This window comes from Triticum urartu, chromosome 1, assembly GCF_003073215.2.
Source record: "Triticum urartu cultivar G1812 chromosome 1, Tu2.1, whole genome shotgun sequence".
In the NCBI taxonomy this organism is placed as follows: domain Eukaryota; kingdom Viridiplantae; phylum Streptophyta; class Magnoliopsida; order Poales; family Poaceae; genus Triticum; species Triticum urartu.
This window is the reverse complement of record NC_053022.1, coordinates 18016727-18088815: the sequence shown is the minus strand read 5'-3', so window position 1 is coordinate 18088815 and position 72089 is coordinate 18016727. Positions and strand designations below refer to the sequence as shown.

The 72089-nt window shown below is 45.2% G+C and overlaps 2 protein-coding genes across 2 annotated transcripts; both read right to left on the bottom strand.

The window, feature by feature from the left end:
• Nucleotides 1-3631: 3631 nt before the first annotated feature.
• Nucleotides 3632-6413, bottom strand: LOC125532566. Its single transcript, XM_048696585.1, has 5 exons — nucleotides 5864-6413; nucleotides 5490-5758; nucleotides 5330-5376; nucleotides 3826-4086; nucleotides 3632-3688 (listed from the first exon to the last, which is right to left on the bottom strand). Exons 1-5 carry the CDS (start codon nucleotides 6382-6384, stop codon nucleotides 3632-3634), a joined length of 1155 nt encoding a protein of 384 aa, XP_048552542.1. The 5' UTR covers nucleotides 6385-6413.
• A 25462-nt stretch (nucleotides 6414-31875) lies between these two features.
• LOC125540911 (ankyrin repeat-containing protein ITN1-like) lies at nucleotides 31876-43406 on the bottom strand. The gene is made up of 4 exons (XM_048704465.1): nucleotides 43268-43406; nucleotides 34195-35181; nucleotides 33021-33553; nucleotides 31876-32824 (listed from the first exon to the last, which is right to left on the bottom strand). The coding sequence occupies exons 2-4, from the start codon at nucleotides 35165-35167 to the stop codon at nucleotides 32105-32107; spliced, it is 2226 nt and encodes a 741-aa protein (XP_048560422.1). The 5' UTR covers nucleotides 35168-35181; nucleotides 43268-43406; the 3' UTR covers nucleotides 31876-32104.
• Between the last annotated feature and the right edge of the window lie 28683 nt (nucleotides 43407-72089).

Sequence of the window (72089 nt, the reverse complement as noted above, 5' to 3'; positions counted from 1 at the left end):
AAGAAATGCAGCCATGCCTACTCCTTAGTTAAAGACGTAGTTAGTGGTATGCTGAAGACTAAAGTCTCCTCCGTTTGTCTTGTTTCTTGGCGGTGATCTGGTGGATGTCTCTTGGCCTGCTCGAGCATGTGCTTTTAGCGCACGAAGATCGATAAAGTACACATAATCTATCTTCCCAATTGGTACTGCATATAGATGTGAAAGAGCACATGCGTGAATGACTGCCGGGGATTATTATTTCGTTCCTATTCTCACTTTTCCGGGAACTACGAGTGCGAAAAGAGAAAGAACTCGAGGTTATATGAGGATCTAGCTAAGAAATATTGGAGAGTATAAACTATGTAGCCTCCCCAAAATCCGTTTTCCATTTTTCTACAGTTTCAAGATTCACAATGACAATCTTGATCTGCTCCAAACTGGACAAATATGTAGACAAGGACATCAATTAGAAGCAGCAACAGTTTTATGCACACAATGCAATAAAGTAAGGAGGACGAAACAAATTTGTCTATAATGAAAAAAAGACTTATAAAGTAACCATGAAACTGAATGAACATATTTATAGTCATAGGTCAGCTCCTCCCATCTCTCTATGTCACAAACAGCAAAAATTCCAACTCTGGTCTATCCATCTACAGTCCTGAAATAACATGATACTATTAGCAAATATCAGGGTTATCAACGAAGATATAGAATAAGTAGTACAATATAACTAACCATTTCTGCATCTTCGTGTTTGGTTCAAAGCTATGATTGATGAACCCGGACTTGTTCCTCTGGTTTGTGGCATCAAAATGACCATATTGCTACTGACCTCACAAAGATAGAAGCTTGTGTAATGTTGTCTCTTCATTTACCATGTCCTTTCCTCACAAGTTATGTCATCAATAACTACAATATTGATGCAAGATATATGTATATTAGTTTGATCGCCTAGTGTACAATGTGATTAACCATCATAACATCAATCATATAAAAAATGCAATCACATACACACACAATTATTTTCACCAGTACACACAATGATCCAATGTAATGAGTGAAATTTGTTGAGAGAAACCAAGCATTGAGATACTTGGTAGCAGGGACAAACAACAGAACGGCATGGAGACTGATGTCGATGTTGTGGTAGGTGATATTGATGAGCCCATCGTCGTAGTCAATGAGGGAGCAATGGTCCATCCAGATGTCGAAGGATCCAGGATTGATGGATGCCGTTGATATCGTGGCTGCGGCCGGCCTCAAACTGGAATGAAATAATTCAAAATTAGTACAAGCACAAGCACAAGCAAGGATGGTAGTAATTAGTTACCTTACAGCAGGGGATGTGGTACTGGTGGAGTGTGTAGCGAAAGATCGTAGGAGACAACAGAAACAAAGGAATTGAAGAGCGCCCAAGTAGTGACCCGCCGGACAGCACCGGGAAACGGGTACGAACAAAGGTATTGCTACTTAGATGTCTGCAAGTATGCATTATATACCAAAATAATTAATTTTACGTGTATACTATTGAATCAATATCAATGTGAGTTAAAATAGAAGTAAAGCACTTGATTTGTTGTCACCTCAGTTTCAGCAGATTCTCTCTTAACTCTCGCACCCTGAATACTGCTCCTCCTACAACAGAAAATGGCATGCATCAGAACACATGACATTGATATAAATAATCATCTGACAAATAAGGAACAAAATAAAAAGAACACCTTTCAGCGTCTCACGTCAGAATCAACATGATGCCTTTCATCGGAATTCTCTTGATCTTCATCTTGATGTACCCAAGACAAGTGCAACTTAGCCAATATATGATAACTGCTACCATGCTACTGCTGAAACTACAATTAGTCAGTAAGCATTAGTGATCAGATCTAAAGCTAATACAAAGATGCTGATATCATGCATGGTGGCACATAGCTCAACTTGTGGTCAACATGGTTCCATTGTAGCAAAAGAAATACAATAGCTCATATAGTTCAATCTCCTTAGAAATTAACTAAATACTCGATTTCTAATCATAAAAATCATGTGTACATGTATACAAAACAGACATGACCTTGTTGGGGTTGCAAAAAGACTAACCCAAGAAGGGGCAAAAAGATAAATTAAGACAAAGCTCGCAAATGAAGAGAAGCAGCGGCGTGAAAATCAACACGTAACGGATGGAGCCATGGAAGAGGCATATGCAATTGGTGGCATCCCTAGCGGCTCGTGAGCAGTTGAATGGCTACCTCGACGGTGCGTCCTGCAGCATGTCAACGGCGTCCCCGACGGCTTCCGCACGCTTGTCTGCTAGCATCCCAGGTCATCCACGGTTGAACCTCCCTTAACGTCGTCGCACGCCTACTCCCGTGGCTGACTATGTCACCCACCCACAGATCCATCCAAATGGGCTAGCTAAAGAGAACAGAGGATGAAACGAGCGAGACGGATTCATGAATTTGGGCTACAATGTAGGTAATACAAATGATATTAATAATTAACTACAAGTGAATAGGGGATTCTTAAATTATACCATGTATGTATAGGAGGGAATCTGACCAAACTTTTCCATCCATGGTCCATTACTTCTCCTGGCATTCAAGCTATGGCCTATTTTCTTGAAAAGGAAAGAAATGGTATATATATGAAGCTGTACCTTCTGCAATTCCAGAATAAATTATTGATTGCTAAATCAATGAGACGAAAGAAATGGATTCATGATAGGTAGTCAAACAAAACCGACAAAGATTGCAGACGATCCCTAGTAATAATTTGATACAATGCTTCACATCCGCGAAAACGTCTGATCCGTCCGGATATAGAATCCAGAATCCTCTCTGCTCCGCATTCCCTCACGCCCGAACCAAACAAAACACGTATTCAGTAGAGAATATAGTAAGCAGCGCTTTCTGATACTGAAAGTCGAAAACGATACCAGAGTGCAAACCAAACGACTCCTAAGACTATGTAGAAGCCTGGCACACACAACATCTAATTAGAAAAACAGTCTATACAAATAGATCACTATGCTTTGACTAGAAGAGTTCTATACTGGCTGGCTGGTTTTGCCATTGGACCAGCATGCCCATCAGTGAAAACTCAAAACCTTTCAAGCAAAATTGACATGTATTCTGTCTGGAGTAGCAATGTGGAATATGATAAAGCTATGTCAGGGAACCCTTTGAAGTTAAAAATTTCAAGATAATCTAAGCCATTACAGGAAACACACATGTGGCGACATAGCCTATATATTGTAAGTAGAAGGTAAAATAAATTAGGGAGAATGTAAAAAAGGAAAAGCAGGAACAAAAAGTTAGATCATTTTTACTGTCTTTCTTTTGAGCAGTGACAAATCACAACAAAATATGTTTTTTAGCACAGAAGAATGTCCATATGAACAAATAATGTACATATGAGCAGTATTTTTTTTCTTAATCTCTCCTTTTTCATCGGTTTTCAATGGAAACAAAGAGGATCTGAAATGCAACTACTTCTCACAAGCCCGCCAAAAGATTAGTCCAGTGCAACTGTTAAGCTAGAACGTGTCCTAGCTAGCAGGAACAAAGTTGTAACAGGAGCATGAAGGATTTTCTAGCGCCGAAATAGCCAAATCTCAAGGAGCAACAGTATATGATATGTTGTTGCAGCAGAAAAGTTAATTTATCTGCCGCACTGGCTGCACATTAGGAACTAATTCTAACATATTGATGCACTGAAAATTCAGCGACAATGACACATGATGCCAGTGTAGAGTATGATGGAGATTGGGGGAATAGATTGCAAGAAAATAACAGGCCGCAACCGACGTTGACAATGAAAAAACAGAGAGGGCGGTAGTGGGGCTCTCACCCGATCCACGTCGTCATCATCGCCGTCGCGGCAGGAGGATGCGGCGGGCCCCCTCCGCGCGCGCCTGCGGATCCGGTGGCTGGCGCCCGCGGCCCTGACGACGTCATGTATCTCCCACAGGCTGGCGCCCAACTTGCGCGCGAACGCCCCCGACGAGCTCCTCCTCCCCGCGTCCGTCGGGGGCTCGTCCGACTGCGGCAACGATGCCTCGAGCTTCCAGGACGGCGAGGAGCGATGGGGCGGCGGCGGCGGCAACCCTAGCTGAGGTGGGAAAATGAGAGAGAGAAAAGGGGAGGAGGAGGCCGGACGCGTTTTTAAGTTTCCCTTCGGCACAGTAAAAAAACATGTGGCATAGTCCTTCATCCGCCGTTGTAGCGACTGTTAAAGGGTTTAATTATTCCAGTTCAAAATATGTTTTGTGATCCCTGAAAATATGACATTTTGTCTATTAGTCCAAGGTAAGTGAGACAACATGTGAGCCAGGAGATTGTCAACAACAAAAGAGTTTGACAAATTCAATTTTTCCAGATAATCTTACTAGTAACGACAATATACTATATGTCTAAGAGTGTGATCCTCACTACTTCTTATTATCTCAACATTCGTGCTTCCACATTATTATAATTAATGTAGCTGTCAGATTATCCATTATAGTTCAATCTAGCTTATCCACTTTTAATTTTATCTAATCTTTGTGATCCCCACTCTTAAATATAATTCTCTCAACCTTACTAGCTTATCCACATTATCATAATCATAGCTGCCAGATTATTGTGATCCCCACTACTTCTAATTATCTAACCTTACTAGCTTATCCACTAGCATCCGCCCGATGTAAAAATGATAATCCTCTACCATGCAACATGCACTAGTGGATTTTAATTGGATTTTAAATCAGAGATACACTACAACCCACTACCTATTTTTTTCTAGACATGTAACCATGCCACTTCAGCAAGTCATGCATGCAAGTTATAAGTTGCAATTTTTTCATTAGTATATACATGCAACGTTTCCTTGCCACATCACCGGTCCATGCATGCAAGTCATCATTGATTTTTTGCATTAAGTTCTGTGCTCTCATGGGCACGTAATATGTGTTTGGTGCTTGGAGCATACACATATAGTTGATCCTTCACATTTTTCTTAAGAAATGACCCTATTTTAATTTAATCTATTTTTTTCATGTATACATCATTTTGGTTTAAGCTTCATAATTTTTTAATGTTTTAAAGTGTAATTCAAGAATACTCTTACATTTTATTTTCATTAGTTTATCATTGTTTACATAACACCTAGTTATGCACTTCTTTTCACGACATTATCGAACAACGTGCGGGGTATCATCTAGTTCCATTAACACGGAACATCAAGACATTCACTTTTTGGGTAGGAGGAGTGCTTAATAAAAATGTGAACATATAACTTAATCGGGGTATACGGTCATATTTCCCCATAGACTACCGGAACCAACTGGACCGTTTTGATCTTGCTTATATTCTACCTTAACAGCAAAAGTGTCAGGAAGTCTTGAATGATCCCTCCCATCATCTATTAAACATATGCGCATACAACAAAAATATATGCGAAGTTTGAAATAATTTATGCATATAAACTCAATTGGTAATTTGAAATACCTAACTTCCAAAATAATTAATTAATACCTATGGTTCCAAAAGTCGCAGCATGTAGCGCATTTTGGCCATGGGGTCCACTGTATGAGAGATTTCCATTGCTCTTGTCATGTAGGGTCCGTGCGATACTATATCTTTGAAGTGAAATTGCTAGGTACAATGGGGAAGTGCCTTCTTTAGGATAATTGGCCAAGTCAGGATCAGCCTTCAACAAACAAATATCCTGATTTCCAATACGGACAGCATCATGCAAGGCTGTCTCCTTAAGCACATTCTCCTTTCTCAGGAACTCGTGGAACCTGTTGCAACTTTAAGCAAGTCCAACAAGAATAGAGAGCATTTGGAGCTTACCGGCTCTGGCGGCACAGTGCAAGGGAGTGTCACCCTTATTATTCACTACAAACAGGAGGTCTTGGTCCCTTTTGAAGATGATGATTGCACACTTCAAGAATTCCTTGCCGTCCCCATGGCTGGCAACCACATGCAGTGCGGTGTCCCCCTCGGCAGTGACGCCGTTGAGAAGTAGACCAGCCGTGGGTGAAGCAGGCTGATCAACCACATTTTCTACATCTTCAGAAGCTTGTTGCACCGTCAATCTTCCCTTGGTGCTATTGCTGGTAGGATATCCCACGAGCAAATCAAGAAATACCTGAGTAGGCTGGACCATTGGTGGTGCTTGTTTGTCTTCCTTGCTGAGAAGATAATTCAGTGCCGTCCAGGAGCCAACACTCGCCGATGCCAGCAGCAGGGGATTTATGGTCGCCGGCTTCGTGTCCCCGCCAGTGGCAGCAGGGGAGACATTACTGGAAGACATCACCCCCAACTGCTGGGCATCCCAAAGACCAACAACCAGAGCATTTGACGAGCTATTAGCTACGACGCCTGTGCTCGACGCCATCACCAATATCGGGTCAGCCCTCTCCATTGCACTCTCTGCTTAGGAACTACACAAGGTATGGCTGGAGCTAGTTGTGTGCTCTACTACTATTCAGGTACACCCTTAAGTATACAAAACCTGTAAGAAATGCAGCCAAGCCTCCTCCATTAGTTGAAGACGTAGTGAACGGTATGCTGACTAAAGTCTCCTCCGTTTGTCTTGTTTCTTGGTGGTGAGCTGGTGGCTCTTAAATCGAAGCACATAGCTATCAATTGTCCGCTCTTTGTGTTTTTAGTACTCGTCGATTGTCGATCGATGAAGTGGACATAATCTATCTTCCCAATGACCTGGAGATGCGGAAGAGCATATGACTGATGCTTTTTTTTGAAAAGGGGGGACTCCCCGGCCTCTGCATCAAAATGATGCATACTGCCAACTTATTAAACAAATAAATAGGTTCAACAAGGTCTTCAAGTCTCAAAATGAAAAATAAAGGAGAGCTCACAAAGAGCTAGAAGGGCGAAAACAAACTCGCCAGAAAAAGCCACAACCGGCTGACATAAGAAAGATATGTAAATTAATTGTCTATCCTATTACATGACCGACATCCAAACCGTTTGAAGATATCCCGTGCTACCATCTCCCAGCAGATAGATCCAGTAACCAAACGCTCACTGGCCTCCGTCGGAGTAAGTAGCGACCACATACGGATCAACGCAGTGGCTCAGAAAATAACCTGTAAAAAATGAATATTTGTTGTTCTGTTAAAAACCAAGTCATTTCTGCAGTTTCAGACTGCCCACAGTAAAGCACATACTCCTACGCGAATGTGCCTCGCTGTTTCGGGCCCTATCCCGTTAAGCCACGTTCCAAATAACGTGTTGACAGACCGCGGTGGAGTAATGTTAAAAACAATATGAACTGTCCGCCAAAGAACTTTGGCTAACGGGCAATCAAGAAAAAGGTGTTTGATAGTCTCATCCCGATCACAGAAACTACACCTAGTAGGTCCTATCCAATTACGCTTTGCCAAATTATTCTTGATTAAAATTACTTATTTATGGACAAACCACATAAACACTTTGATTTTTAACGGAACTTTGACAGCCCAAACATGTTTGGAACTAGGAATTGAGCTTGAATTGATAACATCAACATACCTTGATTTAACAGTAAACTCTCCAGACCTAGTAAGTTTCCAGCGTAATGCGTCGGGCCGTTGAGATAGTTGAACCTCCATCAGTCTACCTACTAGATGGAGCCATTCTTCCCAACGGTTGCCAATTAGCGTCCTGCGAAACTGCATATTAAGTGGAGTGGATTGAAGTACCGTTGCAACGAATACCTCACGTTGTTGAACAATACGATATAGCGACGGGTATTGAATGGCAAGGGGGGTCTCTCCGAGCCAAGTATCCTCCCAAAATCGCGTGCTAGCGCCATTGCCAATAATAAACTTTGTCTTATTAAACAAGGTTACTTTGACTTTCATAAGCCCTTTCCAAAAGGGCGAGTCAGACGGCCTTGCTGTTACCTGGGACAAAGTTTTGGAATGAAGATACTTGCTACGAAGGAGCTGCGCCCAAGTGGCATCAGTCTCTACCGATAACTTCCACAACCACTTGCTGAGAAGACATCTGTTCTTGACCTCAAGATTCTCAATACCAAGACCCCCTTGGTCTTCCGGTCAACAAATGATATCCCATTTGGCTAGTCGGTATTTTCTTTTGAGTTCATCGCTCTGCCAGAAGAAACGTGATCGATAGATGTCCAGTCTTTTCCTAACTCCAACTGGGACTTCGAAGAACAACAAAAGAAATATAGGCATACTCGTGAGAACCGAGTTAATCAGAATTAATCAGCCCCCGTATGACATGAGCTTGCCCTTCCAGCAACTCAGTTTCTTTTCAAATCGGTCCTCAACGCACTTCCATTCTCCGTTTGTTAGCTTGCGATGGTGAATTGGGATACCTAAGTATGTGAAAGGTAAAGTTCCCAATTCGCATCCAAACAATTGCCTATATGCCTCTTGTTCGTCATTGGCTCTACCAAAGCAGAACAATTTGCTTTTGTGAAAGTTAATCTTTAACCCAGACAATTGTTCAAATAAGCATAACACCAGCTTGATGTTTCTCGCTTTGGCCAAGTCATGCTCCATGAAGATGATTGTATCATCGGCGTACTGTAGGATAGACACACCTCCATCAACTAGATGAGGTACCAAGCCTCCCACCTGTCCAGCCTTCTTAGCCCTTCCTATCATAATTGCCAACATATCAGCTACAATGTTGAACAAGATAGGAGACATCGGATCCCCTTGTCTCAGGCCCTTATGTGTTTGGAAATAATGACATATGTCGTCATTCACTTTAATTCCAACACTCCCTTTTTGCGTGAACGATTCTACCTGGCGTCGCCAGGCTTTATCAAAACCTTTCATATGCAAGGCCTGTTGAAGGAATGGCCACTTGACTTTATCATACGCTTTCTCGAAATCCACCTTAAAAACAACTCCATCTAATTTTTTTGAGTGAATTTCGTGGAGCGTTTCATGAAGGACCACCACCCCTTCTAGGATGTTTCTGTCCGGCATGAAAGCAGTTTGGGACTGCTGCACCACAGAATGCTCAATCTGTGTGAGTCTATTAGTCCCGACCTTGGTGAAAATTTTGAAACTCACATTGAGAAGGCAGATCGGCCTGAACTGTTCAATTCTCACAGCCTCCATTTTCTCAGGAAACAATGTTATTGTTCCAAAATTTAAGTGAAACAACTGAAGTTGTCCAGAGAATAGATTATGGAACATTGGTAACAAGTCCCCCTTTATAATATGCCAACACTTTTTATAGAACTCCGCCGGAAATCCATCCGGCCCTGGAGCCTTATTGTTTTTCATCTGCGCAATAGCTTCAAACACCTCTTTCTCCGTGAACGGGGCCACCTATCATCAGCAGTGAGTTGAGGCACATCCTCAATACTGGACTCATCTAGGGACACACAATTATCCTCCGGAGGACCAAACAACTCCTTATAGAACTCGGTAATGTATACTTTTAGGTTATCCTGACCTAAAATAGTTCCTTCATCTTGTTCAAGCTGAAAGATTCTCTTCTTTCTGTGCTTGCCATTAGTGATCAAGTGAAAGAATTGAGTGTTCGTGTCCCCCTGGACAACTTTGCGGACCTTAGCCCGCAACGCCCACTTTAATTCCTCTTGACGGAGAAGCTCTTTCAACCTCATCTCTGCTTCTAGCTTAGCATGAAGCTCCGTGGCTTGCAAAATTGTGGATTCGACTTTTAAATCTAGGGACTGAATAAGTGTAAGGAGTCTTTCTTTTCGACCTTATAAATCCCACTAAGGTGCTTAGCCCACCCACATAAGAAACTTCTCAAATGCCTAATCTTATTCTGCCAGCGCTCAACGGAAGTCCTACCTCCTGCATCCTTAGCCCATTCCCTGGCTATCAGATCCAAGAAGCCTTCACGTTCAAACCATGCCAGCTCGAATGAAAAGGAGTTTTTGTTTCCCACGTGGTTGGGCTCACCAGAGTCCACGAATAAAGGCGTGTGAACAGAGATGCCGCGTGAGAGAGCCTGAACTGTTACCAAAGGGATTTCTGTTCCCATTCCGCTAGGACTCAATCCAGCTTCTCAAACATCGGGTTTGGCAACGCATTAGCCCAAGTAAATTTTCTACCGGAAAGCTCTATCTCTCTCAGATCCAAGCTTTCAATAATGGTATTAAACATAAATGGCCATCTTCCGTCAAAATTATCATTATTCTTTTCCTCTCTCCTCCTGATGATATTAAAGTCACCCCAACTAAAATTGGGAGCTGCTCAGAACCGCAAATTCAAACAAGATCCGCCAAAAACTCGGGTTTAAGCTCGGGTTGCACGGCACCATAAACCGCCACCAGAGCCCAGTTAAACCCATCTGCTTTGGACCTAACCCGAAACTTAACCGCGAAGTCACCCATCACAACACTTCGGACTTCCAGCGAATCGCATCTCACTCCAAGTAAGATCGCACCCGATCTTCCTCACGGAGGCAGGCAATTCCAATCGAAATTTACACCACCCGATAAAGTACTGAGAAACTGGGGCGCAAAATTATCTCTACCAGTTTCCGAGTGAGCAATAAAATCTAATCTATGCTCGATAGACGCATCTGCAAGAAACCTTCTTTTAGCCAAGTCTTTCAGACCTCTGCTATTCCAAAAGATTCCTTTCATCTTTCATCATGAAATTTTTTTGTAGTACGAATCCTAGCACTCCTACATACCGTTGAAGCAGGATAAACCTTCCGCTTCCACTTGCGTTTGGGTTTGCTATGGTCCTCCACCCGGTCCTCATAACCAGGCTCAGTGGATCGAACTACAGTATCTTCTAAAGAGGCATCGTCTTCCTCAGACTCGGGAATAGATGGTGCAAGATCCGCACAAAAATTATCGAGCACTCTGACACCCAACGCATCAATATCTGCATCATTCATGGGTTTTACCGCTGCTAAATTTCGAATCGTTTCTAAAGCACGTTCCGCTTCCAAATCCAGGAGGTCATTAACAGAGTTCAAAATTTCACTATCATTTCTACCTAGTGAAACTCCTAACTGATTTGCATTATAAATAATTTCATTATTAGAGAAATGCAAAATGGAATTGGACGTGTTGACCGACATATCAGTAGTGATCTCGATATCACGAAGCTTGGCCGCCCGCTTGGCGCACCTCAGCTGCATGTCATCAACATCCTACTGGTCCTGGAGACGGGAGCTCATCCGCCTCCCCTCAGACATAGGATCCGGAAATGCCTCCAAACGCAATGACCTCCTCCCGAGTGGCCCCGTTAGGGACGAGGCCTCTAGTCCCACCCCCAACGCGCGGCCAGGTCAAATCACCCAGAGGGGCGCCAGGCTCCGCAGGCGCCGGCACCGGCGACCTCGGACAAGGAGAGCTCAGGGACGCCTGCCCACGCTCCCGAGAGGGCGCGACCGCCCCTCGCCCAGGAGAGAAAGGGGCCGGGGCCTCCTGCCGCGACCCGCGCCCAAACACACCAGGAGAGGAAAGGGCCGCGACCTCCTTCCAAGGCCCCCCTCTCAAAGCTGGTGTGCCGCCGCTCGTCACCATAGACACCTCTAGCGCAGTCCTCAACTCTGGTAAGGCATCAGCATGAGATGGGGAACGACCTGCCCACCATCCTCCCCCCCCTCAATTGACGCCAACGGCGAAGGGGCGGAAGGGGCCACGTGCCCACGATCCTCCCCCCCCCCCACCGAAATCATCAGAGGCGCATCCGTCTCGAAGCTCCCATCGACAGATCCATCAGCCACAACAAGATCCAAGGGAGGGAGCGTGCACTCTAGCACGCTCTCAGACTCCACTCGGTTGCTCCAAAGCCGAGGAGGGGCAGAAGCTGGCTCAAAAGAACCGAACCGCAGAGTGTTCATCGGCACCGTACCCGAAGGAGCAACCCCTGTCCCGGACGTCTGTGGTGTAGCACTGGGACCATTGCACGACTCATGCACAACATCCTCCCCTCGCGCTGCCGTGTGATCTGATCCATCATTCCTGTCATGCATGTCCACATCTGTCCCAGCCACAGCCTCACCAAAAAGATCTGTATCCTCAAACTCTATCTCAAGTTTAAATACCTGGCCCCTATAAGTCCACTTGACCACGTCAGGTACAAACTCGATATTGAGGACACTCACCAACAGTCGGGCCACCCCGTTAGCTCGGGTAAAGGCCATGTCCACTTTTTTCGTTTTCCCAATGAGAATTCCCAGACTAGCTACCACCCGTGCATCCTGAAGCGGCTTGGATGGAGCACCGGAGAATCGCAACCAAACCTGAGTAAGAGGCGTGCCCTGCGGCTCAACTCTTTTCCACTCATGGAACTCGAGGGTGCACTACGTACCAGGAACCTTACACAGCCCAAAACTCAGAAGACGCTCCAAGTCCTCAGTTGTAGGGAAATCGACCTTGTATGAGTTGGCCTCGAGAGGAGAGAGCTCCCATGGAAAATCACCCGGAACTAACTCACTGAGCCTGTGAATAATCTGCGCCTCAGACACATTAGCCTTCATGACCTTTACAATCCCCGTGGTTGTGCTCTGAGGCTCCTCGGGAATCTCCCTCGCACTAGGAGACTCAAAGAACATCAGCTCAGCACAATAAACACCATAGATAGTAATATTCGGCATCTGATCACGTAAAACGGGGCACTCCCCCGTGTCATGTGCTGGCTTGAGACATGTATCACATAACTCAGTCGTGCACTCAGCAATGAAATGGTCTCTCTCTCCACAACGGTAGCATAGCATCTTTTCCTTCTTTCGAGCCCACCTCGAAGCTCTGTCCGCCTCAGACCTATCAGTAGCATCAGTGGTAACGGCAGGCGGTGGCTCAGTCACAGGTATGTCAGCGGTAGCCAATGCCGTCACCGCGTCCAAAACCTGACCGGACAAATCCGGCGTCCGGCCAGAAACAATCACCTCCGAGGATGCCGTCGGCTCGACAATGACAGATGGCGGAGGTGGGCGGTACCGGTTCCGACCACCGCGACTACCGCGACCACAACGATGACCTCTGTAGCCACCTCTCTGCCGGTAGTCAGGGCCAGAAACCCCCTCAATAAATCCTTCAGGGGGACCGTAGAACGGTTTTTCAGCGGTGCCATCACTCTGCCAAGCGTACCCACGCCCGCCTCCCGTCGACGAGGAACCATGATGTTGGCCTTCCCCGTAGACGTCATATCCATCATCGCCCCAACACCCACACGGAGGGTCCTGGTCAGCATATCCGCCACTAGCATCTCTGGCCGCGTCAGTACCACGACCTCCGGCGTGAGCATCCGACGCCCTGAGCTGACCATCCCGCGGCACGTACTGCTGCTGCACTTGCTGCTGCTGCATGTTTTGTGCATGCGTGGGCGTGCGGTGCTGAGGGGGCCCGGACTGGGTAGGTCCAGCCCGAGCTGGGGGCGCTGCCTTGGACGGCGCAGCCTTGGCCATGGGCGGCGCGGCCTTAGGCGGAGGTGTGGCCCTGGCCAGCGGCGGTGGGGCAGGCCTCGGCGCTGGAGGCGGCGGCTTATGAGGGGGCGGCGGCTTTTGCGACGGCGGCGGCAGACCCCTTCCACGACCCGCCATAGCCCCCGCAGAGATCGATCGGAGAGGCGAAATCCTCCTAGCGCGACCCGGCGGCAGGTTAGGAAATCCCGGTCGAGCAATCCTCCTGATCGCACTTGCCTTACGTGCATGGGTGGACACAGAGTCCAACACCAATTCATGCACAGGCCCATGGGCAGCATCCAGCCTCTGGGTCACGGGCTGGGCCTCATACCCAGTCCGCCCCGGCCCTAGACTTGGTCCAGCGATCTCCAGCCTAGCGTCAGCGCAAATTTGAGCCAGACGCACGCATCGCGCCGCCCGGATAGCACCGGGACGGACGGCCGGCGGCGGCGAGTGAACCTTCGCTGGCAACACTTTTTTTTCTTTTTACGGGTGACCTTTGTCCATCCATCTGCCGGAGAGAAATCTGATAATGTAACAGGCGGCAAACTTACCTTAGGAATAGGCCCTTTCCATGACTTGATCTCCATGGCCGCCGCCGGCCTCGTCACGGGGCTCTTGCGCTTGCATCTCTCTCTCGGTTTGGACGAAGGCGCAACCACCTCTGCCCCCAAACGACGACGACGACACGGTCACCTTTGGGTCTTTGGCAGCAACCGAGAGAGGAACCTCGACATCCTCTTCTTCGTCATCAACAAGCACCCAGAGCCTTCCTCCAATCCCTGGATTCGGTCTCGTGATTTGATGCTCCGAAGTAGTTAGATCAACTATCTCGATCTGCTCTTGTTAGGATAAATCCGAGGCGCTCCGTCAATCTACCGAGAATCAAGCAATCACACAAGCACGACATCGAGATTTGTTAACGAGGTTCACCGATATGGCTACATCCCGGGGCATGACTACGGGCGTACCTCCCCGTGACACCGTCACTATAGCGCACCCCGGCCACCCGGGCGCCGGCACACGCCGCCGGCTCCCCCGCGTACCCGTGCTATTATGTTGGCATAGGTTACATCGTGTGTCTAGCCCCCGCTATATATGAGAGGTCTAGGATATAAGTGTCCTACTAGGACACGACTCCATATCCTATCTAAACACAATACAACTACAAGTCCAACTGTAACCTACCTTGTACAATAATATTTGACACAACTCTAACAAACTCCACCTTGGCGAATATTCTTCACCACCTTGAATTCGCCCGTGCGTCGAACCTCCATGTACATTGGACTTGAGATACACCATGAGCACCGCTGCTACTCCCAGACTCCATGTGACTCCACCTGCAACTGTAGTCCCTTCTCGTCTTCATCACAGTCAACACTCGAGCAAAAATTAAGTTCCGCATTACTCTATTTTGTGCTCTCAACTTCCGGAGTATCCGTTCAACGCAATCACACACCGATCATTAATCTGCGTGAAAATGAACAACTCACATATTGGGTGTCACATATAAGAGTTACCTGAACTCAACATCACCGCTCTTTCATGACCGTTTGTCTGAAAGTTGAAGGAATTTCACCGTCGCCCTGTGTCACTTTGAGTCAAATTCACAGTTGTCTCATCCTTTTTCCCAGATAGTCTCTGACATGTCCCATAGCTATAGCACTCCGCCTCCTTCTGCCTTGTCATCCGCACTTTGCCATGTGCACTGAACACAACAGAATATATGGCCATGTACTCTCTTAGCTTTCGACAATTTTAAACTCTCCGCCACTTTCTCAGATTCTCCATGGTCAACTCCTGTCCATCTTCCGGCACCGATAGACCCAGTCACCAAATTGAATCCGGTACTCGTCAACACTGCTTCAACACCCCTGCACAATTTGTCTGACCACATGTCTGACCACCAGTGCCTTGGCCTGTCGCTGTGTCCCGTGCTTACCGCATGCCTCGCCGCTATCATCGCGTCGAGCCTCTGCTGTCCTGGTCGAGTCTCCCGGGTAGCTAGCCCACACTGCCTCAACCCCCACTGCAGAGAACCATCGATCATCACCGACCGATGCCGAGTATCACGTCTCCATCAGACCACTGGTACCCAGTCCGATCCACGTGTCTCTCGCTATCCCGCTGAAATAGGCTTCGACTCTCCGAATTCTTACGCCGTAGCCCCTCCATCAGCACAGAGTGTAGTCATCCATCAGACTCCAACTCCACCTTCAACATGACTCCATGTAGCTGCGCTATGCTACCCCACGCCCTGTCGTCTTCAAGCTCGTATGTGTACACAACCTTGAATCAACCCTGCGCCATAGTTCGTCGAAGCCGCACAAGCCCTCAGGCCTGCACCACGTGTTTCCACGCCCCAGAAGTCAGCCACCATCAGCATCACGCTCCTATGTCGTCGTCGCCGAAATCACCGCCGTCTTCTGCATTGACCAACATCCACGTCGATCCATCAGACTGTCCAGTCCGACCCAGTCGAACTTATCTGACTGCATTCATGCTCCACCCTGCGTCATGTCCGTCCGCACATCCGTGCATTGCTTGACGCCCTGTGTTTGCATGACCCTCTCACGACGCGCTCCAGACTCCTTCTGAGCCTTATACGCACGTCGTCGTCCTTGCCGCACACGCTCCAAGCCCTCCTGGCAAACTAGACCCACTAGAAAAAATCTACCATGCAAAACTAACCCTGATGATCTGTATGCACAATTTCTTTTCCTTGTCTTCATCTGCTCATAGCTTCGCATGTACGCTCATGGACCTTTTTTTCCTTAACAAAATCTCGTAACCTTTTTTCTCTTCGGCTATGCATGTCAATCAGTAGCTCTTGCACAACAGCCTCCACGCCCCGCGGGCTACACGCCTCCAGCGCTAGGCCTTGCGCGCCTGAACACAGCATCCACGTGTCCGCGCCTGGACCCGCCCTGCCCCGCCTGGGCCAGCCTGCCAGCACCTATTGGCTTGCTGTGCGCACGACACGTACACCCGCCTCGCCTCGATCGCTTCGAGTTCGATTCGATCTCGCTGAGACTCCCAACGCTGCATGATTTGGCCGCCATGCAATCCGCTGAATCGATCTGCTGCAGCCACCTGGTCCGATTCAACCAGCTGCCACGCCCTGCTCTGCTTGCACGCGTCCCCATCGGATCCAATTGATCTCGCCGGAAGCCCTCGCACAGAACACGTCGCCGACTGCATTATGCCACCGATTGGCCGAAACCAATCTGACGATCACCAAAGTCGCCGATAACCTGCTGCCTTTCGCTGATTCTGTCTGCTTTCTGATTGCTCTCCCTCACGACAATCTCTGATCGCTGCCCGACGTCGTGCTCATCTACAGCCGCTCTTCATCGTGCTCTCCTCTAGATCAACAACCAGCGCTCTTCTCGAACCTTGCTCATGATACCACTTGTTAGAATAAATCCGAGGCGCTCCGTCGATCTACCGAGGATCAAGCAATCACACAAGCACGACACCGAGATTTATTAACGAGGTTCACCGATATGGCTACATCCCCGGGGTATGACTACGGGCGCACCTCCCCGTGACACCATCACTATAGCGCACCCCGGCCGCCCGGGCGCCGGCACACGCCGCCGGCTCCCCCGCGTACCCGTGCTATTATGTTGGCATAGGTTACATCGTGTGTCTAGCCCCCGCTATATATGAGAGGTCTAGGATATAAGTGTCCTACTAGGACACGACTCCATATCCTATCTAAACACAATACAATTACAAGTCCAACTGTAACCTACCTTGTACAATAATATTTGACACAACTCTAACAGCTCCTCCCCGCTAGATGAAACCTGCAAGCACTCAAGCACAAGAATTTCGAAAAAATCAATATGCAAACGCATACCTGTTTGAATCATCTCATCATCATTCAGGTACCGTCCGGCAAAAATGGCATGCTCCTCATCCCTCACCGTCGTCCAACTTGAGTGTGGGTGCACGTAAACGAAACCATCGTGCCAAATCTCCATCCTCCGGTCATCTTTGAACCGAATCCTCCAACGCACTTCACCGGACGAATCGGCGGACGGATCGTGATCCAGATCCGAGTTAGAGTCGGAGCTAGGACAGCATAGCTACCAGAACAGCACCGGAGACAACGGCAAGGCAGCCGGCTCGCCGCCCCCAAGCGCCCACACTAGCGAAGGTGATGCCGCCGGCGGCGGCCCGACCACCACCCCTTCTCCATCCCCCTCACGTGCCGGCACGATTAGCGGAAATGAATCCGGCGGCGGTGTCTGGTCCCGCCGCTCCTTGGCAGACTCCTCGCTCAACGCGATCGGTAGCGCAGGCGGTCGCTCCGGCGGCGGCGGCTCGGTCGCCCCAGTCGCATCTTTTTAGTCAGATCCCATATCTGATGGACAGACTGAAAAATTGACTGATGCTACACTCTAAAAGTGTGAGTTGAGGGCATCCAGTGCGCTTTCTTTTCTGCGGTCAAACAATGACTTGAAAAAGCGGGGATTGTTTCCTTGTTTATCTTCATTGTCGTGGAACTAGGAGCACCAAACTTTCGAGAGTAGACTGGGGTGCTTGATGTAGGGCAAAAGACATGTACAGGACAAGGGGTGTGCGTGTGTATGATGAATAGTATTACTAACTATTCGTCACCCTAGGCGAGTAATAGTTATTCTTCACCCTCTTTATTTTAACATCAATGGACGGTAATTTTATGCTCCGTAATTTTTTTCTTATTTCAAACGTAAAAAGAGAACATAAAAAAATATAATTGCCATAAAAATATTTTATGTCATGTAAAATTACAAACGTAAAAACATTGTGTAAAATATGCATAAAATGCAATATTTCAAGCCTTAGGTCCTATATATTTGTTTTCTTATGCCAAATTTTACATAGTGAATCAATATAAATGTAACTATTTGTATTTCAAATGTTATTTATTTGTGAAAAGATCGTAAAATTACCTCAGGTGAAGAACAACTTATTCTGCACCCTATGTGATTAATAGTATTACTATTTATTTATTTATTTATTTTACATGTTTTTATGTGGAGATTAGCCCAACACTCACTCCCAACAATGGATGTTTATAGAAGAGAAACATGTCAGTTCAAAACGCATGTGCGTTGTGTGGATGTGAGGACTCATGGCGGCATGCCCTTCTATTGCGCATGATGTCGAGATGCATTTGGGCACTATCTGATGACTATCTAGCATCAAAGCTGACCAAAAAAAAAGACCCAAGTGCAAAGAACTGGATTTTTGAACTTTATGATAATCTGAATCATGACATGTTCACCAAGATGGCAGTGACACTGTCACCAGGTTAGTACGCTCAACGGAAGGCAATCCAGGAGGCCATATTTCAGAGTCCAGTCACAAAAAAGTATCGGGGTACACCTATGGATGGGGCTAGTTGTGTGCTCTAATTCCATCGGGGTACACCTCAAGTATACAACAAAACTGCAAAAAATGCAGCCAAGCCTGCTCCTTTAGTTAAAGACGTAGCGAATGGTATGCCGAAGACTAAGCCTCCGCCGTTTGTCTTGTTTGTTGTTTCTTGGTGGTGAGCTGGTGGCTCTTAAATCGGAGCACATGGCTGTAGAGCGATGAAGCACGTCTAATCTATCTTCCCAATGACCTGTAGATGAGGAAGAGCACATGAGTCACACTACGCTCCAAAGTATGACTTGAGGTGTAACATCCCAAATTTTCAATTTGAAATGTTATACATTAGATCATCATGCATATCATATTTTATTTTGCATTTTGTATGATTCTAGAAAATTCTACGCAACTCAAGGACCCACGAAGAGAGTTGGAGATTTCGTTATTTTCATATTTGAGTTCTCTCAAATTTTGAGAATAGGATCATTTGATTTTATTTATTTTATCATCAATTATTTCTATTACAAAAATATGAGAGAGGGAATAAAATGACTTTCCCAAAATAAAGAAATATTGAGGATTTAATAAAAAAATCAAATAAGATTTTATTTCGGAGTTTTTCGGTATTTTATTTGAATTTAGGAAAAAAGTGTGTTTTTCAAAATTGCATTTAGGTCCCAAATAAATGTTCACCCTGTGCAGCTTGATTTTAGAAGCCCGTGAAAATTTATTTCGGAATTTTTGGAGTCCGTTTAGTATTTTTTTTTATTTTTCTTCCAAGCGGAATAATTAAAAAAACGAACCGATTTCGGGCCGTACCCGAGCGGGACACCGCCCGGGGGCAGCCTTTAAATAGCGCCGCCCCGAGCCGCCCCAGCCCATCAGCCCCGCCTCGATCCGCGTGCGCCGCCAGAGCCGCCGACGATCCCGCCGCCCGAGGTTCGTCGCGCCTCGTTTTCCGTGCCGAAAAAAAGAGAAAAAAAGGAAAGAAAAGAAAAGAGAAAAAAATTCAGCGGTCGTCGTTTTTCTTTTTCTCGGATTAAATTCGCGATTTTTCTGATCGCGATTCCTGATACGATTTTCGTTTTAGTTTAACTTTTCGCTCGTTTATCAGAATCGGGCGATTCAAGCGCCTGGAGTTTCGTCTCGAAACCCTTTATCCGTTGAACCAACTTAAACAAGATTTTGCTACTGTAAAATTTTCCCTAGATCCAGATTACTAGAACGAAGTTGTTTTCTTTCGCCGTTTGACTTTCGTTTCTTCGTTCGATTTGATTCTTTTTGCCAACCGGAGTTCTTAAGTTGAACCTTCTGGTTAGATCTCTTATTTGAGTTTTATCTGTGCACTAGATGAGTATTTATTGTATGCTTGTTTGTTTGTCTGTGATAGAATACCCGGAGTGCGCCGCCTGTTACTTCGAATCGTTAGGTTTCGCTGATCATCAGCAAGGCAAGTAACACTTTGATCATACATTTTCTACTACCCAGTTTTATTGCATTAGATCGATCCTCACACATTGCATAATTAGGATCTAATTAAATTATGGGATGGGAAGTAGATGAGGTAGTACCTATTACCTGTTATTATCAAACCTTTGGGAGTTACTTCTACGTTTGCTTATTATGCCATGCTATACTAGTAGACGTGGATTGGTGAGTGAAATCCATGACAGATGTGAGATTGTTAATTAATGATTTATCTAAGGTGGTAACTTAAACACACATCCGGGTGGATTGAGGCACCTGGATATTCCAGGACTTGCCTGTTTTCTTTTGGACCGCCACCCAGGCTCAAAGGGATCATGAGACTATTCATACTAGAAACTTCCGTGTGCAGCCACAAGCTATTATGGGCTCTAGCATAGTTGACTAAGTCGTGTGAACTCTTATAGTGGTAGACTAGCAGATGTAGAGGATGTAGGTGGTACGGTCTACCCATCGTAAGGTGCTAGCGCTTCTGAAAGATTATGTCTCGGCCATCCGTCTTCTCAAACATCATGTAGTGCGAGAAACCAAACGGAGATGATCGAGTCTTGTGAGGAATAGTGCGCAAACCTCTGTAATCATGGTTAGCCGTGTCCCAGGTTATGGACATCTTGAGTATCTAGTACTTGGATTATCATGTGAATCTCAACATGTTACTCTAATTAATTTTGTTGGGTTATGTTTAATGATGATGCTTAATTGAGATTGAGAATGCTGTCAACCATTCTCAATGTTTAACAACCACCATGATAATAATTAAATTCTATTCCTTTGAAGTTGGGAAAAATTGGCTTTACGCAAAACTGTAACCATAGAGCTTTCCACCAGCCAAATATGCATATAGTATAGCTGTTTCATTCCATTACTCTCTATGTGTTACCTTGCCAGCATGTTCCATGTGCTGACCTATTTCGGGCTGCAATGTTAATGTTGCAGACTTTTCAGGTGATGATTAAGGAGTTTTTAGGTCGTGGTTCTATACTCAATGATGCCGTTGGAGTTGATGGACTCACTTATCTTCCAAGCCTTCCGCTGTTATCTTTATTAGATGGCCTTAAGCGATATTTATTGTAATAAGTTCTCTTTTGAGACACTCGATGTAATAAGTGTGTGATTGCTACTCTGTTATAAATCCTCCGAGTACTGTGTGGTGTCAGCATTACTGATCCAGGGATGACACCGGAGTATAGAGATCAGACTGTTTGAGGTCTGGTCGCTACAGAGATGGTATCAGAGAACACTCTGACTGTAGGACACGACCACTAAGCTAAAGACCTAGATCACTATTCACTCTCTTCTCTTCTGACTTCTCATCTTTTCTACTCTTTAGGATGGCGGATGCAAGGAACAAGTTCACACAACCGAATGAAGATACACCCTTTGGACGCCACTTGAAGGAAGTCACTAGATACCTGAATATAGAAGTACCAAGCTTCACGGGAACCTACAACGCCACTTTACCTGAAGAAGAGTGCTGGATGATTCAAGTTCAAATTCCAGGAAGGACGTTCATGCCAGTCACTGAGCCCATAGAGTTTTCTTTTGATGCACCAACTTGGAGTCTAGGAAAGAGCATGGCAGCTCACATCGCCATGGGACGCATTGGAGAAGTCTACCACAAGGATCTCAAGGATACTATCTACCAGATTTGTGGGCGCCGAGATGAACACTGGGAGATGATCAGCACCAGGAAGGATAGATCAATCGCAGCTTTTATCCAGGAGCTAAACCAGCACATTCGACGACAGGAGAACCAGATGTGCGCCGACATGATAGATCTGAAGAAGGCAAAGACTAGAATCAAGGAACTGGAGGAAGAACTCAAGGCTACACGCGAAGATTATGAAGAGGAAATTGAAGTATTGGTGGAGAAGAATGACGACCTAATCAAGAAGATTGGAATATTTATGGGAGACCCTACGCCAGTAGAAGAAGACGAAGAACCTCGGGAAATTAGCCCGGAAGACTACATCATCATCGACGGCACCGACTCGGAAGCAGATAGTAGCGATGATGACTATGTTGATGAAGCTGGAGCAGATATTATGGAGTCAACAACCGAAGAATATTTCTAGTAGACCACCTCATCAGTAGTAGTAGTCCACCATGTAAATATAGTAGTCCGAGCACTTTTGCGATAGTTAGATCGATTGTATGCCTTTGTTTGATTGAATGAAGTGAATTGTTTGCTTTTGCCTCATGTGCATATGGGTAGTGTTTTCTCTTTAGACCCCCTCTATTCTTATATCTCATCTTTTCTAAACCTCAGATGCCTCCGAGACGTGACCCCGGATTTGCCTTTCCACCGGAGCTCACCCAGTTGATCCAGCAGCAGAACACATTGATGCAGTTGCTAGTCCAGAATCAGAATCAGGGGAACAACAACAACAACCCACCACCACCACCTGTTGACCACTTAGCCTGTTTTTTTAGGCTGAATCCGCCGGTGTTTTCTAGTAGCACCGAGCCGATAGTAGCAGATGATTGGCTCCGCAAGACAGCTAGGGAGTTGACCACAGCAGGATGCACAGATGCGGAGAAGGTGAAGTTTGTCGCACATCAGTTAGAAGGACCCGCAGCATCATGGTGGGAGAATTTCACGGCCACTTTCCCAGTCGACACTGTCACATGGGACCAGTTTCAGCAGGCTTTTCGTACTACACACGTTTCAGCAGGAGCTATGGCCATGAAGAAGCGTGAGTTTCCCAACTTGCGCCAAGGACGAAGGACAGTTGGCCAGTACGTGGAGGAATTTAGTAAGTTAGCACGTTATGCCCCAGATGACGTCGGTACGGATGCAGCTAAGCAGGAGAAGTTTCTGGAAGGACTGAATGATGAGTTGAGCATGCAGTTGATGGTAGCCACCTTCAACAACTACCAGGAGTTGGTAGGTCATGCTCTTATGATTGAAGGGAAGCAGCAGCAAATTGAGAACCGCAAGAGGAAGTATGGACAAGAAAAGTACAATTTAGGAGCTCAGCAGAAGCCACGTTTTACCCCTAGACCGGGAGGACATTTTCAGCATACCCATGGAGGAGGTAGCTCGCACAATCACAATGGCACCAAGAATGGAAATGGCAATGGAGGAAGCAACGGCCAGAATCGCACCGACCCCTCAACCCCAGCCAAGAAAGACCTAAGCCAAGTCACTTGTTTTAAGTGTCAGAAGACCGGACATTATGCCAATGAATGTCCTGAAGGCCAAAATGGCAATGGAAGTTCTGGAAAGAAGCCGAACCCTTTCAACAGGGGACAGGTGAACCACGTTAGCGTGGAGGAGGTTAAAGCTCAGCCCGATGCAGTAATAGGTAAGTTTTTGGTTAAGTCATTTACTGCACTCATTCTTTTTGATATTGGTGCATCGCATTCATACATCTCAAGGGGATTTGTGGATAAGTATAACCTACCAACCCAAGCCCTTAGGTCACCCATGTTAGTAACCTCGCCCGGAGCAGAGTATGTGGCTCGTCTATGGTGTGATCGGTTACCATTAAGGATTGGTAACTATGTTTTTCCCTCAGACCTAATAGTATTGGAATCTCAAGGATTGGATGTGATATTAGGCATGGATTGGTTATCAAAGTATGAAGGGAATATTGAGTGTGCTAGTAAGTCAATTTTGCTTACCACACCAGAAGGGAGAAGGATCAAGTATGTATCCCGGCATGTGCCAAAGAGGACTCAAGTAAATTGCCTAACAGGAGTTGTGCAGGAGGAAGTACCAGTGGTAAGGGATTTCCCTGATGTATTTCCAGAGGAGTTGCCAGGCATGCCACCGGATAGAGATATTGAGTTTTTGATTGAGCTATTGCCAGGCACAGGGCCAATATCAAAGAGACCATATAGGATGCCAGCAAAGGATTTGGTGGAAATTAAGAAGCAGATTAAGGAGTTACTGGATAAAGGATATATTCGCCCAAGTTCTTCGCCTTGGGGATTGCCAGTACTTCTGGTGGAGAAGAAGGATGGATCGTTAAGGATGGTTGTTGATTATCGAGGATTGAATGAAGTAACGATCAAGAACAAGTACCCGCTACCAATGATCAACGATCTGTTTGATCGATTGCAAGGAGCTAAGGTATTTTCCAAGATCGATCTGCGATCAGGATACTACCAGTTGAAGATTCGAGAACAGGATATACCTAAGACAGCTTTTACCACCAGGTATGGGTTGTATGAGTATACCTTATGTCATTTGGTCTGACTAACGCACCTGCCTATTTTATGAACATGATGAACAAAGTGTTTATGGAGTTTTTGGATAAGTTCGTCGTAGTGTTCATTGATGATATCCTGGTTTATTCGAAGAATGAAGAGGAGCATAAGGAGCATTTGCGTTTGGTACTTGGAAAGCTCAGAGAACATTAATTATATGCCAAGTTCAGCAAATGTGAGTTTTGGTTGAAGGAAGTAGGATTCCTCGGACACGTTATAACTGGAGAAGGTATAGCAGTTGATCCCACTAAAGTGGAAACCGTGACCAAGTGGGAAGCCCCAACAACAGTTGGAGAGATCCGGAGTTTTCTTGGACTCGCAGGATACTACCGGAGATTTATTGAGAATTTCTCAAAGATTGCGAAGCCAATGACGGAGTTGTTAGAGAAGGATACCAAGTTCATATGGACGGAGGAATGTGAGGCTAGTTTCCAGGAGTTGAAAAAATGTTTGGTTACCTCACCAGTGTTGATTTTGCCAGACCAGACCAAGGATTATGAGGTGTATTGCGACGCTTCACGTCAAGGACTTGGAGTAGTGCTTATGCAGGAAGGGAGAGTTGTTTCATATGCCTCAAGACAACTGAAGTCTCATGAGTTGAATTATACCACGCATGATTTGGAGTTAGCAGCCGTAGTGCATGCATTGAAAACATGGAGACATTTTCTCATTGAAAACCATTGTGAGGTGTACACGGATCATGAGAGTTTGAAGTACATTTTCACACAGAAGGAGTTAAACCTCAGACAAAGGAGATGGTTGGAGCTTATCAAGGATTATGATATGAAGTTGCATTATCACCCCGGAAAGGCTAATGTAGTAGCTGACGCATTAAGTCGCAAGAGCCATGTCAATACGTTAATGACGGGAGAAATACCAAGGGAGTTAGCCGAAAATCTTCGTGAACTATGTTGGAAAATAGTTCCGAGAGGTTATGTAGCAGCAATGGAGATTCAGTCAACCTTGATGGATAAAATCAGGGAAGCTCAGAAAGCTGACAAAGAGATTGCCGCTATAAAGGAGAAACTGAGTAAAGGAAAAGCTAAGGGATTTCGTGAGGATGAGCACGATACCCTATGGTTTGAAGACCGCATTTATGTGCCCAATGACACGGAGATTAGGAAGTTGATACTTCAAGAGGCACACGACTCACCATATTCAATTCACCCAGGAAATACCAAGTTGTATCTGGATTTGAGGGATATTTTCTGGTGGACCGGAATGAAGAAGGATATTGCGGAGTATGTAGCAGTTTGTGATGTATGTCAGAGAGTAAAGGCAGAGCATCAGAAGCTAGCAGGATTGTTACAACCATTGCCGATACCCGAATGGAAGTGGGATAAGCTAGGCATGGATTTTATCACGGGATTGCCCAGGACTCGTTTAGGCTATGACTCAATTTGGGTTGTAGTTGATCGATTGACGAAGGTAGCTCATTTCATCCCAGTAAAGACCACTTACACTAGTGCTAAGTTGGCAAAGATATACATGACCAGGATCGTATGTTTGCATGAAGTTCCGAGGAGTATCGTATCGGATAGAGGAACCCAATTTACCTCAAAGTTCTGGAAGCAGTTGCATGAAACTTTGAGAACCAGGCTAGAGTTCAGTACAGCTTTTCATCCATAGATAGATGGACAGACCAAGAGAGTCAATCAAATTTTGGAGGATATGCTGAGAGCTTGTGCGCTAGATTACGGATCTAGTTGGGACGATAATTTGCCATATGCAGAGTTCTCTTACAACAACAGTTACCAAACCAGTTTAAAGATGGCCCCTTTCGAAGCCTTGTACGGAAGGAGGTGCAGGACACCGCTGTCATGGAACGAAGTTGGAGACTGCCAGTTGTTTGGACCTGACTTGATTAAAGAGTCTGAACAGAAGGTGAAGTTGATTCGCGATAGGCTCAAGGTAGCCCAGTCTAGACAGAAGAGTTATGCAGATTCTAAACGGAAGGGGACAGTTTACGAAGTCGGAGATAGAGCTTATCTTCAAGTATCTCCACTTCGGGGAACAAAGCGTTTTGGAGTAAAAGGGAAGTTAGCGCCACGATTTGTAGGACCATATCGAGTTTTGGAGCATATGGGAGAAGTGGCCTACAAGTTGGAATTGCCCGAAGGATTGTCAGGAGTTCATGATGTGTTCCACTTTCTCAGTTAAAGAAATATCACGCGGAGATGGCTGACATACCGTTGAGAGATACAGTGCCTTTGGAAACTATTCAGTTGGATAACGATTTGACCTACGAGGAGAAACCAGTTAAGATCCTCGAGTTTGCCAGCCGAGTTACTCGCAGCAAGGTTATTAAGTTTTGCAAAGTTCAGTGGAGCCACCACACGGAGGATGAAGCCATCTGGGAGCGAGAGGAATATTTGCTCAAAGACCACCCTCACATATTTTCTAGCCAACCCGAATCTCGAGGGCGAGATTCATCTTAAGGGGGGTAGGTTTGTAACATCCCAAATTTTCAATTTGGAATGTTATACATTAGATCATCATGCATATCATATTTTATTTTGCATTTTGGTTGATCCTAGAAAATTCTACGCAACTCAAGGACCCACGGAGAGAGTTGGGGATTTTGTTATTTTCATATTTGAGTTCTCTCAAATTTTGAGAATAGGATCATTTGATTTTATTTATTTTATCATTAATTATTTCTATTACAAAAATATGAGAGAGGTAATAAAATGACTTTCCCAAAATAAAGAAATATTGAGGATTTAATAAAAAAATCAAATAATATTTTATTTCGGAGTTTTTCGGTGTTTTATTTGAATTTAGGAAAAAAATGCGTTTTTCAAAATTGCATTTAGGTCCCAAATAAATATTCACCTTGTGCGGCTTGATTTTAGAAGCCCGTGAAAATTTATTTCGGAATTTTTGGAGTCCGTTTAGTATTTCTTTTTATTTTTCTTCCGAGCGGAATAATTTAAAAAAACGAACCGACTTCGGGCCGTACCCGAGCGGGACACCGCCTGGGGGCAGCCTTTAAATAGCGCCGCCCCGAGCCGCCCCAGCCCATCAGCCCCGCCTCGATCCGCACGCGCCGCCGTCGCCGCCGACGATCCCGCCGCCCGAGGTTCGTCGCGCCTCGTTTTCCATGCCGAAAGAAAAGAGAAAAAAAGAAAAGAAAAGAGAAAAAAATTCGGCGTTTGTCGTTTTTCTTTTTCTCGGATTAAATCCGTGATTTTTCTGATCGCGATTCCTGATCCGATTTTCGTTTTAGTTTAACTTTTCGCTCGTTTATCGGAATCAGGCAATTCAAGCGCCTGGAGTTTCGTCTCGAAACCCTTTATCCGTTTAACCAACTTAAACAAGATTTTGCTACTGTAAAATTTGCCCTAGATCCAGATTACTAGAACGGAGTTGTTTTCTTTCGCCGTTTGACTTTCGTTGCTTCGTTCGATTTGATTCTTTTTGCCAACCGGAGTTCTTAAGTTGAACCTTCTGGTTAAATCTCTTATTTGAGTTTTACCTGTGCATTAGATGAGTACTTATTATATGCTTGTTTGTTTGTCTGCGATAGAATACCCGGAGTGCGCCGCCTGTTACTTCGAATCGTTAGGTTTCGCGGATCATCAGCAAGGCAAGTAACACTTTGATCATACCTTTTCTACTACCCAGTTTTATTGCATTAGATCAATTCTCACACATTGCATGATTAAGATCTAATTAAATTGTGGGATGGGAAGTAGATGAGGTAGTACCTATTACCTGTTATTATCAATCCTTTGGGAGTTACTTCTACGTTTGCTTATTATGCCATGCTATGCTAGTAGACGTGGATTGGTGAGTGAAATCCATGACAGATGTGAGATTGTTAATTAATGATTTATCTAAGGTGGCAACTTAAACACACATCTGGGTGGATTGAGGCACCTGGATATTTCAGGACTTGCCTGTTTTCTTTTGGACCGCCACACAGGCTCAACGGGATCATGAGACTATTCATACTTGAAACTTCCGTGTGCAGCCACAAGTTATTATGGGCTCTAGCATAGTTGACTAAGTCGTGCGAACTCTTACAGTGGTAGACTAGCAGATGTAGGTGGTACGGTCTACCCATCGTAAGGTGCTAGCGCTTCTGAAAGACTATGTCTCGGTCATCCGTCTTCTCAAACATCATGTAGTGCGAGAAACCAAACGGAGGCGATCGAGTCTTGTGGGGAAAAGTGCGCAAACCTCTACAGAGTGTAATAAACTAATCATGGTTAGCCGTGTCCTCGGTTATGGACATCTTGAGTATCTAGTACTTGGATTATCATGTGAATCTCAACATGTTACTCTAAATTAATTTTGTTGGGTTATGTTTAATGATGATGCTTAATTGGGATTGAGAATGCTGTCAACCATTCTCAATGTTTAACAATCACCATGATAGTAATTAAATTCTATTCCTTTGAAGTAGGGAAAAATTGGCTTTACGCAAAACTGTAACCATAGAGCTTTCCACCAGCCAAAATATGCATATAGTATAGCTGTTTCATTCCATTACTCTCTATGTGTTACCTTGCCAGCATGTTACATGTGCTGACCCGTTTCGGGCTGCAACGTTAATGTTGCAGACTTTTCAGATGACGATTAAGGAGTTTTAGGTCGTGGTTCTATACTCAATGATGCCGTTGGAGTTGATGGACTCACTTATCTTTCAAGTCTTCTGCTGTTATCTTTATTAGATGGCCTTAAGCCATATTTTTTGTAATAAGTTCTCTTTTGAGACACTCGATGTAATAAGTGTGTGATTGCTACTCTGTTATAAATCCGCCGAGTACTGTGTGGTGTCAGCATTACTGATCCAGAGATGACACCGGAGTATAGAGATCAGACTGTTTGAGGTCTGGTCGCTACATGAGGGCCTCTAATGCGCTTTCTTCTCTAGGGTCAAACAATGTGTCGAGGGCTGCGATTATTTCCTTTTATCTTCATTTTCCTGGAACTACGAGTGTCAAACTTTGAAGAGTAGCCTGGGCTGCTTATGTAGGCCAAAAGACATCTATAGGAGAAGGGGTGTGTGTGTGTTTTGGAGGAGGAGGCGGGCGTTTTGGGTCCCGGAAGCAAAACCTTTCAGGATTAAACAGTAAAATTAAAACACAGAGAAAATAATGTGTATTTTTTTGTTATTTTTACATGTTTAAATTAGTGAGCGACTGTGTTGTGTTCGTCAACATTTGTACAAAAGGAAGAACAACATCTCGAAAAAATGAAAAAATAGAGCCACAAATGGGCGGTGGTGTTATGGCGGAGCTAGCAGCAGTTGTTTCAGCGTCGGAGCAACTAACGAAGGCAGACATGGTAATTTAGAGGCTTCCGGACTGAAGGAAGAGGAGAAGCTGCAAGCACGCCACTGAATCAGAGAACCTTTGCATCCGATTAGTTCAAGGTGACTGACTGTACTACGTTCGTGTGTGAGATGGAACTCCTGAATATCTCCTGCTCGATTTCATTGGTACTCTACCAAATTTGGTTTGCAGACTGGGTTGTTACATTTTGAGCCTGAAATTAGGTTATGTTTTGTGTTAATTCAACCAGTACGCTAGGTTCTGAGTACTTGAGTTCTAGTATGAGTGTAGCTTGTTCTGCGTGATATTGGATTAGCATGTTGGACCATGAGTGCTAGAGTTCCACATGAACAGATTCGGCCATTTTCATTGGCAACTACAGGAACAAAGTACTCTTCTATGTGTATAGAAGCATAGACTAATTACAGTGAGGAGGATTAAAATTAGGCCACTTTTTTATCAGCTAATTACACTGTTTTACATTCAGATATAATCTTGTTTATATAATTAAGGAACAAATTAAGACACGATGGTACTTGAGCAAGTTACTTATTGGCATTCATGCGCATATAGTTCCCCAGTGCAGTACTTGAGCTTCGTGTGTTGCGTTATATGTGATTTTTGGGTGTTATTACATAATCTTGATGCCCAGTCCTGAAACCGTATCTAGTTTAGTTCTTTACTATTTTCTAGTCTGGCTTAATCTTCTTTATCGATACAATGTCTCTTCCTGGTTTGCTCCTGGTAACAAGAGATGTTAGAAACTAGATCTTTGATCCATCCCTTTATTTGATTTTATTTCCTTTCTGTGGTTATGAGCAAGGGTAAACCTGCAAGGGAGCTTCAAAGTACTGAACTGCACATAGCTATTGAGAACTGCTCCAACATGCTAGTAAATGCATGTATATATTTTTTATTCAGAAGTTATTTGAGGCCAGGCTATAGATCTGCTGCAACCATACTGCTTCTGATGGAGAGGGTATGATCAGTTTGCCTTTACTCCCTCCGTTCCAAAATAAGTGTGTGTCGTGGTTTTAGTTTGAACTAAAACCACGACACTTATTTTGGAACGGAGGGAGTATAGAACACAGTAAAGAATCTTTGTGATTTGGTAAATTTATTCGTGAGATTGAACTTGATGGTGCAGATAAATTTACAAATCTTAGGCTCTCTACCCTCAGATGGAGGGTCCGTGAGGTGAAGCAATTTTGAGAGGTACACTCTGCTCTGTTATTACAAAAATGGCATACCTACAGTCAATTACAAAAATGGTAGACCTACAGTCAGTTACAGACTTTTCCACGTACAAAAACTCCCCCCCCCCTTCGGGGGGTGGGACCCACCTTGCAAACTAAAATGCAAACACAAACTTACATGTCACTTTGTTTTCCAGACAACCTGTAAAAACCCTGTAACCCCCCCCCCCCCCCCCCCCCCCCCCCCCCCCCCCCCCCCCCCCCCTCCCCCCTCCTGTAAGTGTAGCATTACTCCTGTCATTATTTTGTTGTTGTCCATACTTCTTGTATGTCTGAAATTGTTCCCAATTCATTGAGTCAAGTTGGCTGACCTACCTAACAGGCATATAGCTGTAGTTGATGTGTCTTGGGGTAAGAAATACTGTCAATAACCAGCAGTACCAGCTGTCTTGGGGTACGAATCTTGTGACAAGAAACATGGCCGAAGAAAACAAGAACATAGGTAAATGAAAATGTGAACAGGGGATATGAATTCTTCACAAGAGGAAGCAGAGGCTTCTATGCTGGGCCTGACTAGTGAACAGTCCTGACCCAAAGGTCGGGCCGTAGAGGCTTCTATGCTCGGCCAGATATGTGTGTGCACCCGCTCTATTGTGGTCTCCGGTGCATTTTGCCGTAAAGCTCACAACTTCAGGTTGATCGAATCAGAAAAAAAACGATGACTATTTATGGTTTTCTTCACAACCATAACTCAGTAACTGCATACAACACGACCCATACTACTCAGCTGTGACATATAGTTAGTTACATACTGCTAATTAGTCATATCCACATTCTATTTTCCTGTAACCCCAAGCACCAACTCGAGTTAAATATTCAACATCATAAAATCAGCCTAATTAACTGGTTGGATAACGTAGTCGTGACATGATACCACACCGTGCAAATTCAACCGTCCATTATTTGGGTCAACAGCACAACCATTCGGAATAAAGTCTTAGGAAAAATATGGCAAACCTTGTTTATATTTATTACAAGCACAAGTACTCCGAAGACATAAAGTTACAAGCCAAGAACAACACACAACAAAACTTCCATAACATGGGTTATTTTGAGAGCAAACATATGCTTAAAAATGATTAGTCACAAGCTTGATAGACTCACTTCGTTTAGCTTCAACGGCAGATCAAATATTTAAGGCTTCTTGACATCAGAGGTGGTTTCGGATCTTCTGTGCAACTGCGGCCCAGCCGAAGATAACTGTGAAGGGCCATAACTCCAAGAGAATCCGCTTAGCCATCATCATTGCTAACCACTTTAATGCCCAAATTATCCCCATTCTAAGGTATAATGATCGTGCAAGAATTATGACCTTTAGTAAAAATTCAGAATTTCTATATAGCACCGCGAGAGGACTAAGCACACGAATCACCATGGCAGTAGCATGAGCAACCGGAGCTAGCAGCATATACACGCCCATTGCAAAAGCAACAGATAAGCTTGTAAGCGAACTTGACATGAAAAACACGGATGCATATAAGTTGATTTGGCGGCTCTTCATGTTAACCATAGATGTTCCAGAGAACATGAGACCAACTGTAGCTATTATGGAGCAAATAAAAGCTAGTGCATTTGCCATCATGAATGCATCAAATGCATACCTCCCAGCCAGTGTTGGGGTGCCTCGATTTGTATGATCATCCGCTATGAAACCTCCCGGGACAGCGAATGTTGCACCGAATGCCACCGTTGCTATTAAAACTGAACCAATCCCTAGTATTTGGCTTGAATCTTTCACCTTCTCTGCTTCTTTGACCTTGTCCCCTGGTGTTAAGTGGCGACTATACTTCTCTTCAAACTGATCCCAGCGAAGGCCATTATGATTGGTACCAAACAATGCAAGTGTTGCATATATCCGCTTTTCATTGTTCTGAACCAAGAAATGTAGATATGAGCACCACATGGATATAAGAGCCATATTTTTTTTTCTGGAAGACAAGCCTTGAAAAATAGTAAACGCTACTCCCTTTGATCCATATTACTTGTCGCTCAAACGGATGGATCTAACATCTAGATACATTTGTTTGAGCGACAACTAATATGGATCGGAGAGAGTAGTATATTACCCAGTGATAATACATTCCGCGAGGAAGACAATTCCTGGATAGATCAATGGGTGTCTCCTCCTTGTTGTTTGTCAAAGTTAAATGTACTTCCTTATTCCCGTACAAAGAACAAAATATTTGAAGCATCGGAGCTTTGATGGCTAAATGCAGTGCAGTATTCCCATCATTGTCTTGCATATTCAAAATCCAAGCTAAAGAAGGAGTTTGGCAAATAAAGGAGACTATGTTCAATTTTCTTTTCTCAACAGCAACATGTAGGAATGTCCGTCCTTGAGAAGTGCGCAATCTGGCACTACTGGGAAACTTCTCAAGTATAATTTGTAGGACATTTTTCGCGCCCGCTGAGGCAGCAATGTGTACCGGGAACAAACCTGTGTTGTCTGCCTTATACACTGGTGCTGGGTTAGCTTCAAATAATTGTGTAAAACTAATGGAATTCTTGAAAGATGAGGCCAAATGAAGAGGTGTGCTCCCATCTCTGTCCCCATGTGTAGTAAGGCTATTATTCCACTTCAATACAAGTTTTGTGATCCCTGAAAATGTAACTTTTAGCCTGTTAGTATAAGCTAAGTGAAGTAACAGGAAGGCATGTGATTATGGACGAGAAAAGAGTTCAAGACATTCACTATTTTCCCATATATATAGGACCTGACGACAGGTTCCACAATCAAGTGGTGTTGGAAATAAAAAATGATAGGACCTGTCGCCAGACATTCACCAATTAAGGTTACCAAAATAAAAACTTGGTTGATGAAATAAAATTTGAGACAAAGAAAACTTAAAAGGGGCATGTGGTTATATTTGCCTATAGGATATTAGCCGACTAGATAGTTGTGTCTCTCTTCTGTTCTACATGAATAGCAAAAGTTTTTGAAATTTCCTTGTCCATCACAAAATGGATGCAAGAGTGTTGTTAGAATTGCGACATTTGATTGTGCTATTCTATGGCTTACGATCCAATTAATTGGACATATTCTAAGATTCTAGTGAGTAGAATTTATGGTAATAGGATTCTAAAATTATGGTTCTATGATTTATGATCTTACCTCATTAGTTCAGATCCATTCAGGACCGCGTTTCTGACTACCTTGGTGAATGTAAAAGGTTGAAAGAATGTATGCATCTATTTTGGTTGTAAGTCGGAGTGCTTAAGTTCGAGAATGGGAAATGGTACCTGTGCCTCGAAAAGTCGCAGCATGCAACGCATTTTTCCCACGTGGTCCACAGTACGAGAGATTGCCATGGGTCTTGTTGTGTAGTGTATGTGCAATGATGTCCCTTTCCAGTAAAATTGCCAGGTATAATGGTGAGGTGCCTTTTTCAGGATAATTAGCTAGATTGGGATCAGTCTTCAGTAGATGCTCCACAATATCCTTATTTCCAATGCGGACTGCGTCATGCAGGGCCGTCTCCTTGATCTTATTCTCCCTTCTCAATAGTTTGTGCAGTCTGCCGCGACTTCTAGCTAGTTCAGTGAGACGACAGAGCATTTGGGAGTGACCAGCTTTGGCAGCACAATGCAAGGGTGTGTCACCCACTTGATTTACCACAAGTAGGAGGCCATTATCCCTCCTGTGGATGATGCTAGCACAATCCAAGAATTCCGCGCTGTCCCCGTGGCTGGCAACCACATGTAGTGCGGTGTCCCCCTCGACGGTGACACCATTAAGAAGCGGAGCTGCAGCTGGCAAAGCACGCGCATCAACGCCATCTTCTGCATTGTGGGAAGTTGTAGTGTGCAAAGCAGCCTGATCAACACCATCTTCTATGTCCTCAGAAGTACAAGCTGCTAACAGCAAAACAGGATGATCAACACCACCTTCTACATCATTTGAAGCTGGCAACAACATCAGTGTTCTTCTATGGCTGCTCCCGGGGATATATCCCACTAGCTTGTCAAGAAATACTTGAGTAGGCATCAACATCGGTGGCTCTTGTTTGTCTTCCCTTTCAAAAAGGAAATGTAGTGCTGCCGAGGAGCCGAGGCACGCCGATGCAAGCAGCAGGGGATTTATGAATGTCGGTGTTGTATCCCCACCCTTTGGGGATTCCTTGATCTCGATCGTCTTCAACGGTTGGTCAATGCCATGACCTACCGCCGGAGAATCTGGCGAGCTAGGAGGTGCAACACCGGTGCTCGACGCCATCACCCCTGCACTTCCTGTACAAGCTAGTTAGTTGGTTCCTCCACATAACACCGGGAGTAAGAAATATACTCTTGAGAAAATGCTTTAAAACAAGATCTTAATTGGTTCCTATCATTGGCAAGTTGCCTAATTTTTTCCGCGCTAGCAATTTTTTCGTATAGGCAAGCAAAAAACATTAACTATGAGGAAAATAGATTATATGTTGGTTAAAGTTATTCTAAGGTAAAATCAATTAAGGGCATTAATATTCGTGTAAAATAACAAAGAAAATGAAGAAATATAACTTAAAACAAATGTTGAGAAAAACTTAAAAAAAGATGATAAAAGTAAATACAGAAACTGCAACAATAATATTAACAATGAACACAAAGAAGGCAAAAGAACTAGGTTAGCCCATATTAAAATATGCATACAGATTGCATACGATTTGGAATTAATGTTCAACCAATAGCAGTGTAACTTTTGGACAACAATATGATTTGTGTGTATATATACATCTATATTATGCTTGGTATTCAAATAGCATAACAACAGCGTTGGAGATTAATTGTCTTGACACGTTGACACAGACAAAAAGAAGAACACATGACTGAAAAGAAAAAATGATCTTGCAATTGTGAAATAGCAAACTCTTATTCAACTAAACCACCAACTAACTAGTAAGACAGTATATGGGCATAAGAAGTCGAAAATAAAAAATATATACTCGTGCTAAGTAAACTAATCAAACTCGCTATCTCTCACCTCCTCCGTGGCTGTTTGTAATGCATATATATGTATTGAGAGACTTGTGAAAGATGGAGGAGGGGTGGAGGGCCCTGGTTACGATGATGGTGAGGCGATGAAGAGGAAGCGATAAAGCAAGGAAAGAAAGAAATTCCTTCCAACATCCATTCGTACGGGCAGCGGCTGAGCCTCGTACTCTTAAAAGTTGTAAACATCCTATCAGATGGTTTGAGTTTTCTACATGCAGAGCAAATAACAAACAACTCAACTGAGATTAGAAGATATGCACTGCATTTTTGACAAAGTATACAAAATTATGACAGAGTCGGCTGTATTTTTTGACAGAGTATCCACATTTCTAACATAATGTAATATAATTTTGGACGGAATTTATTGCATTTTGGACCAAGCATACTACATTTTTTAAATTATATTCTTCAATTTGTGACTGCTCTATTGTTCTATTAGAGCATTATATTATGATGCACTTTGTTGTGACAGACTCTATTACACTAGGATATAAGATGCACATTCTTGTGTAATGCATTTTTTTTGTTCTTATCTACACCACACTAGGATATATAGTGGTCTACTTTGGTTTTTGGTAATCCACTAACTAACTTCATATTGTGTAACAAGTTACCATGCTGATAAGTACCATACCACCATGATGGTAACTATTATTTGATAGTCTTGTAAGTACATAACAACACACTGGTGGTAACTAATATTAAAGACTGCACTTAAGCATTACCATGTTCATAAATTTACAGTAAATACGTCATAACTATGAAGAAAATGAGCACACCAACATGGTGATAACTAATACTAACGCGTATGTCGACAACATCGACACTACGGTGGTGACTTTTTGTTTATTAAACTAGTGACACAAGCTAGTGGTGTATATGTTGTAGCACCCCCTATAACTTAGTGTTCACATACACACAACAACCATGCAGTCTCCACGATTGATGCACCTGGAACCAACACTCTATAAACATTATTCCAAAAAATATTAAAATGCAAAAAATTGCTTCGAAAAGTCAAATTATTTACATGCATCTTATTTGGTGCTCATTTTCTTCTATAAAATCTTAATGTGGTCTAAAAATATTAAAGCTTGAATCAAGGTCATGTTATCACCTTATGAGATCGTGTTTAAAATTTCACACAATTTTACGAGAGTTGGATTGCATTGATTTGTAACTCATGCATGACCCAAAAAATATCATAGCATCCAAAGCCTGTCTATGAAGTTTAAACTCCAAGAAACATTTTCTTCATCATTTACACTTGGGATTTAAACTACAACTTGATTTGACACTAGTATACACTAATATACATTCATGCGAAAATCCGCATCTGAGCCCGGGCTCAGATGCATGTGTGTTCCATCTTTCACACACCAAGATAATGGTGCATGTGCAGTACCTTGCAAAATATTTATCTAAAATTCTACAAACTTTTTATGCATGGAACATACTACAATGCAATATTAATGTCAAATTTATGTATTTTTTATGAACCAATTTTCTTTTATATTGGCATCAAATACACTTCCAGTAATTAATGGATATAATTGAAATGTGTACTTCAAGTATCTTACAAATTCGTTTAACTGAAAGGGAAATTGATATTTTTGCTCCTACCCAGAAAAATATAAAGACAAAAAAAGTTTGCTTGGGGAAATCCAAAATCTACTTGCATCTTATTGGCCTGTCATTTTTATAAAATCTGAATTTGGTCTAAAATGTATGAAAATCAACATGTGGTCATGTTATGACATCATGAAACTGTATCTAAAATTTTAGCCATTTTACAAAGCCAGGATTGTGCATTAATTTGTAACTTGTGCTTCTATCATGAAGCATCATAATAAAATTTTATCTAAAATGCTCCAAACTTTCTCTAAGTAGAACATAGTACATTATGTTCCTCATATAGAAATAAGTCGTTTGTCAATTCATTTTCTATTATTTAGGCATCAAATGAATTTCTAGCTATAAAGTATAAACATTGATATAGTTCCAATTTCAATTACATGTATCTAAATGGAAACAAAATTCACATTTGATTTATTCTACGACCTTATAGCTCATATCTTAAAAATATATAAAAATACAAATGGTTGTTAGGATAATTAAATCCCAATTTAAAATATATATTTAAGTTATATCTTCAATTACACTTTTTTGTTAACAAATTATTAAATCCTACTTTTAATATGCATGAAATCACCTTGAATAGATAGATGGATGCATTATCAATGTTCCTCTACATTGTTCATATTTTTGTGAGTTTGTACAAATTATATGTTATCTTTCACAACACTATGTTGGTTTTAATTTTTTCATGAAAAAGATAAAAAGAAAAAAGAAAAAAAATGTGTTTACTAGGCTGGCCTCAGTTTCCTTATTGGGTCATGATCTGGTTTCCGTGGTAATAAAATAATATATGACGGTTTGTAATAATGTGATGGTTTCCTGATTGCGCACGACTATTTATGTCTCACCTGGACCGATTCCTATTAAGAACCACCTACGATCGATCAAATCGGTTCTTTTTTTTTTCTGTTTCGTTTTCTCATGGTTTTCCTTTGGGGTTTCATTATTTTTTTCACCGGCTTCCTTCGGTTTTTATTTACAGTTTTTTGTCGATTTTTCCTTCATTATACTTAGTTCTCTTTTTTCCCCTTTCTTGGGTTTCTTCGTATTCTTTGTCTGTTTTATCAGTTTTTTCTTTGTTTGTTTTTATCAGTTTTATTCTTTTCAACATATGTCTACTTTTTATTAGTACATAATGTACATTTTTAGTGCACAATTGAAGCATTTTTATACACGTTCGACATTTTAATAATACATGATGAACATTTAAAAAAATATACATGTTTTCTGAACACTTCTTTCAATACACAGTAAGATGTTCATAATAAATTTGTACATTTTTATTGGCACTAATTTTTTTCAAACTACATGAACATTTTTTTACATTGTACAAACAATTTTTAAAATCTTGACAAACATTTTTCTAACACGTGAATATTGCTTTAAAATGAAACGTGATTTTTTTAATGGAAATAACATTGTTAAACTTCCTGAACATTATTTTACATTGTATAAACATTTTTAAAATGTCACAAATGTTTTGCTTGAATCGCAGGATTTTACTTTAATGTGTCATGTACATGTTTCGAATCATATGAAACAGTTTTTAACAGTATGCAAACATTTTATATTTTATACATTTTAAGTTGAAATTTTCGCGAACACATTTTAGAATTCATGGACAATTTTTGAAATGTAAAGTATATTTCTTGAATGTATGAATCATTTCTTTGTATTATGTGAATATTTTTCTTACATTGTATAAACAATAACGTGATGTACATTTTTTAAATGCGCGAAATGTTTTAAATGTCACAATAATTATTCAGGTACATGATTAAAAAATTATATACATGTTTAAGATTTTCAAATGAATGATTAAATTTTTGAATTTTTTTATTTTAAGTTGTTTTCATTAAAAATATATTTAGACTACTTAGAAATATAAAGAATTGTGAATAGGTGAAGCGAAAAACCATCACAAAAATGTGAAGTAAAAAAGAAAGGGTGACGTCAGAGTGAAGTCAGCATGACGCGACCATGTGGTTACTGGACGGTCCAGCAACGGCTCCCTATAGGCAACCCTGCGCTAAGAGTCTCTGCGGGCGCCACATAGCCGCGCGGGACCTCCTATTTGGTGCATGAGGCGCGCCCAGTCGTGCGGCAGCACGCACCCCCGCTCGCCCTTTTGGGCCGGCCAATGCGCAGGGCGGGGCGCCTCCTGTTTTATTTGTTTTCGTTTTTTACTTTTCCTTTTTTATTTCCTGTTTTTATTTTATTATATATTAAAATAATTCGTGATTGGTTCTAAAATTTGAAAAAATTGTTAATTGTTAATTTTCAAAACATTTTTTAATTCAAACATGTTTGTGATTCAAAAGAGTGCACATTTTTTAAGCGATGAACAAATTTCTAATTTTGATGAACATTTTTAAAATCCCGATGCATAAAATATGAATTCTTTGAAGATATTTTTATGAGTTTTTCCAATAATGATGAACATTATTTGGTATTCAATGAACAAATTTTAACTTTTGTGAACAAAATTTGTATTCTAGAACATGTTTTTGAAAACAATATATGAAATTTTTTAATTCGATGGACAAAATTTAAATGCAACAATTTTTTTGCGGATTTGAAAAGAAAGTGCACAAAAAAGGTGAAAAGGTAAAGAAGAAAAAAGAGAAAGAAAAAGAAAACATAAAATAAAAAATAAAAAAAGAAAGAAAAAGAAAAGAAAAATGGGCTGGCCCATACGACACCCGTGCTGTGAGGGGGGTACGCGCTACCTCGATCGCGAGCACCCTACGCTCTGTATAGGATTCCCGTGCCCCTTATTTGTGTTAGAATAAGCATCACCAGTTGGGCCTCGTGAGGACATTTTGATCTATGATGGAAATTCTAGAACCATGACAGATTTAAGCCATTCTATGAAGGTTTATGAGATCATCACTAGAAATCCTTCATGGATCACAACTTTTTGCAGTGTGATACCTTGGTGCATATACGATGGTAATTTCATAAATTGTCTAGTTGTAGTTTTTAAGGGCGAAAAACTCGATAGAACATATTTTTGTGTGATGTACTTTTGAAGCATTGTAGAATAACATTTTCAAATTTCTAGTTACAAGGATTAGTGATGAGGCCATCGTTTTTGTCACTTATACATCCATTGCAAACAACTACAATTTTTCCCGACTGCTTCATGTTTGTAAATTTTGTGTTGAATATTTTGCGTGTATGAGTTGTGCTACAGTTGACCTTATAATTAGCGAATGGTTAATTTTTGAGTCGAAGACGTGTAACTCAAGCCTATTATATAAAGGCACCGACATAAGCTGGTAGGCTAGATAGAGATCATGAGAGGGACAGTCCATTCACCTGTGGCAGGGGTGGTCAGACCTGACGTGGTGGGTGGTTGGATACCTGTCTGATGGCCTCGGTGGGCTTTGTGGACTGCACTATGCCATTTAGTACATAAAGAGGAGCATCCGTAGTCATATCCAAGGATGTAGATGTTTGGTGAACCTGGTTAGCAAATCTTGATGTCGTTGCCATTGCTTATGTGATTGCTAGTCCTCGACTGACTGTGATTGTAGCAATGTTCTATGTCCGAGTTGTGGCATTGGCCTTAATTACTTGCATGATCTATGTGGACGTGGAGGCCGGGAGGTTTACGATATGTCAGGCTGTTAGTGTAGAATGAACAACTAACTAGTAGATGGTCTTCAACGCAAGAAATAGATATCTCATTTTTGGCTTCTAGTTAACTATAAATACTAGCCTATATAGATGGGCATTAACCCTAACCCTCTATTAATACTATTAGTTACTCCATCCTTCCCACAATATAAGATCGTTTCTCAAGCTAACATAGGAGTAAAAATTTAACAAGAAACTTAAATGGTTAGGAATAAAACTGGAAGTTGGATCGCTATTACTAGTAGCTGAAAGAAAAATAATTTGCTTTGAAGAGGATTCATACCAAGCTCGCCTAGGCAACTGGGAGGCCCATTAACCAGCCAAGATTACTTGATGTACAGTTTTCAAAAACAAAGTATTTTTACCCTTTTTGACTGTGATACTGAGAAACAAAACTTCAGATTTCCTTCTTTTTCTAGTCCACTTTATCTTTCGCATCATGTTACTGACTATAGGCGGTGTCGCTAATGGAGAAGTAGCATATTGTCTTTGTACAAACATATTTTCACCGTTTTAATGTTTTTAATGGAAAAAGGTATTTTCAGATGTAAATTGAACTCTTGACATCATCAACATTATTTTATTGCTAATTTTATTGTCGAGACTGAGTATCTAAACAAATTTAGACACCCCAAAAATTATTGAAACATATGCCATCCCTTCTGTGTAAATAACATGATAATTAACCACTGCAGACCTGATAATTTGTGTACAAAGGTTGTGCTAACTTTCAAAAGCGGAAAAAATTATTGAAACATACCCCGGCAACTTCTATGTAAATAACATAGTGGTTTATGCATCGCAGACCTGACGACTTATATACAAACACCATGATAACTTTGATCCATGAAAAAAGGTTATTGAGACATACTCTAGTAACTTATGTGTAAATAGCACATGAATTTACGCATCGCAGATCTGATAACTTACGTATAAACACAACAGTAACTTTGACCTAGGAAAAAAAGTTGTTGGAACATGCCCCGTTAATTTGTGTATAAAATATGGTAATTTAGGCACTGCATGGCTGGTAACTTACGACCTTGCAACTTTTGAGCCAAAAAGTCGTCAAACCAACATAGGATCTAGTTTTGAAGGTCTGATTACGACAGATTTGATGGTGAAAACATATTTTGAATCGGGGCGTTGTTTTGAGCTACAAAACGTTTTGAATTTTGAAAATGAGAAGAATCTAATACGACATCAGTTTTTTTGTCTTCTAGTGCATGTAAATACCATGGTAAGTTATTGCACGCGTGATAACTTTGTGCAAAAAGAGTCGTCAGAATATATCAACATGAGATCCAGTTACAAAGATCTTGTCATGATAGATTTAGTGGTGAAAATGGTTTTTGAATCAAACTGAAGGTTCGAGATGTAAAACATTTTAAAACTTCAAAATAAGAAAGATTCTAGGATGGCAGCATCTCTTTTGTGTTTTTGCATGTATGTATGCACACGTCTAAGATGAGAAGTGCTCGCGAGAGAAAAAAAATGCATGCATGTAATTAGAGAGAGAGGTTGGCCGGACGTGGGAGGAAAATGAATTGTTGGAGTTGGATAGTTTCTCTAAAATCATACCATTGGCTATATATATCACACTTCATAATTTAATAGTAACATTTGAAGGGTCCAGCAAGATGACCGAAGGTAGCAGCAGTAGGAATCAATTTGTAACCCGAAAATCAAAATATATGAAAACTAAAATTTCTCCCAACACTCGCATGCTCCATTTAAAATAAAATTAATTATTTCAAAAAATTCTGATTTGTTTTGCGGATGTCCAGATGTCGACATGTGTCTATAACCCCTAAATGTTCCAAATGCAAATCGAACGTTTTAGGGGCTGCTGACACATATTTTTGCAAATATTCATGAAAATCCAGAAGTTTTTGAAACAATTAAATACAATTTATTAAACTTGGGTGCATGTATGTATACAAGTGGTGGGAGCACTACTAGGTATGGTCTCATGGCAGAATAATAGCACCGACGGTCCGCCTTCTCAAAGCGATGCAGGGGTGAAGCTTAAATTCATGGGGAGGAATTGAAATCGGTCTCTCACCTCGATCTGACGCGGCCGCTGGTTGATGAGTCCCCGGATCGATGGAGCCGACCGGCCACCAAACAACCAAGCCAAGCAGCTGCGCAGCGGCGGCGGGCGGGTGTAGTTAGGAAGGAGCAGTCGGCGGAGGCAACCGCCGAACCGCCCACCGGCCACCGGTTTTATATGCCGTCGCGGAGAAAGAGGGTGGAAGGACGTTGGCTTTCCTTCCTGTCTCGTGGTTGCTTTCATCGGGTGCCCAAGTATCAAACCGCGGGGTACCGTACTTACCACCCTCTGACGCAAAGCGAAAGCGACCAGCATAGATGCCAAGTTGAAGCACTTAGGGCGAGTTACAAACCTTTGTTTCCTTTGGGGCAGATCGTTTTCCTCCTGTCCCCGGCGCCCCCGCCAGGAAAGGCCAATCTTCCAGCGCGGTTCTTCGATGGCTCCCCTTCACCGGCAACCTTGGCCGTCGGCCATGAATGGGTCGCCGGATCTACATGTCTGGATCGTTTTTACTTCCTCGTAGTTTAGGTTTTTAGGCTGCTTATCGTCTTTGCTTCGGCGGCGACGATGACGGCGTTGAATAAAGATTTTTCGGATCCTTTCCTGACGAGGCCATCTGTCTTATGGTTGCGGATGAATTTGAAAATCAGTCTATTCAAGTAAGGATAGCGTGGCGGTCGCAACATCCTCGTGGTGGACCTATGTCCTCGAGCTCCGCCGTTGCGACGGCGTTTGCTCCAGCGTCGGCACGGAGCTTGGAATGTAGTCCAGGAGCAGACGCAGATTGTGGTCTGCATCGATGACATCTGGATGACAGAACAAGTGATGAGTTCGTGGTTCGTGGATGGCAGGTATGATTTCCTTCTGCGGCGTCTTAGTCGTGGTGGGATGCCAGATCTGGAGTTCGATGACGTGTCCGGAGTGTTGCCCCGGTCTGATTCGTTCAACGGTAAGAGCTTCACTTTTGGCGAGCCACCTTGGAGGTCCGCACAGCTGCATATCAGCGATGGAGCCACGTCGAGCTTGGGTGAGGAGGTGATTTTTCATTCTTTTCTTCAGTAGCTGCTGTTGTGGTGCCGAAGGCAGGTGATGGGCGTTGGTGTCAAGATCAGAGATGTTCTGTTACCTTTTCAGTTTTATCATGTCAGTCTTTATGTGACTTGTACTTTATCTTTATGATATGAATGAGACACGTATTACCATGCAAAGAAAGCACTTAGGGATCGTTTTATAGGCTGCATACAGCCAAACCAGGTCAGGGCGAGAAGAAAATGGGCCGTTTGGTTGCCTGCAGGCCGGCCTGGCTCGCATCTACACGGAAATTAAAGCACCCTAGATCCTGGTTCGATGGGAACGCTCGAATCGGCCGTTTTCCAGTGAGCCAGGCTGAGGGGGGCAGAAAACGAAGACGCGGCTGCTAACCCACAGGTATAGGGGATCACAATAGTTTTCGAGGGTAGAGTATTCAACCCAAATTTATAGATTCGACACAAGAGGAGCAAAAGAATATTTGAAAGTATTAGCAGCTGAGTTGTCAATTCAACCACACCTGGAGATTAATTATCTGCATCAAAGTGATCAGTAGTAAAGTAGTATGATAGTTTTGATATACGCGAGAAGAGCTATCACTTTGAGTGAGAGCGAAACTATGCAGTACAGGAGTTCGTATCCCTCTCTCGCATTAGTGTGAACCTAAACTAACTACTGGCTGTCGCTCGGAAACCGAAAACCGGTACACCTGGGCCTGACATTCCGGCCACTCGTCGTATACTCCTGGCGTAGCACTTCTTCGCCATCGATAATCTATACACCTGCATCATCACATGAGTCGATGATATGCAACATATATAGTTGAGCAACAGAAAGAGACAGACTTGGCAAAAATAGAAGCAACATATCATAAGCATAAGTAACAAAGTTCATCATACCCAAAATGCCCTAATTAGAGTGATATTCGCTAGTCGAAGAGGACGATTTAATTACATCACAAATAAAGTGTCATCGTGCATAATTCAAAGTTTCGTCATACAGATAGTATGGACTAAACGGACACATTGTCATATATGGACAATCATTCCATGTCGTGCCATCCATCCAAGTTAGGTAGATAGTCACCGAGCTTAGTGAAAGGCTTCAGGTCGAGGCGCTGAGCGGTTACGCGTGTTCGGACGCCTTCCCGCGACATTTGTCCTTCTTCATAGAACATCCTTGTTTTTCTGACGAACTCCTTCATGATGATTTAGGAAAGTTCGCGCTGGATGTGATAGAACTCAGCTCGAAGTCGATGATCCTCGATATCTCCTAAGTTCTTTGCCCATTGCAGAATATGGGCATCGCCGGATCTAGGTGACATGCGAAGGTTCTGGTGATCCCGTCTGTACTCCAGCATGTGGTGTAGGACATAGAATCCATCATTAAGAGAATCATTCGGTTGCTGGATGCAGCAGAAGTCGGTCTTATGGCCGAAGGCGGGCCTGCCATCCCTTTTCTTCTTGTCCTTGACCTCTCCACTCCGTGCGCCGTAGTAAAACATAGCACTATCGAGAACAGACTTGATGTGGGTGTAATCCTTTTTGTTAATGTTCTTCGACGAGTCCAAGTAAAGAGCGTGGGAGTATCGGGGGTAGAGGATGATGAGGACGGTGCGCCCGCCGCTGCGCAAAATAAGTACACCTTAAATTAATTAGCCTCCACCATGCAAATGAATGATTGAAATCAAAGAAAGGATATCAGCGCGGATGACTTACAGGGGATGATAAGGCACGAGAATGGCCTCCTTGTCCTTATCGGCGAGCATGAAATTGGCGATGTATTCCCTCGCATATTCACGGTGCTTTGCGCAGACTCCCAAGAAGCCCTCGTGCATGAAGTACGGGTTAGCGACACGGATATGAGGTATCTGCTCAACCCCGATGAGGTAGTTCATGTGCAAAGCATAAAGGCGGACAAATGCAAAATCCAGCTTCTTCAAGTGAAACATGTCGAAGATGTAATCGAATAGAAGGAAGAACTTCTCCGCGGGGAATGTGTCAACGTACGACAATCCCCGCGACACGTTAACCACGTAGAGTGGGTAGCCTTGATTTTTTGAGGCGATGATGTCTTTCTCTATCTACAACACATCGTCATGAAGTCTCCTTAAATCACTGAATCTGGCCCCTAGCGCTGCTTCAGGTAGGATTGATTGACCGGGGATATGCCATTTTGCCGCACCGGGGATATCTATACGGTCTTGAACCCGAGGCTGCTGAGGCGGCTGGATCATAGAAGCAACTTTTTTACCTTTCATTGGTCTCTTCCTAGACTTCTTTACTACCGGAAGGTTGTCCATAATACGTTCAGACTCCGGAGGCGGCAATTCAGGCACCGACTCATGACCGCTCAAACCCTAAGTAGGCGCCAGTATTGACATACTGTTGAGTGTCATCGTCATCCTCATCCTCATCTATGGCGACGTCACCAGCGACTAATGGAGTAGGTGAGGTGTTGATGTTCATACCTAACTGCGTGCTCGTGGGTGTGCTCCCGGCCGCCTCCAGACGAAGCAGACTCTTTGGCCACAACAGGACCCACCCATTGCAACAATCACCAAGCCGCCACAGGGTCTCGTCGTAATCCCCCACTAGTACCAGAGGAGCCAAATTCTCCTGGCCCGGTTTGACACTGGCCACGGAAACCTTGAAGACGTCCGGGGGGGAGGGGGGGGGGTCGGCCGGCTGTGGAACAATGGTTCCTTCGGCTCCATTATCGCCGCCTTCCCCACATCCACTCGATATGTCCTAGTTTGTAGCACAAGTCATGCAGAAATTCACGGAAAATTTCAGCATGACTTTTGCTAAAAAGTGGACAAATCGAACACCTGAAATTTGCCGGAATGGAAATGAATCAACATTTCGGCAAAACATAGGCCACTCGGCTTCATTCCCTGGAAAGAGTGTTCAAATATCCATCTTCGACACCGCAACACATGTCCAAATATATACGAGCAACCACATGTCCAAATATACATGTCCAAATTTCACAAGCTAATTCAAACACTAAGTGTAGAAGAAAATTCATTTAACTACTAATAGAACAAATTTCAGTTAACTTTATTTCTCTATAATGATGAAAGGAAAAAAATCAGTTAACTACTAATCATTTATTTAGGTTATTCATTTAACTTCACCTAATTAACCTACTGTACCACTACTGCCCTAACCTAATTAACATCTACTAGTACCACTACTGTCCTAACCTAATTAACATCTACCGGTATCACTCTATACTGCAAGCAACACTGCTACAACATTTTCTTCATTTTTTTCTTTAAAAAAAACATCTATGAAAACAAAAACCCTAATTAAACCCTACTGCCCTAACTAACTTTTGTTGTAAACTAATTTTTTTTATCTAAACTAATTTTTGCTCTAACATCTACTACTTAACATATTTTTCTCTAAACTAATTCTTTTGCTATAAACTATCTTTTGCTCTACTAATTTTTGCTCTAAAATTCAGAGAGAGAGAGAGGAGTTGTGGGGGGCTTACAGAGAGGGGAGAGACGGTGGCGGGGGGGTGCTCGGCGACGGAGGCAGGGGGGCGGGCTCGGGCAGCGGCGGTCCTGGGCGGGCACAGGCGGCGGTGAGGTCGAGGGCCGCCGTGGTGAGGTCGAGGGCGATGGCGGTGAGGTCGAGGGCGGCCTCGGGCGACGGGGGTGAGGCCGAGGGCGGCCTCAGGGGGAGACGGTGAGGTTGCAGGCGTCCACGCCGGCAGGAGACGGCGATGAGGCGACGACGAATTGTGGAGACGGCGGCGAAGTGGGGCGAGGGATTTGGGGGAGAAGTGGTGGCCGGGGGGAGAGAAACCGCTGGTTAAGTGAAACATAATGGTAGCGCGTTTCTACAACACGTTTTTAGAAAAACGCTACTCCTATGCCTTTCTCCTTTTTTCCCCTTTTTCATCTATTTTTCTTTTCATTTTATTTTTTCCTTTCTCCTTTTTTTATTTCTTTCATTTTCATTTACTTTTTTACTTGTTTTTCATTTTTTTTTCTTTTCGTTAGCAGTAGCGCCTTACACCTAAACGCGCTGCTACAACAATATTAGCGGTAGCGCTGTTTATAAAAGACCGCTACTACTATGTATAGCCTATCGTCTTAGTGGTGGGAATTTTAGTAGTAGCGCTTTTACCATGAGACGCGCTACTGCTATATATGTATCTGCAGCGCGGTTATTCTGTACGCGCTACTGCTGTGTAGTGATGACCCACAAGTATAGGAGATCTATCGTAGTCCTTTCGATAAGTAAGAGTGTTGAACCCAACGAGGAGCAGAAGGAAATGATAAGCGGTTTCCAGCAAGGTATTCTCTGCAAGTACTGAAATAAATGGTAACCAATAGTTTTGTGATAGGATAATTTGTAACGAGCAACAAGTAACAAAAGTAAATAAAGTGCAGCAAGGTGGCCCAGTCCTTTTTGTAGCAAAGGACAAGCCTGGACAAACTCTTATATAGAGAAAGGCGCTCCCGAGGACACATGGGAATATCGTCAAGCTAGTTTTCATCACGTTCATATGATTCGCGTTCCGTACTTTGATAATTTGGTATGTGGGTGGACCGGTGCTTGGGTACTGCCCTTACTTGGACAAGCATCCCACTTATGATTAACCTCTATTGCAAGCATCCGCAACTACAACAAAAGTATTAAGGTAAACCTAACCATAGCATGAAACATATGGATCCAAATCAGCCCCTTACGAAGCACACATAAACTAGGGTTTAAGCTTCTATCACTCTAGCAACCCATCATCTACTTATTACTTCCCAATGCTTTCCTCTAGGCCCAAATAATGGTGAAGTGTTATGTAATCGATGTTCACATAACACCACTAGAGGAGAGACAACATACATCTCATCAAAATATCAAATGAATACCAAATTCACATGACTACTAATAGCAAGACTTCTCCCATGTCCCCAGGAACAAACATAACTACTCACAAAGCATAATCATGTTCATAATCAGAGGGATACTAATATGCATATAGGATCTGAACATATGATCTTCCACCAAATAAACCAACTAGCATCAAGTACAAGGAGTAATTAACATTACTAGCAACCTACTAGTACCAATCCCGGACTTGGAGACAAGAATTGGATACAAGAGATGAACTAGGGTTATGAGAGGAGATGGTGCTGGTGAAGATGTTGATGGAGATTGCCCTCTCTCGATGAGAGGAGCGTTGGTGATGACGATGGCGATGATTTCCCCCTCCCGGAGGGAAGTTTCCCTGGCAGAACAGCTCCGCAGAACCCTAGATTGGTTCTGCCTCGTGGCAGCGGAGTTTCGTCCGAGGAGATGGCTTATGATTTTTTCCTCATTGAAATACTCCATATAGCAGAAGATGGCCATCGGAGGGCCACCAGGGGGCCCACGAGGCAGGGGGCGCGCCCAGGGGGGGTAGTGTTGGGGATCGTAGTAGAAATTGAAAATTTTCTACGCATCACCAAGATCAATCTATGGAGCTTACTAGCAACGAGAGGGGAGTGCATCTTCATACCTTTGAAGATCGTGATGCGGAAGCGTTACAAGAACGCGGATGAAGGTGTCATACTCGTAGCGATTCAGATCGCGGTTGATTCCGATCTAGGCACCGAACAACGGTGCCTCCGCGTTCAACACATGTGCAGCCCGGTGATGTCTCCCACGCCTTGATCCATCAAGGAGAGAGGGAGAGGTTGGGGAAGACTCCGTCCAGCAGCAGCACGACGGCGTGGTGGTGGTGGAGGAGCATGGCACTCCAGCAGGGCTTCGCCAACCACTGCGAGAGACGAGGATGGAGAGGGGTAGGGCTACGCCAAGAGAGAGGAAGACTCGTGTCTTTGGCAGCCCCAAAACCCCCACTATATATAGGGGAAGGGGAGGGGGCACCGGCCCCCGGGGCGGCGGCCCCTCAGGGGGGGGGGGGCGGGAGCAGTGGCCCCCTAGGGTTTCCAAGGGGGGGGGCGCCCCCCCCCCCGGGGGGGGGGTAGCGGCCCCTTAGGGTTTCCAACCCTAGGCGCCTTGGGCCCTTGGGGGGGTGCACCAGCCCACTAAGGGGCTGGTTCCCACCCAACTACAGCCCATTAGGTCCTTCGGGGCAGGTGGACCCTCCCGGTGGACCCCCGGAACCCCTTCGGTGGTCCCGGTACAATACCGATAAACCCCGAAACCTTTCCGGTGGCTGAAACTGGACTTCCCATATATAAATCTTTACCTCCGGACCATTCCGGAACTCCTCGTGACGTCCGGGATCTTATCCGGGACTCCGAACAACATTCGGTAACCACGCACATCTATTCGCTATAACCCTAGCGTCATCGAACCTTAAGTGTGTAGACCCTATGGGTTCGTGAACTATGCAGACATGACCGAGACATCTCTCCGGCCAATAACCAACCTCGGGATCTGGATACCCATGTTGGCACCCACATGTTCCACGATGATCTCATCGGATGAACCATGATGTCAAGGATTCAATCAATCCCGTATACGATTCCCTTTGTCTACCAGTATAGCACTTGCCCGAGATTCGATCGTCGGTATACCGATACCTTATTCAATCTCGTTACGGAAAGTCTCTTTACTCGTTCCGTAACACATCATCCCGTGACCAACCCCTTAGTCATATTGAGCTCATTACGGTGATGTCTTACCGAGTGGGCCCAGAGATACCTATCCGTCATACGGAGTGACAAATCCCAGTCTCGATTCGTGCCAACCCAACAGATACTTTCGGGGATACCCGTAGTGTACCTTTATAGCCACCCAGTTACGTTGTGACGTTTGGCACACCCAAAGTATTCCTACGGTATCCGGGAGTTGCACAATCTCATGGTCTAAGGAAAAGATACTTGACATTAGAAAATCTTTAGCATACGAACTACCCAATCTTGTGCTAGGCTTAGGATTGGGTCTTGTCCATCACATCATTCTCCTAATGATGTGATCCCGTTATCAACGGCATCCGATGTCCATGGTCAGGAAACCATAACCATCTATTGATCAACGAGCTAGTCATCTAGAGGCTCACTAGGGACATGTTGTGGTCTATGTATTCACACATGTATTACAATTTCCGGATAACACAATTATAGCATGAACAATAGACAATTATCATGAACAAGGAAATATAATAATAACCATTTTATTATTGCCTCTAGGGCATATTTCCAACAGTCTCCCACTTGCACTAGAGTCAATATTCTAGTTACATTGTGATGAATCGAACACCCATAGAGTTCTGGTGTTGATCATGTTTTGCTCGTGGAAGAGGTTTAGTCAACGGATCTGCGACATTCAGGTCCGTATGCACTTTAAAAATCTCTATGTCTCCATCTTGAACATTTTCACGAATGGAGTTGAAGCGACGCTTGATATGCCTGGTCTTCTTGTGAAACCTGGGCTCCTTGGCAAGGGCAATAGCTCTAGTGTTGTCATAGAAGAGAGTCATCGGGCCCGACACATCAGGAACAACTCCTAGGTCGGTAATGAACTCCTTCATCTAGATTGCTTCATGTGCTGCCTCCGAGGCTGCCATGTACTCCGCTTCACATGTAGATCCTGCCACGACGCTTTGTTTGCAACTGCACCAGCTGACTGCCCCACCATTCAAAATATACACGTATCCGGTTTGTGACTTGGAGTCATCCAGATCTGTGTCGAAACTAGCATCAACTTAACCCTTTACGACGAGCTCTTCATCACCTCCATAAACAAGAAACATATCCTTAGTCCTTTTCAGGTACTTCATGATATTCTTGACCGCTCTCCAGTGTTCCATGCCGGGATTACTTTGGTATTCCTACCAAACTTACGACAAGGTTTACATCAGGTCTGGTACACAGCATGGCATACATAATAGACCCTATGGCCAAGGCATAGGGGATGACAGTCATCTTTTCTCTATCTTCTGCCGTGGTTGGGCATTGAGACGTGCTCAATCTCACACCTTGCAATACAGGCAAGAACCCCTTCTTGGACTGATCAATATTGAACTTCTTCAATATCTTGTCAAGGTACGTGCTTTGTGAAAGACCAATGAGGCATGTCGATCTATCTCTATAGATCTTGATGCCTAATATGTAAGCAGCTTCTCCAAGGTCCTTCATTGAAAACACTTATTCAAGTAGTACTTTATGCTTTCCAAGAGTTCTATATCATTTCCGTCAATAGTATGTCATCCACATTGTCGGTGTACAAAAAGAGGGGTACACTTTTTGTACCCCTATAACTGTGCACGGGCAGTCTGAGCCACGGGCACCACCACACTGAGCAAGGCAAGGGAGGTGAGCCAAGGTAAGGCCGAAGCTCAGGAGAAGCAGAACGACGCCAAGACCAAGACCACAAAGAGCAAAGGGGACGAAGCGGACCCCCCGGCAAGATCTTTGCCGGGAGGCGATTTTAGCAAACCCAGCAAGACCCTTGCCGTGGCAGCTCGCCCCACACCTACGGAGTGAGTCACCCTTGAGTCCACTGCCCCCATGGGGCAAGGATTCGGGAGACATCCCCGTGGTGGCATGCAGATCTTTGTGAAGACATTCAAGATCAGGTACACCCTTCAGAAGATGATGATCCTTGGCGGGATCCAAGCCAAGGAGGACCACAAGGCCCCCGGCAAGAGCCTTGCCGGGGATGACAGCAGGCGCCACGGCAAGACCCTTGCCGGGGCCCCGGCAAGGCCCTTGCCAAAAACACCCGTTGGGCCACCATCAGGCCCACGCCAGTCAAACCTCCACCGCCGTTCGCATGCAGCTGCCGACCCAACCAGCTGGGCAGGCACCTGTGTGGCGGCATGCAGATCTTCATGGAGACCTACCACTGCGCCACCTCAGCTGCCTGCCTGCCTACATGGCACCACGGGCGCCGCTGGCCAGGGCGCGTGTCGACGCGAGAGGGAGCGGCGACGGACGAGACAGGGCTCTCCCCCGTCCCCGATAAAGCAAGGACACCTGGGCAAGACGCATTGAATGCGCCCTGTCATGTAATGCTAGGGATAACCTTGCATCACTGTTCCCTTTCCACCTCCTGGTGCTACTGTGGCCACCCCTTTCCTATAAAAGGAGGCCCAAGGCGACCAGGAGGAGGATTCGGCTTTTTGGAGCTCCTCACGCCCCATAGCTAGCTCAAGAACATAGATATACAATCCACCAAAGCAGGAGTAGGGTTTTGTGCATCCCCGCGGCCCGAACCTTTATAAACGAACCGTGTGCTATCTGTTTGATCCGCTCTTCTCACGACCCCCGCCCCGCAACCGTAGTAGGGATTCTTGTGATCCCATAGGTGTCGTTCCCACCGACATCTTTGGCGTGCCAGGTAGGGGGCGCAATTGTGAGAATCGGCTCTAGCAGTTAGCCCGGCACTCCTTCATCTTCGTGACCCTTGAGGAAGAAAGGAGGCCAGAAGATCGACACTCGAGCGATCGCAAACAAAAGCTAAGTTGCACCAAACCCTTATTTGTGCTACCCTTCTTATTTGAGGTTATTCCCCTCGGAGATATTTGCTTTGTATGAGAAACCTGCACGCCAGGGGGCTCTACCACGATCTGCAACGCCCTTGCCCTGTTTCGAGTCCACTCAACAGCTCAAGCGGCTGCGTCGAGAATGGCAGAGTAGCCTTCCGCGATCTGCAATGCCCCCGATTCTGACTCGAGTCAAGCTCGACAGTTCGAGCGGCCGCGTTCAGAACGGAAAGGTGGCTCGTCCGGCTGCACACATACCCGGCTGGCCATGGGGATCCGTCCCCAAAATGCCGCTAAGGGCTTTCACACTGACAAGCCTTCCCGACCGATGTAGGGCACACATACAAAGAGGAATCAAACGGGGAAATAACATGCATGAAAATTAAGAGTACTTCAAAGTTATATTACATCACATCATAGCTGCGGTTCTAACTAAAGATAAAATTTGTCTTGGTCGGGAACCTGCAGCGGCGAAGAAGAACGGGATGCCTAATCCCGGCGCTGGCCTTCCACCCTCTTGATTTCGTCGATGCAGTCGGTGATGGGCTTGATGCGCTCCTTGAGCACCGTGAGGTCAGCACCATCCGGCAAGCTCTTCATCGCGGCCGCGAAGTCAAGATCGGGATTCCAGTACGCCGTCTTGGTGAGGACCTTGGTCACAACCCTCCGGCAGAGTCGCCGGGCCTCCTCGGCCAGCGTGGCCGCCCTGTTGGAGTGAAGATACGCCAAGGCTCCGAGGACGCCCTCGAAGAACAGGGTCAACTTGGTGTTGACGGTCCCGCTGCGCTCAGGGGCGTATCTCACGTGTGGCATCCCCATGGTGGCCAACTGCGAGGTGACCTTGCCGGCGACCTCCTCCAGGCGGCTGATCCATCTGTTCTCGCCCGCCACATAATCTTGGTGGGAGGCGGCCTCGTTCGCCCGTAGCTGCTTCTCCTCCTCCAGGCTCCTGGTCAAGGTCTCCTCCCGAGCCCTGTTCTCCGACAGCATCTTCTCGAGATCCTCCAGCTTCAGCCTGAGGTCCCTGACGGAGTTTTGTGCTTCGGAGAGCTCCCCAGCCCTGCTGATGACCGCTCCTTGCGCCTCCACCAAGGCGCTGTGGAGCGTGCTCTTCTCGTTGGACAGCTTGAGGGCCTGCTCCTTCAGCTCGTCCTGCGCCACCTCCAACTCCCTTACCTTGCCGGCATGGGCCAGAGCCTGGGCATGGAGTGCCTCCTTGTGCCTCTGCTCCAGCTCGCGAGTCCGCCGTGTGACAAGGGCCTCGAGCTCCTCATCCTTGCCACGGAGCGCTGCGGCAAGCTTTGCCTCACGCGCGGTGAGGTCCTCTTCCTGGGAATTCAAGGTGGCTTGATGCTGGTTCCGGGCGGCCTTGGCCGTGGCAGCCAAGTTCGTCGCCTTTTCCCAGGCCTTCTCGATGTCGGCCATCTTCGTGGTGAGCTCCACATCGCGCTCGGCCAATTTCTCCTGAAAGGCCCTCTGCTCCTCGCGAGCCTGGTGGAACCAGGTCTGCGTCTCGGCAACGCGCGCCTTGAAGTCCACCTCCGCATTGTCCACCGTTGCCATCCTGGACTTGACCTTGTCCAGGCGAGCACGGTAGAGCGCTTGGAGCTTCCGGAAATTGGCCCCCATGGCACGAAAAAGCTGCTCTTCTGAAGAACCGTCGCCACCAACGCCCGGCTCATCAACCACCTCGAGCCCGGTGGCAGCAAGCACCTCACCGTCGAAAACTTCCCCTTCGGCGGGCCCCCGGCTTGACGCCCCTGGGAGGTGCACGAAGAGATCGTCGCCCACCTTCAGATATCTGCCGGGGCCCGAGGTTGAGGAGGAGGGAGGCTGGTCACCCACCACCTCTTCCTCGGCGGAGGCCTTGCCGGCCTCACCGACAGGTCCACCGCTGGTGCCCTCGGCAGAAGCCTCGCCGGTCGCCTTGGCGGCCCCCGCCGCGGTGTCCTCGGCAGCATCCTTGGCGGCCTCCTCAGCAATGTTCCCAGCAACGGTATCCACGTCCTCCATACCTGTTGAAGGAGGGCCTGGGCAGCAACGGGAGCAATGAAGCCAAGAAAAGAATAAGGGAAAAACAGAGACGAAGGACAGGCGACTCACCAGTACCAGGCTGTGAAGCAGAATTCCCCTCTCCCCCAGCATTTGGCGCCGTGGCAGAGCCACCAGCGCCCAAGTTCCCCTCTTCCTCCATGGGTGTGGGCTCCGTGCCTGATGCCCTTGCCGGGGACGCCCCCCGCGGCGGCGTAGTCGATGGGGGTGGTGTGTTAGGAGTAGCCCTCTGTGGCTCCTCCTGCTGTCGCTTCCCTCCTGCAAACCCGGCAAGGTCAGCATCATAGCATCGAGCACCTACCACGTGTCGAGTAAGAAGAGGGTGACGAACTTACGGTGGGGGCTGCGCCGGGGGCTGCTGTCCGGGCTGCTCAGCACCACCAGTGGTGTCTTTGAAGCCCCAGCCGGGGGCTGGCTGCTCGCCGAGGTCCTCGCCCTCTTCACCCTCTGGGCCAACGTCTCTGTCTCCCTACGGAAGCAAAAATGGATCAAGACAAGCGACCCAATTCGAGGAAATGGAAATGACAGTAAGGAATGGAGAACTTACTCGTCATCCGTCTCCTCCTCTTCCACCAGTTTCCTTTTCCTCTCCGGGCTGAGAGGCCCGAGATCAAAAGGGAGCTCCGCATCATCATCCGAGTCGACGCCTGCCGGAGGAGGCGAAGGAGGCAGCGGGGTTTGTGCGCGCCCGGATGAGGAAGGGGATGTTGTCTTCTTCTCAGCGGCCTTTGTCAGCCTCTTGGCTGCCGTGGCCCTCGTGTGGCGCCCAGACCCCTCCAGGGTCAATTGAGGCCCCGCAGCCCTGCCGGGCCGGACCGGCTCACCGGAGCCAGCCCGCCGCGGGACTCGCCCTCTTCCCCTGGTTGGCGTCGAGCCCGCCGCCGCGTCCTCCTCCTCCCCCGACGACTCGTCGGCCGCGTCTTCGACGAGCGGAGATCCAGTGTTGGCGCTGCTGACCTCCCCGGAGGCCGCCGCCCACTGGGAGAGCTCCTCTTCCTCCACTGCCGTTGCGGCCATGTCCTCCACGCCCTCGGCGCTGCCGGCCTCCATGGCAAGCTGTGCCTCCCTCGCCCTAGTGGCGATGTAGTCCAGCTCTGCCTGGGTGGTGTCCATGATAAGCCACCGCTCGGCGTCGGCATTGGCGTACACCTCGATCAGGGTGTCGAAGAATTGCTGCACATCCTCGACCTTTGGCTCCTTCCAGCTCGGGAAAGGGCCATGCGCATTACAGTCCGGCATCATGGCGATGATCTTGGACCGACGCGAATTGTTGCACAACGGGACCACCCCCGCTGGCAGCTTCAAAAATGGCCCCTTGAGGGCCTTGCCAACCTTTGTGGCAGCCCTCCCAGCCTTGCCGGTCTGCTCGACCTCGCCATTGCGACACACATCAAGCTGGAAAAGCCGCTGGCAGAAGTGGGCATGCGCCAGCACTGTGAAGTTGTGATCGAGGCCGGGGCGGATACGCATAATGTCAGCCGGGTTCGTGAAGAGCCAAGCTGGCCTCCCCTTGCTGTGCAACGGGGCGATCCGACGGTGAATGAAGTCCGCCCGGATCATCTCAAGGGTGAGTCCGGCCTGGGTGAGCCAGAGAATCCTGGTGGTGGCGACGGTGAGCCTCCCATCGGCGGCGTCGACATCGCTCCAATCGCTGCCGCGGACCGGCGGCACTCGGCGGACCTTGCAGAATTCCGGCGGGTTTTCATCTTCAATCCAACACCACCGGCCACGCCATTCCTCCCACCTCTCCTTCACGGCACCGTCCAGGTACGCCCCCTTGGATCTTGGGATCCAGGTGACGCAACCGGAGACGGCTCCTCCCGGCTGGATTCGAGGGAAGAAGTAATGGCGGAAGAGCGCCGTGTTGGGCTGCACCCCGGCAAAGCCTTCGCAAAGATGCGCGAAGAAAGCCATGCACGCCACCGCATTCGGAGTAAAATCCAAGAGGCGAAAGCCGAAGGTGCGCATAACGTCGCAGAAGAAATCGGAGAAAGGAGGGCATAACCGGCAAGAAAAGTAATCAACGAAGAAGGGGTACCGATTTGAGGCAGGATCAGCGCAAGCAGCAGGAATGATGCGCGTCGCCGGGTGTCCCGAATCCTCTCCCCCCGTCTTCACTCCCCATAGGGGCTTGAAGGAGGCCCGGAGCTCTTGAACAAAAACCGTCGAGGGGAAGAAGAAGGCGGACTTCGTCCGGTCCCCCGACAGCGCGCTCTCCGGCGGCTCCACCGTCCCGGCGCCCTTAGCCACCCCCTTGCCCTTGGCGAATTTGGGAGCCATGGCGACCAAGAAGTTCAGAGGGCTGAGGAAGGGGGATGGAAAAGCAGCGGCGGCGGGCAACAGCGGAAGCTTAGGAAGGAAGGAAGAGAGGAAACGGCGGCTCTGAGATTGGAAAAGGCACGAGGAAAGAGGAGAAAGTGAGCGGCGCGCCCGCGGTTATTCCTTCTTGTGGGGGAAAAACGCGGGCCGCCTCCTTTCACATTAACTGTGATGTGACGCATGCCCGCGGGAAGCAGCCCCATGCATGCCGCCCACGTCACACACGCCTCCCCACTCCGCGCCACACGCGGGAAGCATGGGAAGCGCAGTGCGCGAAGAGACTTACCGCGGTAAAAACCGCCCCGCCTGCCCGCACACCGTTTTTGGGCCTAGCCCAACGACGTGATTGCGCTTACGTGTGGCCCAGGCCCGGGGGCTCCTGCCGGTGTACAAAAAGAGGGGTACACTTTTTGTACCCCTATAACTATGCACGGGCAGTCTGAGCCACGGTCACCACCACACTGAGCAAGGCAAGGGAGGTGAGCCAAGGTAAGGCTGAAGCTCAGGAGAAGCAGAACGACGCCAAGACCAAGACCACAAAGAGCAAAGGGGACGAAGCGGACCCCCCTGGCAAGATCCTTGCCGGGAGGCGGTTTTAGCAAACCCGGCAAGACCCTTGCCGTGGCAGCTCGCCCCACACCTACGGAGTGAGTCACCCTTGAGTCCACTGCCCCCATGGGGCCAAGATTCGGGAGACATCCCCGCGGTGGCATGCAGATCTTTGTGAAGACATTCGAGATCAGATACACCCTTCAGAAGATGATGATCCTTGGCGGGATCCCAGCCAAGGAGGACCACAAGGCCCCCGGCAAGAGCCTTCCCGGGGATGACAGCAGGCGCCACGGCAAGACCCTTGCCGGGGCCCTAGAAAGGCCCTTGCCAAAAACACCCGTTGGGCCACCATCAGGCCCACGCCAGTCAAACCTCCACCGCCGTTCGCATGCAGCTGCCGACCCAACCAGCTGGGCAGGCACCTGCATGGCAGCATGCAGATCTTCGTGGAGACCCACCACTGCGCCACCCCAGCTGCCTGCCTGCCTACATGGTACCGCGGGCGCCGCTGGCCAGGGCGCGTGTCGACGCGAGAGGGAGCGGCGACGGACGAGACAGGGCTCTCCCCCGTCCCCGATAAAGCAAGGACACCTGATCAAGACGCATTAAATGCGCCCTGTCATGTAATGCGAGGGATAACCTCGCATCACTGTTCCCTTTCCACCTCCTGGTGCTACTGTGGCCACCCCTTTCTTATAAAAGGAGGCCCGAGGCGACCAGGAGGAGGATTCGGCTTTTTGGAGCTCCTGACGCCCCATAGCTAGCTCAAGAAGACAGATATACAATCCACCAAAGCAGGAGTAGGGTTTTGCGCATCCCCGCAGCCCGAACCTGGATAAACGAACCGTGTGCTATCTGTTTGATCCGCTCTTCTCACGACCCCGCGCCCCGCAACCGTAGTAGGGATTCTTGTGATCCCATAGGTGTCGTTCCCACTGACACACATATAATATGAGAAATGCTACAGAGCTCCCACTCACTTTCTTGTAAACACGGGCTTCTCCATAAGTCTGTGTAAACCCAAACACTTTGGTCATCTCATCAAATCGAATGTTCCAACTCCGAGATGTTTGCATCAGCCCATAGATTGAGTGTTGGAGCTTGCACACCTTGTCAGCATTTTCAGGATCGACAATACCTTCTGGCTGCATCATATACAGTTCTTCCTTGAGGAAACCATTAAGGAGTGTCGTTTTGCCGTCCATTTGCCATATCTCATCATCATAGAATGCGGCAATTGCTAACATGATTCGGACAGACTTCAGCTTTGCTATGGGTGAGAAGGTCTCATCGTAGTCAACCCCTTGAACTTGTCGATAACCCTTAGCGACGAGCTGAACCTTATAGATGGTTACATTACCATCCGCGTCTGTCTTCTTCTTAAAGATCCATTTATTTTCTATGGCTCGCCGATCATCGGGCAAGTCAGTCAAAGTCCATACTTTGTTTTCATACATGGATCCTATCTCGGATTTCATGGCTTCAAGCCATTTGTCGGAATCCGGGCCCGCCATCGCTTCTTCATAGTTCGAAGGTTCACCATTGTTTAGCAACATGATTTCCAGGACAGGGTTGCCGTACCACTCTGGCGTGGAACGTGTCCTTGTGGACCTACGAAGTTCAGTAGCAACTTGATCTGAAGTTTCATGATCATCATCATTAACTTCCCCTCTAGTCCGTGCAGGCACCACAGAAACATTTTCTTGAGCTACGCTACTCTCCGGTTCAAGAGGCAATACTTCATCAAGTTCTACTTTCCTCCCACTTACTTCTTTTGAGAGAAACTCTTGCTCTAGAAAGGATCCATTCTTGGCAACAAAGATCTTGCCTTCGGATCTGAGGTAGACGGTATACCCAATAGTTTCCTTAGGGTATCCTATGAAGACGCATTTTTCCGATTTGGGTTTGATCTTTTCAGGTTGAAGTTTCTTGACATAAGCATCGCATCCCCAAACTTTCAGAAATGACAGCTTAGGTTTCTTCCCAAACCATAATTCATACGGTGTCGTCTTAACGGATTTCGACGGAGCCCTATTTAAAGTGAATGCGGCAGTCTCTAAAGCATAACCCCAAAATGATAGCGGTAGGTCGGTAAGAGACATCATGGATCACACCATATCCAATAGAGTGCGATTTCGACGTTCGGACACACCATTACGCTGAGGTGTTCCAGGTGGCGTGAGTTGTGAAACAATTCCACATTTCCTTAAGTGCATGCCAAATTCATGACTCAAATATTCTCCCCCACAATCTGATCGTAAGAACTTGATTTTCCTGTCACATTGATTCTCAACCTCACTCTGAAATTCCTTGAACTTTTCAAAGGTCTCAGACTTGTGTTTCATTAAGTAGACATACCCATATCTACTTAAGTCATCAGTGAGAGTGAGAACATAACGATAACCACCGCGAGCGTCAATGCTCATTGGACCGCACACATCAGTATGTATGATTTCCAATAAGTTGGTTGCTCGCTCCATTGTTTCGGACAACGGAGTCTTGGTCATTTCGCCCATGAGGCATGGTTCACACATGTAAAATGATTCATAATCAAGAGACTCCAAAAGTCCATCTGCATGGAGTTTCTTCATGCGTTTGACACCAATGTGACCAAGGCGGTAGTGCCACAAGTATGTGGGACTATTATTATCAACCTTACATCTTTTGGCATTCACACTATGAATATGTGTAACATCACGTTCGAGATTCAATAAGAATAAACCATTGACCAGCGGGGCATGACCATAAAACATATCTCTTATATAAATAGAACAACCATTATTCTCAGATTTAAATGAGTAGCCATCTCACCATCAACACTTGATGTTCCTTTTTGATCTCCACCTCCGCTGATTTCAGCATTGAATATACCTCAGGAATGGTCTTTTCCATCCCCTGCATATTGAAGTTCATCACAAAGCTCTTGTAGCTAGGTGGGAGAGACTGAAGGATTCTGTCAACGACCGCATCATCCGGGAGATTAACTCCCAGTTGAGATAAGCGGTTGTGCAACCCAGACATTTTGAGTATGTGCTCGCTGACGGAACTATTCTCCTCCATCTTACAACTATAGAGCTTGTCAGAGACTTCATATCTCTCGACCCGGGCATGAGCTTGGAAAACCATTTTCAGCTCTTGGAACATCTCATATGCTCCGTGCTGCTCAAAACGCTTTTGGAGCCCCGGTTCTAAGCTGTAAAGCATGCCGCACTGAACCAGGGAGTAATCATCATTACGCGACTGCCAGGCGTTCATAACGTCTTGAGTTGCTGGGAAAACAGGTGCATCACCTAGCGGTGCTTCAAGGACATATGCTTTCTTGCCAGCTATGAGGATAATCCTCAGGTTATGGACCCAGTCCGTGTAGTTGCTACCACCGTCTTCCAGCTTGGTTTTCTCTAGGAGCGCGTTGAAGTTGAGGGCAACATTAGCATGGGCCATTTGATCTACAAGACATATTGCAAAGTTTTAGACTATGTTCATGATAATTAAGTTCATCTAATCAAATTATTTAATGAACTCCCACTCAAGTAGACATCCCTCTAGTCATCTAAGTGATACATGATCCGAGTCAACTAGGCCGTGTCCGATCATCACGTGAGACGGACTAGTCATCATCGGTGAACATCTTCATGTTGATCGTATCTTCTATACGACTCATGTTCGACCTTTCGGTCTTCCGTGTTCCGAGGCCATGTCTGTACATGCTAGGCTCGTCAAGTCAACCTAAGTGTATTGCGTGTGTAAATCTGGCTTACACCCGTTGTATGCGAACGTTAGAACCTATCACACCCGATCATCACGTGGTGCTTCGGAACAACGGACCTTAGCAACGGTGCATAGTTAGGGGGAACACAATTCTTGATATTTTAATGAGGGATCAAATTATTTATGCTACCGTCGTTCTAAGCAAATAAGATGTAAAAACATGATAAACATCACATGCAATCAAATAGCGACATGATATGGCCAATATCATTTTGCTCCTTTTGATCTCCATCTTCGGGGCGCCATGATCATCATCGTCACCGGCATGACACCATGATCTCCATCATCATGATCTCCATCATCGTGTCTTCATGAAGTTGTCTCGTCAACTATTACTTCTACTACTATGGCTAACAGTTTAGCAATAAAGTAAAGTAATTACATGACGTTTATGTTGACATATAGGTCATAAATAAATTAAGACAAATCCTATGGCTCCTGCCGGTTGTCATACTCATCGACATGCAAGTCGTGATTCCTATTACAAGAACATGATCAATCTCATACATCACATATATCATTCATCACATCCTTTTGGCCATATCACATCACACGGCATATGCTGCAAAAACGAGTTAGACGTCCTCTAATTGTTGTTGCAAATTTTTACGTGGCTGCTATAGGTTTCTTAGCAAGAACATTTCTTATCTACGCCAAAACCACAACATGATATGCCAATTTCTATTCCCCCTTCATAAGGACCCTTTTCATCGAATCCGATCCGACTAAAGTGGGAGAGACAGACACCCGCTAGCCACCTTATGCAACTAGTGCATGTCAGTCGGTGGAACCTGTCTCACGTAAGCGTACGTGTAAGGTCGGTCCGGGCCGCTTCATCCCACGATGCCGCCGAATCAAGATAAGACTAGTAACGGCAAGTAAATTGACAAAATCGACGCCCACAACAACTTGTGTTCTACTCGTGCATAGAAACTACGCATAGACCTAGCTCATGATGCCACTGTTGGGGATTCATTGCAGAAATTAAAAAAATCTACGCATCACCAAGATCAATATATGGAGCTTACTAGCATCGAGAGGGGAGTGCATCTTCATACCTTTGAAGATCGCGATGCAGAAGTGTTACAAGAACGTGGATGAAGGTGTCGTACTCGTAGCGATTCAGATCGCGGTTGATTCCGATCTAAGCACCGAACAACGGTGCCTCTGCGTTCAACACGCGTGCAGCCTGGTGACGTCTCCCGCACCTTGATCCAGCAAGGAAAGAGGGAGAGGTTGGGGAAGACTCCGTCCAGCAGCAGCACGACGGCGTGGTGGTGGTGGAGGAGCGTGGCACTCCAGCAGGGCTTCGCCAAGCACTACGAGAGACGAGGAGGGAGAGGGGTAGGGCTGCGCGAAGAGAGAGGGAGACTCGTGTCTTTGGCAGCCCCAAAACCCCCACTATATATAGGGGAAGGGGAGGGGGCACCGACCCCCTAGATCCATCTAGAGGGGGGGTGGCGGCGGCACCTCGGGAGGGGGGGGCAGCGGCCCCCTTACGGTTTCCAAATAGGGGGCGGCCGCCCCCCCTCCCCCCCGGGAGGGGGGAGCGGCCCCCTAGGGTTTCCAACCCTTGGCGCCTTGGGCCCTTGGGGGGCGCACCAGCCCACTAAGGGGCTGGTTCCCACCCAACTACAGCCCATTAGGTCCTTCGGGGCAGGTGGACCCTCCCGGTGGACCCCCGGAGCCCCTTCGGTGGTCCCAGTACAATACCGATAAACCCCGAAACCTTTCCGGTGGCTGAAACCGGACTTCCCATATATAAATCTTTACCTCCGGACCATTCCGGAACGCCTCGTGACGTCCGGGATCTGATCCGGGACTCCAAACAACATTCGGTAACCACGTACATCTATTCCCTATAACCCTAGGGTCATCGAACCTTAAGTGTGTAGACCCTACGGGTTCGGGAACTATGCAGACATGACCGAGACATCTCTCCAGCCAATAACCAACAGCGCGATCTGGATACCCATGTTGGCTCCCACATGTTCCATGATGATCTCATCAGATGAACCACGATGTCAAGGATTCAATCAATCCTGTATACGATTCCCTTTGTCTATCGATACGTCTCCAACGTATCTATAATTTTTGATTGTTCCACGCTATTATATTATCAACATTGGATGTTTTATATGCATTTATATGCTATTTTATATGATTTTTGGGACTAACCTATTAACCCAGAGCCCAGTGCCAGTTTCTGCTTTTTCCTTGTCTTAGAATATCGCAGAAAAGGAAAATCAAACGGACTCCAATAAACCTGAAACTTCACGGAACTTGTTTTTGGATCAGAAGAAGCCCAGAAGACTTGGAGTGCACGTCAGGGGACCAACGAGGAAGCCACGAGGCAAGGGGGCGCGCCCACCCCCCTGGGCGCGCCCTCCACCCTCATGGCCCCCCTGGCGTACTTCTTCCGCCTATATATCTCCATATACCCTAAAACGATCAGGGAGCACAATAGATCGGGAGTTCCGCCGCCAGAAGCCTCCGTAGCCACCGAAAACCAATCTAGACCCGTTCCGGCACCCTGCCGGAGGGGGCAATCCCTCTCCGGTGGCCATCTTCATCATCCCGGTGCTCTCCATGATGAGGAGGGAGTAGTTCTCCCTCGGGGCTGAGGGTATGTACCAGTAGCTATGTGTTTGATCTCTCTCTCTCTCTCTCTCGTGTTCTTGAGGTGATACGATCTTGACGTATCGCGAGCTTTGCAATTATATTTGGATCCTATGAGGTTTTCTCCCCCCTCTACTCTCTTGTAATGGATTGAGTTTCCCCTTTGAAGTTATATGATCGGATTGAGTCTTTAAAGAATTGAGAACACTTGATGTATGTCTTGCCGTGTGTATCTTGTTGGAAATATGCCCTAGAGGCAACAATAAAAGCATTATTATTATATTTCCTTGTTCATGATAATTGTCTTTATTCATGCTATAATTGTGTTATCCGGAAATCGTAATACATGTGTGAATAACAGACACCAACATGTCCCTAGTAAGCCTCTAGTTGACTAGCTCGTCGATCGACAGATAGTCATGGTTTCCTGACTATGGACATTGGATGTCATTGATAACGGGATCACATCATTAGGAGAATGATGTGATGGACAAGACCCAATCCTAAACATAGCATGAAGATCGTATAGTTCGTTTGCTAGAGTTTTTCCAATGTCAAGTATCCTTTCCTTAGACCATGAGATCGTGTAACTCCCGGATACCGTAGGAGTGCTTTGGGTGTACCAAACGTCACAACGTAACTGGGTGACTATAAAGGTATACTACGGGTATCTCCGAAAGTGTCTGTTGGGTTGACACGGATCAAGACTGGGATTTGTCACTCCGTATGACGGAGAGGTATCACTGGGCCCACTCGGTAATGCATCATCATAATGAGCTCAAAGTGACCAAGTGTCTGTTCACAGGATCATGCATTACGGTACGAGTAAAGTGACTTGCCGGTAACGAGATTGAACGAGGTATTGGGATACCGACGATCGAATCTCGGGCAAGTAACATACCGATTGACAAAGGGAATTGTATACGGGGTTGCTTGAATCCTCGACATCGTGGTTCATCCGATGAGATCATCGTGGAGCATGTGGGAGCCAACATGGGTATCCAGATCCCGCTGTTGGTTATTGACCGGAGAGTCGTCTCGGTCATGTCTACATGTCTCCCGAACCCGTAGGGTCTACACACTTAAGGTTCGGTGACGCTAGGGTTGTAGGGATATGTATATGAAGTAACCCGAATGTTGTTCGGAGTCCCGGATGAGATCCCGGACGTCAAGAGGAGTTCTGGAATGGTCCGGAGGTAAAGAATTATATATAGGAAGTGCTATTTCGGTCATCGGGACAAGTTTCGGGGTCACCGGTATTTTACCGGGACCACCGGAAGGGTCCCGGGGGCCCACCGGGTGGGGCCACCTGCCCCGGGGGGCCACATGGGCTATAGGGGGTGCACCTTGTCCTACATGGGCCAAGGGAACCAGCCCCAAGAGGCCCATGCGCCTAGGGTTTCCAAAGGGGAAGAGTCCCACAAGTGGAAGGCACCCCCTAGGTGCCTTGGGGGGAGGGAAACCTCCCTTGGCCGCCGCCCCCCTAGGAGATTGGATCTCCTAGGGCCGCCCCCCCCTAGGCCCTCCTATATATAGTGGGGGAGGGAGGGCTTTTCATTAACGCCTTTGGTTGCCTCCTTCTCCCTCTCCAACACCTCCTCCTCCTCCATAGTGCTTGGCGAAGCCCTGACGGAGTACTGCAGCTCCACCATCACCACGCCGTCGTGCTGCTGCTGGAGCCATCTTCCTCAACCTCTTCTTCTCTCTTGCTGGATCAAGAAGAAGGAGACGTTACGCTGACCGTACGTGTGTTGAACGCGGAGGTGCCGTCCGTTCGGCGCTAGGATCTCCGGTGATTTGGATCACGCCGTGTACGACTACCTCATCCCCGTTCTTTGAACGCTTCCACTCGCGATCTACAAAGGTATGTAGATGCATCCGATCACTCATTGCTAGATGAACTCATAGATGGATCTTGGTGAAACCGTAGGAAAATTTTTGTTTTCTGCTACGTTCCCCAACATATCTGTGGTGACAACGGGATACCACGTGATTCACTTGATGTATGTTTTGGTGATCAACTTACGGGTTCCGCCCATGAACCTATGCATAGGGGTTGGCACACGTTTTCGTCGTGATTCTCCGGTACGAACTTTGGGGCACTCTTTCAGGTTCTATGTGTTGGTGAATATATGAATCTGAGATTGTGTGATGCATATCGTATAATCATACCCACGGATACTTGAGGTGACATTGGAGTATCTAGGTGACATTAGGGTTTTGGTTGATTTGTGTCTTAAGGTGTTATTCTAGTACGAACTCTAGGGCTGTTTGTGACACTTCTAGGAATAGCCCAACGGATTGATTTGAAAGAATAACTTTGAGGTGGTTTCGTACCCTACCATAATCTCTTCATTTGTTCTCCGCTATTAGTGACTTTGGAGTGACTCTTTGTTGCATGTTGAGGGATAGTTATGTGATCCAATTATGTTATTATTGTTGAGAGGACTTGCACTAGTGAAAGTATGAACCCTAGGCCTTGTTTCCTAGCATTGCAATACCGTTTATGCTCACTTTTATCATTTGCTACCTTGATGTTTTTATATTTTCAGATTACAAAAACCTTTATCTATCATCCATATACCACTTGTATCACCATCTCTTCGCCGAACTAGTGCACCTATACAATTTACCATTGTATTGGGTGTGTTGGGGACACAAGAGACTTTTTGTTATTTGGTTGCAGGGTTGCTTGAGAGAGACCATCTTCATCCTACGCCTCCTACGGATTGATAAACCTTAGGTCATCCACTTGAGGGAAATTTTCTACTGTCCTACAAACCTCTGCACTTGGAGGCCCAACAACGTCTACAAGAAGAAGGTTGTGTAGTAGACATCAAGCTCTTTTCTGGCGCCATTGCCGGGGAGGTTAGCGCTTGAAGGTTTATCTTTAGATCTTGCAATCGATTCTTTTAGTTTCTTGTTTTATCACTAGTCTAGTTTATAAAAGAAAACTACAAAAATATGGAATTGAGTTTATCTCATACGCTTCATCTTTTTAATATCTTTCGTGAGTATGATGGAAAGGAAAATTGTGCTAAAGTGTTAGAAGAAGAATGCATTAAAATGTTTGGCACTAAATATTTGAATGATGAGCATGATTGCAATGTTGTTAGTATGAACTCCTTGAATATCCATAGTACTAATGATGATTGCACTAGTTATGATGAAAATGTCTCCTATACACATGTCAATTTTTGTGGAGTGCATTGGGTTTGCAAGTATACACCAAATTGGGAAGATAGATATTGCAAGAGGCATAAGTATTTAGAAACTAAATTGTTGCAAGAAAGTCTTGATGTTTGTGCTGAAAAATTCAATATTTTTCGCGCCCCTTGTGAACTTTGCAATGAACATTGTCATTTAAATCTCCAATGCAAATTGTTTCATGACCGAATCGTATCCAAAAATTGTGATAATTTGATTACCCTTGAGCATCATAAAGATCTTAGTATTCTTTTGGGGTATGAGGAAATGAAACATATAACTGAGGGTATTCCAAAGTTTAATCTTGATAGATTCCTTGACTTTGATCTAGAGAAAATTTATATGTATTGTGCGGTGAATTGTATTGAAAATCCTTATATTTCCAACTACATAAAGAAAAGAAAACAAATAAAATATTAAGAGAATGCTAACGAAAGGGAAGAGACTTCCCAATACCATCCTATTATTTCTTATGATGAATCAGGTAACGAGGAAGAGCCTCCTATTCAACCAATCTCATTAATAAGGAGCTCAAAAAGAGGATTGAACCCACACATGATGTGGTGAAGAAGAAGAAAAGAAAAAGGAAGAGAGGTAAAAGGATATCTCCAAATAATGCTGCTCCTATTACTATTGTGCCTCATGAAAATATAATTGTGGAAGATACTGATACTTCTTATGATCTTGAAAATCTTTTTGGCACTTGCTTGAAAGAATATGATAATTGCTATACTATTGGTGCTATCCATACTATTAATGATGAGAGTGATTATGCTTATGATGTGAAAAGGCCCAAGCTTGGGGATGCAATGTTTGATGAAGATGATGTTTTTGAGAATATATTTGCTGCAATTAATGTTTGTCCCAAGCTTGGGGATGCTACATTTAATGAAGATGATATTTTTAGTCTCCCAAGTTTTGATATGCAAATTTATAATGATGATAGCATGCCTCCTACTTATGATGATTATTGTGACGATACTTATGCTATAAAAAGTAGTGATTATATTTATAAAACCTGTCATGATTATGGTTAACCCTTTTCTGAACATTACACTTTTAATGTGGAAACAATTTATAGTATTCGAGTTTCTTATGATACTCCCACTATTCCGAATGAGAAGAATTTTGCTTATGTGGAGAGTAATAAAAATTTTATGCTTGTAGATCATGAAAATAATGCTTTAGGTGCTGGTTATATTGTTGAATTCATTCATGATGCTACTGAAAATTATTACTAAGGAGTAATATATGCTTGTAGGAATTGCAATAATATCAAATTTCCTCTCTATGTGCTTAACGTTTCGAAGTTATGCTTGTTTTACCTTCCTATGCAAGTTAATTCTTGTTCCCACAAGTTGTTTGCTCACAAAATCCCTATGCATAGGAAGTGGGTTAGACTTAAATGTGCTAGTCATATTCTTCATGATGCTCTCAGTATGTTTCAATTCTTATCTTTTATGTGAGCATCATTGACATCATCATGCCTAACTAGGGGTATTAAACTATAGCGCTTGTCGGGAGGCAACCCAATTTTATTTTTATTCCTTGCTTTTTGCTCCTGTTTACTAATAAATAATTTACCTAGCCTCTGTTTTGTTTGTGTTTTTTGTGTTTAATTAGTGTTTGTGCCAAGTAGAACCGTTGGGAAGACTTGGGGAAAGTCTTAATATCTTGCTGTAAAAAACAGAAACTTTAGCGCTCACGAGAACTGCTGCCATTTTTATTTGGAGAGTGATATTTAGTTAATTATTTTTGCAGATTATTAATAGATAAATTCCTCACGTCCAGCAATTTATTTGAGAATTTTATGAGTTCCAGAAGTATATGTTTGATCCAGATTACTACAGACTGTTCTGTTTTTGACAGATTCTGCTTTCTATGTGTTGTTTGCTTATTTTTATGGATCTATGAGTAGTATCGGAGGGTGTGAACCATAGAGAAGTTGGAATACAGTATATATTACACCAATATGAATTTAGAATGAGTTCAAAACAGTACCTAAGTGGTGATTTATTTTCTTATACTAACGGAGCTTACGAGTTTTCTGTTAAGTTTTGTGTTGTGAAGTTTTCAAGTTTTGGGTAAAGATTCGATGGACTATGGAATAAGGAGTGGCAAGAGACTAAGCTTGGGGATGCCCAAGGCACCCCAAGGTAATATTCAAGGACAACCAAGAGCCTAAGCTTGGGAATGCCCCGGAAGGCATCCCCTCTTTTGTCTTCGTTCATCGGTAACTTTACTTGGAGCTATATTTTTATTCGCCACATGATATGTGTTTTGCTTGGAGCGTCATTTTATTTTACTTTGTTTTGATTGCTGTTTGAATAAAATACCAAGATCTGAAATTCTTAAATGTTAGAGAGTCTTCATATAGTGTCATAATTATTCGACTACTCATTAATCTTCATTTATATCTTTCGGAGTAGTTTGTTGTTGCTCTAGTGCTTCACTTATATCTTTTTAGAGAACGGTGGTGGTTTTATTTTATAGAAATTAATGAACTCTCATGCTTCAATTATATCATTTTGAGAGTCTTTAGAACAGCATGGTAGTTCGCTTTGGTTATGAAACTAGTCCTAATATGATGGGCATCCAAGAGGGATATAATAAAAACTTTCATATAGAGTGCATTGAATACTAAGAGAAGTTTGATACTTGATGATTGTTTTGAGATATGAAGATGGTGATATTCGAGTTATGCTAGTTGAGAAGTTGTGAATTTGAGAGATACTTGTGTTAAAGTTTGTGATTCCCGTAGCATGCACGTATGGTGAACCGTTATGTGAGGAAGTCGGAGCATGATTTATTTATTGATTGCCTTCCTTATGAGTGGCGGTCGGGGATGAGCGATGGTCTTTTCCTACCAATCTATTCCCCTAGGAGCATGTGCATAATACTTTGTTTCTATAACTAATAGATTTTTGCCATAAGTATGTGAGTTCTTTATGACTAATGTTGAGTCCATGGATTATATGCACTCTCACCCTTCCACCATTGCTAGCCTATCTAATACCGCGCACCTTTCACCGGTATCATAAACCCACCATATTGTTGGAAATATGACCTAGAGGCAATAATAAATTGGTTATTATTATATTTCCTTGTTCATGATAATCGTTTATTATCCATGCTAGAATTGTATTGATAGGAAACTCAGATACATGTGTGGATACATAGACAACACCATGTCCCTAGTAAGCCTCTAGTTGACTAGCTCATTGATCAATAGATGGTTACGGTTTCCTAACCATGGACATTGGATGTCGTTGATAACGGGATCACATCATTAGGAGAATGATGTGATGGACAAGCCCCAATCTTAAGCCTGGCACAAGATCGTGTAGTTCATATGCTAAAGCTTTTCTAATGTCAAGTATCATTTCCTTAGACCATGAGATTGTGAACTCTCGGATACTGTAGGAGTGCTTTGGGTGTGCCAAACGTCACAACATAACTGGGTGTCTATAAAGGTGCACTACGGGTATCTCTGAAAGTGTCTGTTGGGTTGGCACGAATCGAGACTGGGATTTGTCACTCCGTGTAACGAAGAGGTATCTCTGGGCCCACTCGGTAGGACATCATCATAATGTGCACAATGTGACCAAGGAGTTGATCACGGGATGATGTGTTACGGAACGAGTAAAGAGACTTGCCGGTAACGAGATTTAACAAGGTATCGGGATACCGACGATCGAATCTCGGGCAAGTATCGTACCGATAGACAAAGGGAATTGTATACGGGATTGATTGAATCCTAGACATCGTGGTTCATCTGATGAGATCATCGTGGAGAATGTGGGAGCCAACATGGGTATCCAGATCCCGCTGTTGG

Bases quoted from the DNA above. Each gene is read 5' to 3' on its own strand.
- LOC125532566 (XM_048696585.1), bottom strand. From the start codon at position 6,384: ATGGAGAGGGCTGACCCGATATTGGTGATGGCGTCGAGCACAGGCGTC. The intron at 5,759-5,863 runs GTTTGTAGTGAA...AAGTTGCAACAG, and splicing joins AAAAGGGACCAAGACCTCCT to GTTCCACGAGTTCCTGAGAA. The intron at 4,087-5,329 runs GTAGAATATAAG...TTCCCACCTCAG, and splicing joins CTGACACTTTTGCTGTTAAG to CTAGGGTTGCCGCCGCCGCC.
- LOC125540911 (XM_048704465.1), bottom strand. From the start codon at position 35,167: ATGGCGTCGAGCACCGGTGTTGCACCTCCTAGCTCGCCAGATTCTCCG. The intron at 33,554-34,194 runs GTACCATTTCCC...TTACATTTTCAG, and splicing joins TGCGACTTTTCGAGGCACAG to GGATCACAAAACTTGTATTG. The intron at 32,825-33,020 runs GTAATATACTAC...TTCTTGGTTCAG, and splicing joins GCGGAATGTATTATCACTGG to AACAATGAAAAGCGGATATA.